The sequence below is a fragment of the Hibiscus syriacus genome, unplaced genomic scaffold, assembly GCF_006381635.1.
Source record: "Hibiscus syriacus cultivar Baekdansim isolate YM2019G1 unplaced genomic scaffold, ASM638163v2 tig00111273_pilon, whole genome shotgun sequence".
Classification (NCBI taxonomy): Eukaryota; Viridiplantae; Streptophyta; class Magnoliopsida; order Malvales; family Malvaceae; genus Hibiscus; species Hibiscus syriacus.
In genome coordinates this window covers 1,386,151-1,458,239 of record NW_024063040.1, presented here as the reverse complement: position 1 = coordinate 1,458,239, position 72,089 = coordinate 1,386,151, and the positions used below count along the sequence as shown (strand labels likewise).

The following is a 72,089-nucleotide window of genomic DNA, read 5'->3' as shown; positions in this document are numbered from 1 at the left end:
ATCAAGTTTTAAACGCACCAAGAAGTGGGCATGCAAAGTCCCATGTCAATACCTAATTATTAGAAAAATAACTACCCCCTTGCAGGCATCCAAATAAAGCCTCTGTGGGAGTTGGATCTGAAATTGGTCAATACTCAATAGGCATTCTTAGGAAGTGAAAATAGGTTTCAGTTTATGCTAAGTAGCATGGAAACAAAAACATTAAAGTACAAACGTGGCTGTCAATATCAATGATACTGAAAGCAAAACAACTTTCTATCCCAGCATATATGTCTATGTGTTCATCATTCGAATTAAAGTTACTTCAGAAATCTGACAGTTTAAGCTCTTTTGCAAACAAACCTGGTCAATCAAATCTGGGTTTGACAAAGCCCAGCCTTTCTTTCTGTATGCTTCACGAACATCCTCACAGGAGTTGCAACAATCATCATCAGCCTGCGACATAGAAAGGAAAAAGAATGCTCAGGGAGGAAAAGCACATCATGCCTGTGAAAGATTGTAGTTCTTATAACTGGAGTGTTTTCAATGATTATTCACTTCTTAAGTAGTGACCACATCAGCTGGCTTGTCAACTCCAGAATAAAATACAACCAAATCAATGGAAAATTAGGGAATAGGCGAAAGACAAAAGAAAAAAAAGATGAATAAATGCTAATAAATCAAATGTTTATATTATTTTAGGTATAGAATGGCAAAATGAAAATTCTATTAGGATAAAAAAAATAAGGTATTGGGACCTAAAAAAAGTCGAAGATCTTTCATATTCAGGAAAGCATGCACCCAGTGTATAGACTCATATCACAGTGAACTATAGATGAAGCATACCGCTTCTGCGCCATAACATGAACCACAATACGTCTCATTGTGCTCGAGCCTGCCACCATGCCTTTGTAAAGGCTTCTCAATCTGTGTGAAGCAGAATAATTATGAGCAGAAAGAAAGGAAAAGAGAGAGAGAGAGAGCTGAATGTGTGGTTCCTCAGATCCTTTACATAAAGAAAAAGAATGTGAGGAATCAACTTCAGGCAATATTGCAATAGAGCAAACCTTGGGAGCACCAATTCCATCCTGTCTTGATTCTATAACATTGCCATGCGCATCTAACCGTTTCTTGATTATGTCATGTCTCTGCAAGTTAATAGAAAAAAAATGTTTAGCAGCATGCATAGAAAAAAAGTAAGTTCTGTGAACGTGCACATAAAATTCTGCATATATTGCATATAAAAACTCATTTAAGTGCCCCTGAAGGGGGGGGGGGTAGGTTAGAAAATTCCCTTTATTGATGTAGGAGAAAATTTCATCAATATAAAACAAAAAAGCATATCTCTTTGCAATGCATACCACATCGAGGTGCTGCTCTCCACTTATATCCATTGCATCAACGCTGAGGATTGAGCACGCAAGAGCAGGAAATGTGACATCAAACTGCATTGCATTGTCAAATCCAAAAGGAACATTAAGAAATAAAATAAAGCTGAAATGAAACACTATGAGATGTGTAAAGCGTAATACAATGGTATTATTCGTTTTCATAATGCAGACTATGCTGATTCAGAACATATAAAAACAATTTAGATAAAAAAAATGGAAAAATCTTCAGGAAATCTCCCAAAAGTAAGAAGAATCTTAAAAAACATTTATGTTAATTTCAGGCTATAGGGAAAAGGCTGAAAGGGAAATCTTAAATTAAAGTAGGACTAGCAAATGAGAATACATTGATGCGTAAAGTTTCCCCTCTTGAAGTGTCAACCATAAGCTTTGTTTCAGTCACAGCATGAAGATATAATCCTGCAACCAAACCCGGGAAAACAGAAAATGTTAAATGGAAACAGACCATCTAACTTGGATTCTGAATAAGAAAAAAAACCTCACCGCCCCATCCCCACCCAACCCAGCCATACCACACACACAAAATGCTAGGACTTAACAGAACTGAATAAAACTGATAAAGCAGACATTAAAAAAAATCGGGTTTAATGTGAAGTATTCAAAAACAAAGCATATAAACAAGAATATCATCCATCAAATAGCGATCTCAATAAGCATATTCAAATTTCAATGGAACTTGGCACCGGCATAAGCATGTTGAGCCATGAAGATGCAAGAGATTATAATCAAATACAAAGTTACTTGAATGAAGTCGGAACAAATTTCAAATCTCATTTTTTATCATTAACATGCCTCATTTACGGTATGGCTTTACTTGAAATGTCTGAAAAGCAGATTACTACCACTAGAAACGAGCCTCCAAAGTGTCTTGCACTAAAATCACAGAAAGCAGGTGGTAGAAAAAACATTATCAAGAGTAAATAAATTCACAAACAGGTTACCGGTAGTTCTGTTCGCAAACAAAAGGCCATCTTAACCAACTCCTCGACCACAGTACTGCAACAATAATATGTTGAACTGTATAACTCTCTCCTTGTTCATATACAACCCCCAAGAATTGTGCACCATACTAGTCTAAAAAATTGGTTTAAAATAAATGCAAAATTATAAATGAAGCCCAGCTTGCATATGACTGCAGCTCACAACTATTGTTGTGTGTTGACATTCATTTTAGATCAAATCAACTGACAAACAGACATCGAAAACAACCACTTTAGTACAATCGTTAATCATTCCCTTACAAATTACTCATGTTTAAGTTACGAATTCATCAATAAACTCAGCCATCATCTCGATTCAAGTCACAATTCAAGCCTAAAATCACCTAACAACTTCTCCAAAGTAAGAAAACAAATTTCAAATAATTCAATTCCAAGGTAGATAAAGGAACAGATCCAAGTAACTGAGTGGAGAAAAGAAACATACGGAGCTCGGAGAAGAAGAGCAAGAACATAACAATGGAGGAGACGAGAGTGATAACGCCACCGGAAAGTGTGCGGCTGTAGAAATCCTCGTTTATCTTAGGGTACGCATCTAAATTCCTTAGCTTATTCATTATTCCTTCCATCCATTAATTCTATCAGCTATTTTATATTTTCTTTGAATTGATTTATGAAATGGTCCCTGCCCTAAAATCCACCCAAAAAAAACACAATTAAAAGATAGAAAATAACTTCAGTGACCAAAAATGTCTTATAATATACGATTTTAACTAACGTTTTTTGGATTTGCCAAAATGACCAACAAAATCGCAATTCGAAATAAAAATCGTAACGCAATCTCCAAAATCGCAAATCAGTTCCCAGAATCGCAACGCGATTATGAAGAATCGCAATGCGATAGTACAAATTCGCATTGCGATTTTCCATAATCGCAACGCGAATATGAAAATCGCAACGCGAACATATAAATCGCAACTCGATTCTGACTATCGCAACGAGTATCCGTAAAATCGCAACGCGTATTCGTAAATCGCAACGAGAATACGTAAATCGTAATGCGTATCTGTAAATCGCAACGAGAATATGTAAATCACAATGCATATCCGTAAATCGCAACGACAATACGTAAAATCGCAACGCGTATCCGTAAATCGCAACGCGATTTTTAAAGTGCCATTATAATCGCTATGCGTATTTTATTTTCAAATTCCAAACACGAATATTAATTATCGGAACACTGAACCGTCCACAGTATATCCCGTAATCGCAACTCATAACCTAAAACCTAAAAAAAATCACAACTCAGTCCCATCTTCATCTCTCACTCTCTACGGCGAAATCCGTCCCCATCTCCGAAGATTTCCGTCCTATCTCCGGCGAAATCCCTCACAACCATTCACGGTCAGAAATCCCTCACAATCATTCAGAAATAGAAAATCAACCTCAGAGGGTTAGTTTTTTTAATTATTTTTATTTTGAAATTTTTGTATTGTTTTAGGTTTTTCATATTGAAATTGATGATAAGTTTACTGATAATTTCAATAATAGATTAACCATTTCACTTAGATTTCTTATTAAATTCATTCGATTGCTGCCAATACTGCTAAACTGTTTAGTCTTAACCCTGTGAAGTTAGTATTGTCTTTGTTTTGTCTTTTGGTTGAAGTAATGCAACGAAATGACTATTGCAACGAGAGAAATGAAAATAGCAACGAGAGAATCGCAACGCGAAATGAAAATCGCAACGAGATAATCGCAACGCGAACCAAAATCGCATTGCGATTTCATTTCGCGTTGCGATTCTCTCGTTGCGATAGTCATTTCCGCATTGCGATGGTCATTCTCTCGTTGCGATTTTCATTTCAACCAAAAGATAAAACAGTGTTGCAAATTTTAGTTTCAAGAATAAACTACTACTCTTTATGTTTATTGTTTTTGGTATATCTTCACAGTGTAGTTTTTGGTATATCTAACTTGGTATGTTTATATTTTGTAGAAATTTTTTTCGGCTTCATTGACATTAAGGATAAAGTTAACCTAGCACTACAATTGCTTCGAAGCTTTCACTGCACAAAGAAATTGTTTGAAGAAACCTGCTTCGGGCCCATGGCTGAGAGTACAACATCCGGGTGGAGATGCTAATTTGACCCATTTGTGGCTTCAAACCATGACTACGATCTACCCGACAGTATACAACGTGGTGAGGAAGAGATATGGTTCATTTTCCACCGGCGTATACTTGTTTTGGGCGAAGGAGTTCTGCTTAATCACTGTCTACGATTCGAACACGATGATGTACGCCGGTACACTCGTCATATCACCCGCCCATCATGGTTATCCCGGGTTTTTCCTGATGAGTCAATAGAAGCCAAACTTACACGTCGACGACCTGAAGAAATTGTTTAATAAGAAGATGGTTTTACTCTATGAATGACGTCGATGTTGTCCGAGTATGCCTTCTAGTACTTTTGTATGCCGACTTTTTAGGCAGAGATGCCAGACAACCTATTCCTCAGGAGCTAATATTATTGGTAGAGGACCTAAATGCATGGAATATGTTTCCGTGGGGTTCGTATATATGGAAAGCTACCTGGACTAAGTTGTCGTCTGCCTTTGATGACCGCAAAAGTTTGCGTGGCGATGGGTCGAAATACACTTTGTCAGGCTTTGTTTGGGTCTTTAAGGTAAGATTTTCTATATAATGTTTTCAAAATTATAATTAATTATTTAACAATTACTAATGTTTGTTATTATATTGTTTGTAGATTTGGATATTCGAGGCTTTCCCCAGCATGCGAACATATGCATTAAAAACTTTAAATGATATTCCTAGGGCTATTTCCTGGAAGAGGAAACGTCTGTTGGATTGGGAAGACTTAATACCATATGCAACATAAATAATGTAAGTTAACACATATACTATCATATAAACAAGTTATTAATAGTAGACGTTTAACTTGTTTGAGTTTTTATATTTTTAGGAGGCCAACACTCCATTACAGAGACTGACACCCACGGATGCTGAGCTTGCCACTGGTGGCAGCTAGTCAGCGTTTTTTTTGATGGCACAAATGATGAGTAGCCTCCACTTCCTCCACTTCGAGAGCCATCACCTCACCCAGAGCCATCACCTATCGACCCGACTATACACCTCTACAACGAGAGCCATCACCTATCCCGTCACATCATCGAGCCTCTTCTCCACCATCACCTCATGATAGGCGACCGGCAAAGATGCCACGACTTCTATCTACCTGTTCTCCACATCCACCTCCACGGGATGAGTCAAGGGAGTTACGTGATGAGGTCATGCCTTGCGTGAGGAGATCGGTACTCTACGCGATAACGATGGTGCATGGCCTGGAGGTGTCTACTTTACGTGGTGAGGTTGCCGCTCTACGTGAGATGGTAGTATCGTTATAGAATGAGGTTCATACTCTACGCAACGAGGTAAGTTTAAGATTTTCCATATTTAACTTGATGATAAATTTACTCGTAATTTCACTTAGATTAACCATTTCACTTAGATTGCTTAGTAAATTTATTTGGTTGTTGCCAATACTGCTAAACTGTTATTCTTAACACTGTGAAGTTAGTATTTGTCTTTGTTTCACTGTTTAAATATCATGTCTGTTTATTTACTGATTTTTGTATTTAATTATTTAGCGGCCCGATAAGGTGGATGCTTTACGTCGGGTTTTTCTTGCACGACGGAGTTCACGCATCAGACGGCGTGCACGTGCTATTAAGTCTCCGTACACCCCAATAGTACGAAGACACCACAAGAAGAAGCCCGACTCACCTGTTATCCCTCAAAAGTCCACTCCTATCGTTGAAGAGGCCCCTATCATTCCTCGAGAGTCCCCTCCCACCGTTCAAGAGGCCACTGTCATCGTTGAAGAGGTCCCTCCCACCATTCAAGAGCCCGATTCACATGGCGTCATATGTAAGATTCTTAAGAAACCCTCTGACGTGCCGGACATGATGGATAAGAGTTGGCTCTCGTATGAGTTACCGGCCAGTACCATTCCGGTATCTGAAGTGGAGAGGAGACAACTACCGGACACAATTCTGGATAACACCCTTTGGGCTAAGACCGCAGTTGATTTTTATCTACATGAGCAGAGCCAGGGGTGTTTCACTGACATATGCAAGCTCAACGATGATATCTATTTGTTGCTTGATCGGTCTTGGTGGGGCGTATTATTAGGGGTCGAAGACAATGGCTATTTCGAGGGGTAAGTCTTATATTTTTCTTATATTTCAATTTGATTATTTTTTTTAAAATTTATGTAAGTCACTAATATATGTCTTTTTTTGTAAAACAGCATATCGATGCGTGGGTGTCACGTCTTCTAATAATTAGGAAACTTAAGAAAAATAAAAGAAATACACGATATACAATTATGTCGACGTCTTTTAACGCCGTTCACTTGAAGAATCAACGAGATGAATCATTTGCGTTGGGCAATGGACAAGCTAAACTTTATCCTGCATGGTGGGAGATCGATAAGGTTAGTATTTATTTTAGATTGAGTTTAAAGGTATTCATAATTAAGTGCGCAAATGAATGAATTATTACTTATGATTGCAGGTGTTTATCCCTGTTTTGGAAAGTAAACATTGGCTTTTCATCGAGCTTTAGCTCCCATCCCTTAAGGCAATAGTATATGACAGCATGATAAATTACATATCATTGGCTGATTTAAGAGATATTATTAAGGGATGGAGCTCTCATTTGGCTAAATTCTTGGATGCGATAAATTATTGGACTCGTTCTGGAAACAAGAAGCCAAAGAAGCTCAATATTACAGTTAGCAGAGACGAGACCGCGCCACAACAAACGAAGGAAGCCAGAGGGGATTGTGGTCCTCTCGTATGTATGTGCTTGGAACGTTTGACGACAGGAAGTACACATTTTCTACCTCCCACCGATAGAGATAGAGGTGCAGTAGGCTTGTGGTTTCGACATTTTATGGCTATAGCGATATATGCGAGACGCTGCCTACTTGCATCCGCATTATGAAAGTGTCCATAAACAATTGGTAAGTTTATAGGCTTTTGGTTTGAAAATGTTTGATTAAGTACCTAGAATTCAATAATTTATTGTTTGTAGGTTTTAGATGTGTAGAAAGTGTTGTTTGAGCAAATGTTTGGTTTCTGCAAGTTAATCTCAGAAGTGAGCTGCGTGAAAATGATGTATGGCTGCAAAAGTTGATTCAATAGTAGATGAAATAAGAATTATTGCTTATTTTTTGATTGTTTAATTGATTTGTAAAAGATGATTTGTAAAAGTTGATTTGTTTAATTGATGTGAACATAATTCTTATTTGTTTTTGTTTAATTGATTGAAATGTAATGGTTGATTTTGTTGATTTCAATCTGCATTATGTTGAAGGGAAAAATTGCTATCGCAATGCGAAATGAAAATCGCAACGAGAGAATCGCAATGCGAAATTAAAATCGCAACGACAAAATCGCAACGCGAAACTAAAATCGCAACGCGAAACTAAATTCGCGTTGCGATTTTCATTTCACATTGCGATTCCCTCGTTGCGATTTTCATTTCGCATTGCGATTCTCTCGTTGCGATTTTCACGTTGCGATTTTCATTTCGCATTGCGATTCTCTCATTGCGATAGTAATTTCCGCGTTGCGATAGACATTAAGATGATTGCGAACGTCATTTCCGTGTTGCGATAGTCAAATGAATGCCTAATAAGTGATAACAACTGAACATATCATAGCAATTTTCAAACTCAAGTTACTAATATATGCCTAACTGAAAATGTTAAAAGTTCACACATAAAATCCACATAATACAACGTTTGCATTTAAAAATCACCTAAGTTAACAGTCCCAAAAGGTGAAGCCGGTTGTGATTGGGATTTTAAAGATGATTGCGATTTTGATTACCTTTTGCTTGACACCATATGAGCTTTGGATTTTGATGAGGATCCATATTTTGGTAGAGGAAAAGATGATTGTGATGGCACTGGTGATCCCACATGTCAACCTTGTATGACCACTTTCCTTGCGACTACATGTCAATCTCTTCTTCTTCACCCTTAGACGGTATACGATCGTGACTTTTTGGTCGGCCAGGTAGCCTTCTGTCCATGGCTGGTGGCAAAACTGTTTGTAAGTCATATGGTATGTCCCACTCAGAAGGATGTGGAATAGGGTAGACAATCTCGCCATAAGTCTGTCGATATACTTCTGTAGTGTAGCAATCCATAGCGTATGCGCTGGAATCATCTTGGTTTAGATGAAGAGAAACTTTTATAACATGGCCACTCGGATAACCAGATGTTTGCCATTTCATACAACTACACGTCTTTGCATTTAGATCGACAAGCCCATTTAAGTTATTATCCAGTACTTTAAACAAAGTGTTTGAACATGGTTCAACTCTCCATGACGTTGACTTCACAACACGTTTCGTTATCTTTTTTTCTGTCCATGGTGTAACACGATGTTCCAATGTTCCTGTAAATTTAAATAAAATACTTAGTAAATATATGATAAGTTACGAATTTAAAGAAATAATACCTGCATGGTTTCTTTTCTTGTAGTACCACTGTTGAATAGAGGCTCGAAAAAACTCCATTAACATAGTAATGGGTAATTTCTGGGAATGACGACTTAGAGCGTTGATTGATTCTGCACTATTAGACGTCATGAAACCATATCTTGCTCCAAGTTGATGTACTCTTGACCATCTTTCAAATCAGACATCTTCTAGTGTTTGAGCACACTGAGGTAAAACACGTCTTAAACAGTTTATATGCTTATTAAAATCCACTTCCCGATAAGCTTTTACAGCCTTCCAGTATGTCCATTTATGATTTTTTATATAAGCAGACCTTGATTTTAGATTTCAATACAAATGAACACCACAAAGTCCATGAAAAGCATCTGGGAAACACCTTCTAACAACGTTGTCAATTGAGTTTGCCCTATCGGATATGATTGTCAGATTGCTAATAGGACCTATGCAATCCCTAAGATGCCCCATAAACCATGTCCATGAATCAGAGGTTTCAGATTTGCCAACCCCGTAAGCTATTGGCAGTATCCCATTGTTAGCATCCATGGCTACTGCTAATAAGTTTACTCCAAGGTATCGACCTTTTAAATGTGCTCCGTCAACTATAATAACTAGGCGCATGCAATTAATAAACGAACGAATCTACAAAATCATATACACAAGAAATATAATCATTTAAATGTGAAATGCATGTAACTAACAAAAATGAGTCAACAAAATTATATTGATTTACTAACCGCAACACAAATGGCGATAAACAGCAACTCAAAGCGTCCATCTCTATCTAATTTGATATGAGTTACCGACCCAGGATTTTTCAGCTTTAAATTGTGACAATAAGCCGTCAGTTGGGCAAACGATGCTTCTGGCGACCCCCTCAACAATTCCAAGGCATAACATTTGGCTCTCTAAGCTTGAGAATATGAGATACTAATCTTGAACCGAGCATTCATGTCAGTTATAATTTCATGTCCCCGATATACCCTACCATTCAAAAACATTAACTCAGCCAGAAAACCACCCAACACCTTTTTGTTTGCCTGTCTATGGTGAGGAAAAACTTGGGTTCTTGAACATGTATGTTTATCAATAAAAGTCCTAACTTGAAACATTTCGCAATCTTTATCCTCTTTGCAATCATACGCCACATACAGTTTTTGTCAATCATACACCTTGTTTCGAAACGATCTTTACTTGATTTGTTAACTTTTAGTTGATAGCCATCTTCCACACATTTCGTATACAAATATATCTTCAAGTCTTACTTTGTATCAAAATAATCATCTTTCTTGATATGAATAATTTTTGTGTAACAATCAACTGCTATCTTTACCAACTCTTCTTCCGGTATCTGAAGTAATTCTGGCATATTCCAGTTATACTCCCGTGGCATTTTCTTCGGGGTCTTTTCTTTGGGTATTTCTTCTTCTTCTTTTTCTTCTTCAGTGTTATATGAATTACAGAATGGATGTTCAACATGTTCATTTACAGTCGTAACTTCCTCCTCATTATCATCAACAACATCTTCCTCGGCAACGGCTGTTTCATCATCAAAATTCAGGTATTGACCAATATCAAAATCATTACACGCAGGGTCTGTTTCTTCTTCTGAAAAATTATCAAAATTCGAGTATTGACCAAGATCAAAGTCCGGGTATTGACCAAGATCAAATTTCGAATACTGACTAGTACTCACAATTTTTTCTGTTGGCTCATCATCGTCTAACTGGTCAATACGAAAACCAGATTTTGGATTGTTTTGGTATTGGTTGGAAATGTGGCGAAACAATATTTGCTTGGTGATGAAATTGTGGTGGAACCATTAAATTTTGAGCACCATAAACTAGGGTTGAAAAACTTAGTTAATTACTACCCGCTACTGACCCAACTTCACTACTTCTAGGTTCAACAACATACAATGTAACATCATCACTTGAAACACTATATAAGTAATGAATCGTTCAATATCTTCATTGTCGGTTAACAAATAAACTTTACCATTTCTCTGATAAGATAGCCTAAATCCACTTAGGGGCTCTAAATTCAATTTATTTGCTACACGTAACATTAGAGTTTCATAAGTTAACTTTTTTAATGACATTTTTAGTTGAAGATTCATGGGTAAAGGCATATATTGTAAAACTCCATGAACATTCTCCCATGACCCTCCAAACACAAATCTATCCAAACATGATCAACATTAGATGATTTCATTATTGTAAATTAATTTACTAAACAAACGAGCTGCGAAACTAAAACCTGTTGCCGGATGGGGAAGGATGTCGTTGGATATAGGAACGGATGTCGCCGGAGAGAGTGATAGATGGAGATGGAATGAGTTGCGATTTAGGGATTTAGGTTATGAGTTGTTGCTGCTGTGTAGTTATATACCCAAAACATTTGTGTTACGAAATTAAAACATGTTGCGAATTCAGAAATCGAGTTGCGAATTTGAAATTCAGTATTGCGATAGTCAGAATCTCGTTGCGATTTACAGATTCACATTGCGATTTACGTATTCGCATTGTAATTTACGGATACGCATTGTGATTTACGTATTCTCATTGCGATTTCCGCGTTGCGATTTACGTATGCGATTTACGGATACGCGTTGCGATTTTACGTATTATCGTTGCGATTTACGGATACGCGTTGCGATTTTACATATACTCGTTGCGATTTATATGTTCGCGTTGCGATTTTCATATTCGCGTTACGATTCTGGAAAATCGCAATGCGAATTTGTACTATCGCATTGCGATTCTTCATAATCGGGTTGCGATTCTGGGAACTGATTTGCGATTCTGGAGATCGCGTTGCGATTTTTATTTCGCATTGCGATTTTGTTGGTCATTTTGGCAAATCCAAAAAAATTTGGTTAAAATCGTATATTATAAGGCATTTTTGGTCACTGAGGTTATTTTCTCTTAAAAGATTCTAATCCGATGGAACAAATTACTCAAACACCTCGTTGAAATTAGAATATAGATATTAGGTTCGAAACGAGGAGCTTAAGATTTTCAGAGGGGAGCTAAGCCTATGGGGAATGACTTTTTTTCGCCTTGTCTCTGTCTCCGAGGAACGAAATGATAAATAAGGTGTACCGTATTTCCTTTTCTCCACCGTATTTCCTTTTCTCCGGGATTACGATTAAGAATTAGGCAATGTTTTAATAATCGAACCGAAAATTTAGGTCGAACCCTAAATTTTAAAGATTAATAAAAATACGGTAAAGTATAGTAATGGTCACTAAACTTTTCTGAAGTTTGCGTTTAGGTCCCCCAACTTTTAAAATTTACAATACAATCCTCCAATATTTAGTCCGTTTGCAATATGGTCCCAAACGTAATCGGCCGTTTGACGTCGTTACACTGCCGTTAGAAGAAGATGACGTGGAAGTCCTCCAACATTTAGTCCGTTTGAAACTTTTCAGGCACTTGTATTTAGGTCTCCCAACTTTTAAAACTTGCAACACAGTCCTCAATTTTATTCTAAACCCTAAATTCTAAAATAATTCAATTATATTTTAAACCCTAAATTTTAAAATACTTTAATATAGGGTTTAGAATGTAACTGAAGTATTTTAGAATTTAGGGTTTAGAATATAATTGAAGTATTTTGGAATTTGAGGTTTAGAATGTAATTGAAGTATTTTGGAATTTTGAACGTGAATTTGTTATTTGACAGTTTTTACTTCAATATAAATTTAAGGTTTGTTGCATGCACGTCCAATGGTTGCCGCACTTTGAACATGAAAATGCACCTATCACGTTTATTGCATAAACCGTTGAAGTAAAAGTAACAAGGTCAATTTATCTTGTTCGTAGCTGTCGCACTTTGGTATGACAATCCAATAGCTTTGGATGGAACTTGAGCATGCACATCCAACGGTTGTGAAAATAGTTCCCAATAAACTAGTACCAACAGTCTCTCGGATTGAGCCTAAATATTTCACTATGTCGATACTCACAACCAATTCCATTATTTAAAGAAAAATCAAACAATAAGATAAAAAAAATTAGCCTATGTCCATTTTTCACTTCTATTCTGATGGACTGAATATCTTTCATAAGGAGTACTAAAAGTTTTGATTAAGAAGAAAGAAAGAAATTAGATTGTTTTGGTTCAAAACTAACACTGAATATCCAGATCCTTTACATACAGTTCTAGAAACATAAAAATTTCAACAAAAAACACACAATGCGAGCTAAAAATGGGAAATTGCGAAAGAGAAAAAACTTACTTCCGGATAGCCCCAAAAGAGAAAATAAATACCTTCTTGCAAGTGAGGGGAGAGGCTAAGAAATAAACAAAATAGGTGTTGCGTTCCAACAATTATTCCTCCATTTTTTCTTTGTAAATAAAAAGTTGAAAGACAGAGCACTGCTTGAGTTTACAATTTTACATGGCGGAAAACTGAAGAACAAAAACCAAACGAGAGTGCATGTAAACAAAAGAGACTGAGAGTTGAAGGCGTTGTTTGGGATTTCATTATATTTGATCATCTGTTGGAAAATCTTTAACCGCAAGGATTAAACGAAGAAATTATTATATGTCCTTTATACAAAATAATTCCAGTTTTGTTGGTGACTTTCAACAATGATACTTAGTTCATCTTAGTAGTATTTGTCAACTCTGCATTTCTAACCCCATTTTTTTCTCAGAAACATTTCATCGAACATGCTTCACCTGAGATGACATATATCTAACATTACACCTTGAATCGTTGATGGTCCCGATAGTCCCTTGGTCGGGTCTTATCTCAATGGACCCTTATTCATGTCAATACCTCCACATAATTCAAAGTTAGATGAGAATTTCTCATGCATCCCCAACAGAAAAGTTACGCTGAAAATGAGAAGAGAGAATCAAAAAAGGAAATTTGAGATCGAAAAGGAATTTAGGGTTTAAAATAAAATTGAGTATTATGTTACAAGTTTTAAAAGTTGGGGGACCTAAATGCAAGCGTCTGAAAAGTTCAGTGACTATATTGCAAACGTACTAATGGAATGTAATAGCATCAAATAGTCGGTTACGTCGGGGACCATATTACAAGCGGACTAAATGTTGGAGGATTGTATTGCAAGTTTTAAAAGTTGGGGGACCTAAATGCAAGTTTTAAAAGTTGGAGGATTGTACTATACTTTACCCAAAAATAATATTTTATTCTAGAATTTGAGCAATGCTGGTATCGGTACCCTTTTGGGTATCTGTACCATTTTTTCATTTTGGAATTTGAGCAATGCTGGTAGTATTGATACTGCCTTGTGAGTATCGATACTTCCATTACCTTTGGTATCGGTACCTCTTTGGGTATCGGTACCATTTTTACATTCTGGAATTTGAGCAATGCCGGTAGTATCGATACTATCTTATGAGTATCGATACTTCCATTACCTTTGGTATCGGTACAATATGAACAGTATCAGTATTGTGTGTGTGATGTATCGATACTGTCAAAACACTATCGGTACTACGTGTACAAAAACGTATTTTGTGCTCAATTCCAAGTAAAATGAACTTTGAATTATTTTTGAAAACTTTGAAAACCTTGACCAAATTCAATTCAAGTCCAAAAATATTATGCCTTAATTGTTATATCAAAATATAGTTTGTAACACCCCAACCCGTATCCGACCCGAATACGGGTCTGAGACGTCACATTGACTTTTTGAAACAATATTCTTGTACGATAGCAAAATATTTGAACTTATATTAAGAAAATATAATAAAATACTATTAAATTATGCTTCATTATAAAAATTTAAGGCAAAAACGTATTTATGAACAATACTATACGGTATGAACAATACCATCAATAATACCATGAACAGTACCATGAACAGTGAAAATTTTTGAATATAAATTGTGTATCGATGCACTGCTACAGTAACTTCGACAAAATACGTATAAATTCATAAAAATCTAAGTTTTCATTCGTATAAAATTTCCATTTACATATACACATTTAAAACATTACAAAACTCAATCATATGATTTTACAAACCAATAAAAGCATATCGAATTCAAATCTTTATTACATGCCAACCATTATAATTATTACAAAATACATATTATTTAATTCTTTTCTGATCTGATCTTTGGAAAGGAGGAACTGGCATGTCTTGTATAACTTTTATCAATGTTCCTCTTCTCGAAACCTACGTGTGAAACAATCACACGCTAAGTCTATGACTTAGTGAGGCATATAAAACATAATTATATGCTAACTGTATCTTCTACAATTCATGAACATTTGATACTAGCTTATCATACCAAAGCATATATTTTTCTCTATAACATATACATACCTGCACATATCATGTAACATAACATCATTAACATGCTTATCATTTCTCATTTTATCATCATTAATTTCTTTTTATACCATATCAGCGTATAATATAAACTTTAAATCACACTAATGCATAAACAATTTCCAATCTCATATAACAAATACATTTCACTTAGGAATACACACAGTATCACATATAAATCTTATAAATACTTTTGATATCTTTTATAGGCCCATGTACATTACTGAGAACTTAAGGTATTCGAGTACATTGAGGTTGTGCACTTATGCTGTCACCACAACTCGTATAAGTCCCACTGAGTGGCATATGAAATTTGTCCCGAAGGACCTATGTAACTGTCCATATGTTCCGAAGAACATAGGTAAACTGTCCATATGTTCCGTAGAACATAGGTAACCCTCGACTCTTGGCATGCCAACTATACCACTAGCTCTCATATTACATAACATGGGCATTATCATTTATAACATTTCATATCACTTGTTCTTTCTCTTCTGTCACATACCACATGTATGTGTAAGCATATATCTCATATCATATCACATGTATCACAAGTGCATGTATTCATATAGATTACTTTCATGTCACTTTTCATATGATTTCATATTCATATTTCACATAGCTTGTATCACTTTGCATGGTTTCACATAAACATATATATCATATATTGTTCACATATATTTCCCATATAACTCATATCATTTGATTCATGTCTTATTCTTATATCATATATATATATATATATATATATATATATCATCTATGTTCATTCATTTAATCTCATATATTCATATATCACATAGCACATAGAATAACATGTTAGACATAGCTCATGTATAATGATGCATATAACATGTAATCATGTAGGTCATATCACATAAGAATCACAAATCAATTAACATATTAGGAGTCACTTCTTACCATAATAACTCTATCACTGGCTCATTGCAAGCCAATGTTTGTTCGATAACATAAGTACAAATTAAGTTGCACTCACCTTAGCCTTGCTTGCTTTGATTCAATCCTAACTATTCGATTGTTCCGTAACTCGTTTAGGCTTGATATCTAAATACCATAAATTTCCAGACGATTTTCAGAAGCCTAAACCTTATAACTTGGTATTAATAACTTAGGCTAATTTAATAAACCAAAAATTCACTTTTCCTTTAGGAGTGTATCGATGCACTATGGATGCATCGATACCCAAATTAGGTTCAAAATTCTCATGCATCGATGCACTCCTTAATGTATCGATGCACCTTCGAATTTTGTCTTAGTGCATCGGTACACACTCATTGTGCATTGATGCACCTGCCCAGAATAGACTATTTCATCCAAAAATCATCAACACTTCACTCAAATTTTCATGTATAAAATTCTTATTATGCTACTAAATTCATCTATAACAACTTTAACCAATTCCTAACATTCCAACATATTATAATCTTCCATATTTCATCCAAATTCTTAAGGCTAAGAATCATACCAAATTTTCCATGTTATCCAAACTTAATTCTAACACTTCTAACTTCTTATTCACATAGATAACAAGTCAAATTAATCCTTCAAATTCATTTAAACATTCTTTTTCAAAATTTCACTTAAAACCCCATTTTCTTTAATCTGTCATAACTCCTTTATCTTTTGATTTTAAGATAACTTAATCTTTCCTTAAGCTTAGTTATCATCTAATGATCAAAACTCAACCTTTAATTCAACAAATAATCAACTAATTAGAAAACTTACCTTTGCAAGCTTGGCTCTCTCTTTCTCTCGTACATGAAGAAGAAGAAGAAGAAGAAGAAGATGATGATGATGATGATGATGAAGTGGAGAAAATATCTCATCGTCCTTATCCCCACCTACATATATATAATTTTTTTTATCATTTCCAAGTCAAATAACCATTTTGCCCTATCATTCTTTTAATAATTACTAATAACTTCTAGGAAATATCTCCAAATGAATCATTGAACTATTCAACTATTCTACTTTTATCCCCAAATTTTGAAATTTTACAATTTAGTCACTAACCCGGTATTGAGGATGTTACATAGTTCAACATTTTGTAATGCTTATTTTAGTGTCCAACATAATATTTTGGAAGATGTGGACAATGTTTTCTGTTATGGCCTTCACCTCTGCAGTGGCCACAATGTTTTAGTTGACTTGGTTCTCTTTGAGGATCATTCATATCGGTATGAATTCGGGTAGATTCAGGTCGACCCCGTAACTTCCTACGCAATCGAGGATTTGGCAACCATCCCTCAGAAATTGTGCATGTTAGCCAATATGCTTCATTTGGGAGGTACTTGAAGTCACAACTGTAAATGTTGTGCATAGTGTGCAAGCTATAACAATCATTAGTATATAAGAATGGGTCAACATTTATGTGCATATATGCATTAATAGCGTGAGCGCATGGAAACATAAAAGCTTGAAATCGACTACAATCACACTGTCCTCTATTCAGATTATCAATGTATGTTGTAGAATTACATCCCTCATGTGGTCGAACTAGAGCTTGGACAACGAAATCAGAATCAAGTCTGGCAAAATTGTGAACAAACATTGATGTCGCATGTGTTTGATTCTTTTGCATTACCTTCTCTAAATCTGGAGCCCAATTTCTCTCATCGCTGATCATGGCGTCAATTTGTGCACTTTTGTTTGCCCATACTTTACCCAACCTAAAGTAAGTCTCCCTAACAATACTTGCTATCGGGAGATGTCGAGTCTCTTTCAGCACTGAGTTGACGTTGGTGTATCGAGTCCCTAACAACGGTCAATCCAACGGTCAAAAATTTAAAAATTATACACGTTGGAACTTGTCGCGCGAACTCGTCACGTCACGCCGGCGTGACGAGTTCCATATGAATAAAATATTATTTTTTAATTTTCTTTTAAAAAATAAAAAATATTTTTTATTCGAACTCGTAACGTCGGTGTGACGAGTCCCTCAAGAAATTTTTTTAATTAGGTTGTAGGGTCCACCTGACATGGTCTATTAAAAATATATATATCGCATGAAACTGTTCAATTTGTCGTAGATCCCAAATTAAATGTTTGGGTCCTAATAGGCTGAATTATTTATGCGGTTGCCGTAATGGGCCAATTTGACCATTATAAGTTACATGATTAATTTTAGGGTAAATTACAAAATTCCTCACTGAATTTCACTCTCTCTCATATTTTCTCACTAAAGTTTAAAAATTTCAATTTGTTCATTAAACTTTAGACATTAATTTTTTGGGTTACTACATTATTAATCATTTTTGTTTATTTTTTGTCCATTTTTTCTCATTGTATTAAAAAATAATATTTTGTCACTTTCGTTTTTATTTAATTAAGATGATGTCATTTTCATTTTTATTTAGTTAAGATGTGGTCACTGAGGGTTAATTGTTGTTAGGTTTTAAACGAATTGTTAAGGTGTCATTATATAAAATGGTATCGGCCATCTTTTTTATTTTAAAAATTTTAGTAGGAAAATAGAAATTTATTCAAATATTAGTGACCATTTGTGTAATTTATCATTTTATATATTTTTATGTCACATCTACAATTCGTTAAACATCTAACAGCAACTAACATTCGATGACTATATCTTAATTAAATAAAAACGAAAGTTATAATATATTTTTTTTTGAAATCAGCGAGAAAAATGGACTAAACATAAACGCAAGTAATCAATCATGTGATTAACAATATATATATATATATTGGTTATTCAATCGTTATTTTTTTAACTTCATGATGATTTGGCATTTTTATTATTATTTTATTTATCATAATTTTATTTACTTTTTAACTACATAGACATCAACTCAGATTTTGATCAATGTTCGTTGCAGCTGACTACTACATCGATTGACATCGTCGATGACTATTATATCTAAACTTTTCAAATCATTTATTTCAATTCTATAAATCCGAATCTTAAAAGAGAATTCAATATAATTACTACTTTTTTTTAAAGATAGTACTTTGTATTAAAACGAAAACAAAATACACCACCTTAATGACCTCATTAAAAAACCTCTTTAATCTTAAATAAAGAAAAAAGAATGTACCTTAAAGTAATAAGGAATAAACACACATAACACTAATACAAAGATCATACCATTACCCTACCACCAGCCCCAGCCCCAGCCCCAAACCAAAAAGAGGCCAACACACATACCGACAATGATTAAAGAAGACACACTGAGCAATCAAACACAACCAACAAAGACAATGATAAGAGACTAAATCACTACTAAAACCTGGTCAACCCCACTATTCTACACTTAAGACAGACCATAAAAGATAGAGATGCTTTTGGCAAAAAGTGGGAGCACCATCCATGCCTCACATACTCCACCCATACTCCCAATAATACAACACGCCCTGCTCCACTTAAACGCCCATACCATACAAACCCTAACTTGCTGCCAACTTTCCACTAACAAAAATATTCCTCTGATTCCACGCCTTGATCTGCACATCCACCAAACTACTTTTCTCGGGCAAAATTTTTTCTGCACATGCCTCTACAAAACCAGAAACATCCGCCATAACATCGGCGACTGCATGACACGCTCCGCCATCAACCAAGGATCCATCGAAGAAAGCACGAATCCTCACAACAATGATGAACTTCCAAAGGAAACATCTCCCAAAAACTACGAGCGCGACGAAATTACCCACTGGGTGCGAAGATCGAGGGAACGGAAGAATGCTCAAAAGTTAATCACCAGATTGTTTAGCGGCCACCGCGGTGCCATCGTAAATGACGAGATGCCTTGTTTTGAAAGTACGTGAAAACGATAAACTCCTTTGCCTGATGCCAAATCTGAAATCAACTCCAAGCATTTGGGTTATATCAGAAAACATCGCCACTGCCTCACTCACACAACACATTGCCACCGCAGAATTTTCAAATTCCGACCGAACAGCAGAGCTCTCCCTCGCAGTAAAACCTCAATCAGTCAACACCCCTTCTGACAACAAGACTCAACTTTCGCCTCCTCCTAGAAACAACACTCATGCAAACGCAGACACCTCCACCAATCAAAACAAGCGGTGGAATGGGGAGCTCCGCCAGAAAAAACTTGCCACCCGATACTACTTGAGCCACATAAATGCAGATTAACAGAAAAATCAACCTACTAATCCTTACACTAAAAAACTATGAAAAAATTGCTCCAGCACCTCTTTTAAACCACGAATAAAAACCTCAAAGACCAAAGCTAAAACCCTTCATAGCCCCTGACAGTTAAGCACCAAACTCAAACAAAACTGTAGACGCGAAACCTTAAGAACATCACTTTCAGAACCATAAACATACACGAATCTAAAACTGGAAACTACTCGACTACTCTTCGATAGAAAATACAGACACGGAAACACACCATAATAACCCACAAGCTACCAAAATCCTTACCCAAGAATAGAGATTGATAGAAAAGCCACAAACACCGAAGCATAATCCGATGGAAGACCATAAACACACTCACTCAAAATGTAATTTCCAAGACGGGCAATAGACAGGTTCTCTATGGCAATAACACAAACATCTAGCATGCAGTGTTAGCTATCACAAACTGACTCCCTAGACTGACTAGAAACCCACACAGAATTTCAAAACAAGCAAACCAGGTCTCAAGTACGAACCGTCAGACAATTAGCAACAGGAGTAGAAACACACATGATAGAGAAGAAAACGATCTCAGCAAGCAGAAGAGACCACCCAATCAAACGAGTAGCAAATTTGGGGCAAAAGCCAAACGAAACCTAATCCCTAAAAAAACATCATAGCAGGGAACCCTTGGTTCAAAAAACATAAGAATCTAATTACCACTGCCTTTATTTTCTATAACTCATTTTTATCTCATACAAATGAAACCCAAATTTTATAACAAATCTAAAACTAAAAGTATTGTGTTGCAATAAGAATAATAATTACAGAATCATGGTACTGCGATGGCTTTTACAATGGTGATGCGATGGTTTTCTTAATTTGAAAAATTAATGAAAAAAATTACAAAAATGAATTTCAATTTGATCGGTATTTTTAAAGATGTTGTTTTTATTTAGCATAAAAATTTAATGAAAAATATATTTAAATTACAAAAACTAATAGAAGCAAGCAATGGAAAAAGTATGAATTGAGACCTTTGTACCTCATTTGATTACAAACACTGATATATTTTTGGGTAAATTAAAAATTACAAATAATAACATGAATTATAAAATTTTTAAAATTAGAAAACAAAAATCAATATCTTTTAGGTTGAATATTGATGGCACCCTTTAATTATAATTGAATCTCGATTATTTTTTGTTCATGAAGTTTTGGTGGTTTGTTAGACGATCCCAATAGTGAAAGGGTGAAGGAAACAATGAAGAAGCACATGCTTTAGAATTGATACGATCTAACATTAAAGTGTTCAATGGTAGATTTATAGAGTTTGAGATTTTTTTTTATTAAACGGACAACATATTCGCATTCATAAGGACGAAATAATCTTGATTAAAAATTTTAAGCCATAGTAATCGTCATCAATGATGATCGACGATGATCGATGCGACAATCAATCAAAATGATTGATGGTCGGATTTTGGAAAGAGAGAGAAAATGAGAAAGAAAAAATAAATAAAAAAGGTTGTTGCACCGACCTTCTCATTTAACATTGAAAATGATTCAATCAACATGCTCATCAACAAGATGAGTGACTGTGCATTCATTGTTGATGAGCATTTTTAATGTTAAATGAAGGTTTAATTATGAGTGAACTTTAAATCTAAAGTTCTAAAGTAAGTATACTTGATGTTTGTAACTAATGATGTGAATTTATGATGTGTTAATTAAAGTATATGATATATATATATATATATATATATATATATATATATATATATATATATATTCGATTATGGATTTTACTACATTGGAAATATGTGAACTTTGTGTAAGCATGTGTATATCATGGCATGATGAAACCTATATATATATTCGATTATGGATTTTAGTACATTGGAAATATGTGAACTTTGTGCAAGTATGTGTATATCATGGCATGATGAAACCTTATAAGCATTTATACAAATAATGCTAAAGTGTCAGTTCTAATTATAATTACTAAAAAGACAAACCAACTTACCTCATTGGTTAAGGAAATCATTGTTGTTTCTAGAGGTTATGAGTTCGAGCACCAGCGGTTGTAGCAGGGTGATTAAGTGTTCATTGTTAAATGGTTGAGAATATCTAGAACATATTCTATTTTGTAATCAACATAGCTTAATAAAAAAAAGAGAAAATAACTTCAGTGACCGAAAATGCCTTATAATATACGATTTTAACCAACTTTTTTTGGATTTGCAAAAATGACCAACAAAATCGCAACACGAAGTCCAATTTCGCAACACAGGTTCCAAATTCGCAACGCGAATAGTTAAATCGCAACGCGAATATGCAAATCGCAACAATAATATGTAATTCGCAATGCGAAAGTCAAATTCGCAACGCGAATAGGTAAATCGCAACGATAATATGTAAATCGCAAAGCGAATATGTAAATTGCAACGATAATATGTAAATCGCAACGTGAATTTATTTTTCATAACACAAGTTTCCTTTTCGCAACAAGATTTTCTAAATCGCAACACGAATTTTGATTTCGCAACTCAATTTTTGAATTCGCAACACGAATTTTAATTTCACAACAACTTTTATTTTCGCAACACAAATGTTTTGGGTATATAAACTACGCAGCAGCAATAACTCATAACATAAATCCCTAAATCGCAACTCATTCCATCTCTATCTATCACTCTCTCCGGCGACATCCGTTCCAATATCCAACGACATCCTTCCAATCTCTAATTTTTTTTACATAATTTTATTTCTATATAATTTTTCAATGATTTCTCTCCCAAATTATCAACTATCAACTTAATAAAGGTATGTTTTTCTCGAAGTTAGTGATGATATCTAGTTTATAACTCGTTTGTTTAGTAAATTAATTTACAATTTGTAGAATAAAATCACCTAATGTTGACCATGTTTGGATAGATTTGTGTTTTGGAGGGTTATAGGAGAATGTTCATGGTGTTTTACAATATATGCATTTACCCATGAATCTTCAACTAAAACGGTCATTAAAAAAGTTAACATATGAAACTCTTATGTTACGTGTTGCAAAGAAATTGAATTTAGAGCCTCTAAGTGGATTTAGGCTATCTTATCAAAGAAAATGTAAAGTTTATTTGTTAACCGACAATGAAGATGTTGAACGATTCAATTCTTACATTAGTGTTTCGCAAGATGATGTTACATTGTATGTTGTTGAACCTCGAAGTAGTGAAGTTGGGTCACTAGAGGGTAGTAATCAACTAAGTGCTTCAACCCCAGTTTATGGTGCTCACAATGTATAATGTTGTTATCAACCTCAAATTTTAATGGTTATTCCACAATTTCATCACCAAGAAAATTTTGTTTCACCACATTTCCAATACCAAACACAATATCAAACACAATCTCAAAACCCACAACCTTTCCCTAATCCAAATCCCAATCAACTTTTAGTACCAAATTCCGGTTTTCGTATTGACCAGTTAGACGATGATGAGCCAACAAAAAAATTTGTGGGTACTAGTCAGTATTCGAAATTTGATCTTGGTCAATACCCGAACTTTGATCTTGGTCAATACTCGTATTTTGATGATGTTTCAGAAGAAGAAACAAACCCTATATGTAATGATTTTGATATTGGTCAATACCCAAATTTTGATAATGAAATAGTCGCTGCCACTTAAGATGTTGTTGATGATAATGAGGAGGAAGTTACGACTGTGAATGAACATGTTGAACATCTATTATGTAATTCATAAAACCCTGAAGAAGAAAAAGAAGAAGAAGAAGTCCCCGGAGAAAAGAAAAAGAAGAAAATGCCACGAGAGTATAACTGGAATATGTCAGAATTACTTCAGATACCGGAAGAAGAGTTGGTAAAGATAGCAGTTGATTGTTACACAAAAGTTATTTGTATCAATAAAATGATTGTTTTTATACAAAGGAAGAATTGAAGATAGCTTTGTATACGAAATGTGTGGAAGATGGCTATCAACTAAAATTTAACAAATCAAGCAAAGATCGTTTCGAAACAAAGTGTATGATTGACAAAAACTGTACGTTGCGTATGATTGCAAAGAGGATAAAAGATTGTAAAATATTTCAAGTTATTACTTTTATTGATAAACATATATGTTCAAGAACCCAAGTTTTTCATCACCATAGATAGGCAAACAAAAAGGTGTTGGGTGGTTTTCTGGCTGAGTTAATGTTTTTGAATGACAGGGTATATCGGGGACATAAAATTATGACTAACATGAATGCTCGGTTCAAGATTAGTATCTCATATTCTCAAGCTTTGAGAGCCAAATGTTATGCCTTGGAATTGTTGAGGGTGTCGCCAGAAGCATCGTTTGCCCAACTGCTGGCTTATTGTCACAATTTAAAGCTGAAAAATCCTGGGTCGGTAACTCATATCAAAACAGATAGAGATGGACGCTTTGAGTTGCTGTTTATCGCCATTGGTGCAGTGGTTAGTAAATCAATATAATTTTGTTGACTCATTTTTGTTAGTTACATGCATTTCACATTTAAATGATTATATTTCTTGTGTATATTATTTGTAGATTCGTTTGTTTATTAATTGCATGTGTCCAGTTATTATAGTTGACGGAGCACATTTGAAAGGTCGATACCTTAGAGTAAACTTATTAGCAGTAGCCATGGATACTAATAATAGGATACTGCCAATAGCTTACGGGGTTGGCAAATCTGAAACCTCTGATTCATGGACATGGTTTATGGGGCATCTTAGGGATTACATAGGTTCTATTAGCAATCTGACAATCATATCCGATAGGGCAAACTCAATTGACAATGTTGTTAGAAGGTGTTTCTCAGATGCTTTTCATGGACTTTGTGGTGTTCATTTGTACAAAAATCTAAAATCAAGGTCTGATGGTATAAAAAATCATAAATGGACATACTGGAAGGCTGTAAAAGCTTATCGGGAAGTGGATTTTAATAAGTATATAAATTGTTTAAGACGTGTTTTGCCTCAATGTGCTCAAACACTAGAAGATGTTGGGTTTGAAAGATGGTCAATAGTACATCAACTTGAAGCAAGGTATGGTTTCATGACGTCTAATAGTGCAGAATCAACTAACGCTCTAAGTCGTCATTCCTGAAAATTACCCATTACTATGTTAATGGAGTTTTTTCGAGCCTCTATTCAACAGTGGTACTACAAGAAAAGAAACCATGCATGTATTATTTCTTTAAATTCGTAACTTATCATATTTAATTTAAATATTTTACTAAGTATTATTTATTTAAATTTACAGGAACATTGGAACGTCGTGTTACACCATGGACTAAAAAAAAGATAACGAAACGTGTTGTGAAGTCAACGTCATGGAAAGTTAAACCATGTTCAAACACTTTGTTTGAAGTATTGGATAATAACTTAAACGGGCTTGTCGATCTAAATGCAAAGACTTGTAGTTGTATGAAATGACAAACATCTGGTTATCCGTGTGGCCATGTAATAAAAGTTGCTCTTCATCTAAACCAAGATGATTCAAGCGTATACGCTATGGATTGCTATAATACAGAAGTATATCGACAGACTTATGCCGAGATTGTCTACCCTATTCCACATCCTTCTAAGTGGGACATACCAAATGACTTACAAACAATTTTACCATCAGTCATGGACAGCAGGCTACTTGGCCGACCAAAAAATCATGATTGTATACCGTCTAAGGGTGAAGAGAAGAGGATATCAATATGTAGTCGGTGCAAGGAAAGTGGTCATACAAGGTTGACCTGTGGATTACCAGTGCCATCACAATCATCTTTTCCTCTAGCAAAATATGTATCCTCATCAAAATACAAAGCTCATATGGTGCCAAGAAAAAGGAAATCAAAATCAAAATCGCAATCAAAATCAAAATCAAAATCAAAATCCCAATCACAACCAACTTCACCTTTTGAGACTTATTAACTTAGGTGATTTTTAAATATAAACGTTGTATTATGTGTGAATGCATACATTTTCAGTTAGACATGCATTAGTAACTTGAGTTTGAACATTGCTATGATATGTTCAGTTGTTATCAATCATCAGATTGTTGTCTGTTATCTTTTTGAAGGTGTTTTCCTTGAATTCGCAACGCGAAAGTAAAATTCGCGAAGATGTTTAATTGATTTGTTGTTTAATTTCACTATGCATTATGTTGAAGGCAAAAAAGACCAGAAGGTACACTTTCGCATCACGAAAGTCAAATTTGCAATGCAAAAGTCAAAATCGCAACGTGAAAATCAAAATTGCAACGCGAATTTGACTTACGCGTTACGAAAGTATACCTTTTTGCAGAGTGAAATTAAACAACAAATCAATTAAACAAAAAAACAATTCTTATTTACACTTATCAAATTGTTGTCTGTTATCTTGTTGAAGGTGTTTTCCTTGAATTCGCAACGCGAAAATCAAATTCGCTTTGCGAAATATAAATTCGCAACGTGAAAGTGTACTTTCTGATCTTTTTTGCCTTCAACATAATGCAGAGTGAAATTAAACAACAAATCAAAATCAACTTTTACAAATCAATTAAACAAGTAAAAAATAAGAATTATTTACACATCAATTAAACAAATCAACTTTTACAAATCAATTAAACAAGCAAAAAATAATTCTTATTTCCTCATCAAACAAATCAACTTTTACAAATCAATTAAACAAGCAAAAAAAGTGTACCCAGACAGTTGTTTATGCACAAATACATCAATTGCACGCAGCTCACTTCAGGACCAGACCTGCAGAAACCAAACATTTGCTTAAACAACACTTTCTACACATCTAAAACCAACAAACAACAAATTATTGAATTATAGGTACTTAACCTAACATTTTCAAACCAACAAAGAGTATATATGCTAACAACATTTGCTCAAACTTACCAATTGTTTATGCACACTTTCAGTACGCGGATGCAGGTAGGCAGAGTCTCGCATATATCGCTCTAGCCATAAAATGCCGAAACCACAAGCCTACTACACCTCTATCTCTATCTGTGGGAGGTAGAAAATGTTTACTTCCTGTCGTCAAACGTTCCAAGCACATACATACGAGAGGACCACAATCCCCTCTGGCTCCCTGCATTTGTTGTGGCGCGGTCTCGTCTCTGATCATTGTAACTTTGAACTTCTTTGTCTTCTGTTTTCCAGAATTAGTCCAATAATCAATCGCATCCAAGTATTTAGCCAAATGAGCGCTCCATCCCTTACAAATAATATCTCTCAAATCAGACAATGGTATGTAATTCAACATGCTGTCATATACCATTGTCTTCAGGGATAGGAGCTGAAGCTCGACGAGAAGCCAATGATGATGTTCCAAAACAGGGATAAACACCTGCAATCATAAATAATAATTCAATTGGGCACATCAAAAATTTATTTATGAACACCTTTAAAATATTCAAAAATAAATACTAACCTTGTAGACATCCCACCACGCAGGATAAAGTTTAGCTTTTTCATTACCCAACACATATGAAGTGTCTCTCTGATCTTTCAAGTGAGCTACGTGAAAAGACGTCGGCATAATAGTACATCGCGTATTTTTTATTTTCTTCAATTTCATAAAATTTATTTATGAACACCTTAAAATATTCAAAAATAATACTAACCTTGTAGACATCCCACCACGCAGATAAAGTTTAGCTTTTTCATTACCAACACATATGAAGTGTCTCTCTGATCTTTCAAGTGAGCTACGTGAAAAGACGTCGGCATAATAGTACATCGCGTATTTTTTATTTTCTTCAATTTCATTATTATCAAAAGACGTGACACCCATGCATTAATATGTTGTTTTATAAAAAAAATACATATATTAGTGAATTCCATAAATTTTAAAAAAAATTAATCAAAATGCAATATAAGAAGAATATAAGACTTACCCCCCTTCGAAATAGCCATTGTCTTCAACCCCTAATAACATACCCCACCAAGACCGATCAAGAAACAAATGCATATCATCGTCGAGTTTGCATATGTCAGTGTAACACCCCTGACTCTGCTCATATAGATAAAAATCAACTGCGGTCTTAGCCCAAAGGGTATTAACCATAATTGTATCTGGTAGTGTTCTCCTCTCCACTTCAGATACCTGAATAATACTGACTGGTAACTCATACGAAAGCCAACTTTCATCTGATGCGTGAACCCCGTCGTGCAAGAAAAACCCGATGTAAAACATCTACCTTATCGGGCCGCTAAAAATAAATTAATATATAAATCAGTTAATAAACAAATAAATAATGTCAAAAAAAGGTTATTTGCATTTTTAGTATAGTATTATACAAACTTACCTCATTGCGTAGAGTATGAACCTCATTCTGCAACGATGCAATAATCTCACGTAGAGCGACTACCTCATCACGTAAAGTAGATACCTCACCACGTAAAGCACCATTGTCATCGCGTAAAACCTCTACCTCACCATGTAAAGACCGTACCTCATCACACCATGCACCATTGTCATCACGTAAAGTACCGACCTCCTTACGCAAAGCATTGACCTCATCACGTAACTCCCCTAACTCATCCCGTGGAGGTAGAGAACATGGAGATAAATGTCGTGGCATTTTTTCTGGTCGCCTATCATGAGGTGATGGTGGAGAAGAGGCTCGATGATGTGATGGAATAGGTGATGGCTTTCGTTGTGGAGGTGATGACTCTGGGTGACGAGCTATAGAATCAGCTCGATCAGGTGATGGCTCTCGAAGTGGGGGGTGCTCATCATCCGTGCCATAAAAAACGCTTACTAGCTTGCCACCAATCAGTGGCAAGCTCAATCTCTGTGGGTGTCAGCCTCTGTAATGGATAGTTGGCCTCCTAACAATATAAAAGCTCAAACAAAGTTAAACGTCTACTAGTAATAAGTTGTTTATATATGGTAGTATTTGTGTTAACTTACATCATTCATCGTCGTATATAGTAGTAACTCTTCCCAATTCAACCGCCGCATCCTCATCCAGGAAATAACCCTAGGAATATCATTTGACTTTTTGATTACATATGTCCGCATGCTGGGAAAAGCCTCAAATATCCAAATCTAAAAACAAATATAATACACAAACATTTGTAATTGTTAAATAATTAATTATAATTTTGGAAACATTATATAGAAATTCTTACCTTAAAGGCCCAAATAAAGCCTGCCAAAGTGTATTTGGAACCATGGCCACGCAAACTTTTTCAGTCCTCAAAGGCAGACGACAACTTTTTCCAGGTAGCTTTCCATAGATATTAACCCCACGAAAACACGTTCCATGCATTTAGGTCCTCTACCAATAATATTAGGTCCTCAGAATAGGTTGTCTGCCCTCTTTGCCTAAAAAGCCGGCATGCAAAAGTAATAAAAGGTATACTCGGACAACATCGAGGTCATCTATCCGAGTAAAACCACCTCAGAGAAGTAATCTTTTCAAGTCGTCGACGTGTAAACTGGGCTTCACCTTTGCCAGCTCATGAAAAACCCGATATAACCATGATGGGCGGGCGATATGACTAGTGTGCCGACCTACTTCATCGTGTCTGAAGCGTAGACCAGTGATTAAGCAAAACTCCTCCTGCCCAAAACAAGTATACGCCGGTGGAAAATGAAATCATATCTCTTCATCACCACGTTGTATCCTCTCGGGTAGATTGTTAGTCATGGTCTGAAGAAACAAATGGGTCAACATAGCATCTCCACCTGCATGTTGTACTTTCAGCCATGGCCCGAAGCAAGTATCCTCAAACAATTTTCTTTGTACAGGTGTAAGTGTCTTAGCAATTGTTTTGGCTAGGCTTAATTTATTCCTTAGAGTCAATGCAGCCGAAAAAAATTCCTAACAAAAACAATAATAACATACCAAGTTAGTTATACAAAAAACATACACTATAAACAGACATGATATGAAAACAGTCAAAACAAAGCCAAATATGTTTCAAACTAGTACGGTATTCATTATTCTATCATAGTTCACAAAATGCATCAGATAACATTCCAGAAGTAAGCACTTATAAACATAAAATGAGAACATATAGGTTTAGTGCAGGTTCAAGGACAACATAAAGAGTAGTTTATTCTTGAAACTTAAATTCGCAACACTGTGAAGTTAGTATTTGTCTTTTTTTTGTTGAAGTAATGCAATCATTCAAGTTTCAATTTGCAGAAGAGTAGTCTCTGAACTTAAATCGCAACGCAAATTTCATTTCGCAACGTTGCGATTTTCATTTTCGCGTTGCGATTTTCATTTTCGTGTTGCGAATTTGAGTTTCAAAAACTATTCCTCTGCAAATTGAAACTTGAATGAATTGCATTACTTCAACCAAAAGACAAAACAAAGGCAAAATACTAACTTCACAGGGTTAAAGACAAAACAAAGACAAAAACCGAATGAATTGACTAAGCAATCTAAGTGAAATGGTTAATCTATTATTGAAATTACCAGTAAATTTATCCTCAATTTAAATATGAAAAATCTAACAATAATACAAAAATTTCAAAATAAAAAATAATTAAAAAAACTAACCATTGGTGGTTGATTTTCTATTTGTGGCCGTGAATGGTTGTGAGGGTGGCTATGAGAGATGGAGATAGAGGGGGTCGCCGGATATGTGGACGGATTTCGCCGGAGATGGGGACAGATGTCGCCGTAGAGAGTGAGAAATAGAGATGAGACTGAGTTATGATTTAGGGTTTTAGGTTATGATTTGCGATTATATTGTTTACATTTGTGTTGCGAAATTAATATTGTGTTTCGAATTCGAAAATAATATTCGCGTTACGATTTACATATTCGCGTTGCGATTTTGGAAAATGCGTTGCAATTTACATATTATCGTTGCGATTTACATATTATCGTTGCGATTTTGGAAAATCGCGTTGAGAATTTGGAACCTGTGTTGCGAAATTGAAGTTCGCATTGCGATTTTGTTGGTCATTTTCATAAATCCAAAAAAAATTGGTTAAAATATTATATCATAAGGCAGTTTCGGTCACTGAAGTTATTTTTTCTAAAAAAAAATTATAACTACTAGAAATGTTGTGGAATTATAAGAAATTTTATTTTAGTTTTATAAATTTTAAACATTTTTTCTCGTAGTTGCATCGTTTGTTAAAAAAACTACTTTTTTTTTAGTGATATCAACATTTTCCACGATTACAACAAATATTGATATAACTGTTATCAAAAGCTATCCCTTGTGGTGGAAACAATGGTTTTGTTCTCTTATGGCTGCTATAGCAACTCTATTTTTTTCACTTAAATATTATGAAAAATGATATATCCTTTGGTCTCCATTTCAAAGATAAAATGAAGTCTTTTTTAATTCCATATTTTGGTTTATGAATATAGACTAAAAGATCGTAAGAGCAAAGAATAATGTTGAAATGACTTGTTTTCTTATCTTATTCCATATATTTTCGTATTTAAATAGTAATATAGGATATTTAAACTTTATTAAATAGTTTTCTAATAACATAAAAGTATTAAAACATAATATCCGAAGTCAAGAAGATTGGATGATGACAATTGTAGAGAATATTAAAAAAAAACAGGTGGGACACATCTAGGGCTTAAGAGGAGAAAAAAGAAGGGCAAACATGTGGCACTGCATCTGACGCGAGGCAACTGGCAAGAAAAGGAGGGAAGAATAGGGGCAGACGATTTGGCATTATTTCCTATATAAAGCAACAAGCTTTAACTTTCATTTCACTTTCCCACATCCTTTTCTCGCTTTCACATCCACAACAATATTCAGAAGCCAACCTCCCCTGTCCCCGGTTTGATTTTGACCCGTCGCCAACCACCTCCCCACTTTCTCTAACACGTATAATCTTCTGCTTTCCATTTTTTCTGCTTCCAGAAAACCCAAATTCAGACCATGATCATATAGGAAGAAGAAGAAGAGATAACTCTTTTCTTCTTTGCTTGTCTCGTGCTCATAGTTGGTCTTTGTTTCCTCCGCAACTTTATTTAATTAGTCGAAAAAAAATTCCCATAGATTCATGCAATCTTCAAGCGGTGGTGGTGATAACGAGTTCGGCTCACTCCTTGACTCAGTCCCACCATTTTTGAACCCACAGACTTTGTTTCAACCTTCATCAAGCCAGTCCATCCCCGGGTGCTCAAGGGCTCAACCAAGTTCCATTTCCAAGCTCATCATCGATGCAACCAAAACCTGTTCACGGCATTTACGGTGTTACCAAGAACCCCAAGAAGCGAACCAGGGCATCAAGGAAAGCACCCACTACAGTTCTTACCACTGACCCGACGAATTTTAGAGCCATGGTGCAAGAATTCACTGGAATCCCCTCACCGCCGTTTTCGAGCTTGTCACCGTTTCCTCCAAGGCTCGATCTTTTCGGGTCCAACCACTTGGAAGCTTTACGTTCATCAGCCGGAAGAGTTCAACCAGTTGCAACTCCATTGTTGAATAACATTCCTTTAAATATGTTAAACTTGCAAAACCAGATGGTTCAGCCTCTGTCCCATGAAAGTTCGGTTTCAGGTTCAACAATGGCTTCCCTCGATGAGTTGGCCGGCTTCAGACATGGTGGCAGTGCGAGTCTCAGTGGCTTACATGGAAACTTGAGACACGGAGTAGTTGGATTGAACGATGCGAGTCAAGCTCATTTGAGGCCGTTTGGTACTAATTTCAAGTCAGATTACTCAGTTTCCTCATCAGATTTCCACCATGAAAAGGGGTTTGAAAACGTTCCTTTAAGAGCTGAAGGCACGGTTGATTCATGGAGAAGTATTTCTCCTGCAGAGTAGAATACTGTTTCGAAAATTTTATGTGCAAAATAACCAGAAATGTTATTGTGAACAGGATTTTGCTGCTGTAATCATTTCTCTCTTATTTTGCTTCATTTTTTAAATAAATAAACAGTGTAATTATAAGCTATACTGTGCATATATCTTGAAATTGTGTTTCGTATTATTATTATTATAATTATTATTATTATTATAGATTAATTACACGAATGAGTACTTATATTTATAATTTGTACATTTTATCATTAATTTTAAAAAACATAAAATGTGGTTATTCCAAGTTAATTGTCGTTAACAACAATTAAATATTTAGATATAATTACATATTTGGTTCTTGTTATTTATATATTCTCTCAATTTAGTCATATTTTTAAATAAAATTTAACATAAAATATATAATTTTAAATGAAATTAAAAATAAATTAAATTAAGTTAATAATAAAATATATTTAATTAGTTAATGTAAAATATATAATTTGGGTCACCGGTACCAGATTTACAATTTTTTTTTATTTTTTTCTTTAAATTATATTATTTTAAAAAATTATATAGAAAAATTTTAAAATTTAAAATTTGAAGTCTATAATATATATAATTTACACATAAAGTTTAAATATTAAAAATTAAAATAAAGAAATATAATAAATTATAAATGTTTTGAAATTAAAATAAATATTTTAAAAATAATTTAGAATGTTAAAGTGAAATAATTTAAGAAATTAAGAATTTAGAACATTATAATATCAAAATTTAAGAAATTAGGATTTTAGAATGTTAGAGCGAAATAATTTGAGAATTATGAATAAAAAATTAATATAAAATGAAAATGAAAATATATAACAAATCAGGTATTAAGTCGAAGGGTACCTGGTTAAGTAACATTTTGTGGCTCAGACCCAACCTAGAAACCCGAAAAAAATAGCGGGCCAGGTACCCGATTCAAAAAATTAGGTATTTTTATTATAAATACTTGATATTTTTTAACTGGATCAGCGGGTAGAGGGGTCGGGTCAATCAGTTCATATATTTTTTAATACCCCTACATGGCATGACATATGACATCATTCGATTGGATAATTAAATTTATTTTAATTTATTAAAATTATAAGTAAATTGAGAGAATATGTAAATAACAGAGACTAAATGTGTGATTATATCAAAATATTTAATAGTTGTTAACGACAGTTAACCCATGATAACCACATCTTAATTGAATACAAACAAAAGTGATCATATATTAATTAAATAAAAAAAGTGATCATATCTTATGTTTTTTGAAATTAGTAACAAAAAATGGACAAAACACAAGTATAAGTGATAATTTATATTGTTAACCCTATTATTATTATTATTATTATTATTATTATATTATTATTACATTTAAAGGGGTGTTGAATTATCTTTTTCCCACTTCAATTGTTTTCCAGTAAATAATCTTCGTTTTGATAAATTGATTTTGATCTGTGCTTGCTTAAGAGGGAAATTAAGAGAACGTAAGTAGTGATGAGAAGTAGACGTCAAAGCTACGCAATTTGGTATTAATCGGGGTTGATTCAAGTCGTAAGTAACTTGATATCATTCAATTAATATTTTAAGTTTGAGTTTTTGTAAATGTAGAAAATCTCTTTTGAGAGAATCACTCACTAAAATTAAGTGTTCGTAATAAATCGATCTAAATTAATCAATATAAAACCTTAAAACGGAAGGGAAAAAAACGACGCAATTTGGTCATCTTTCAAGGCTGCAATGTTAGACCGCCTGGGTTTTTGATTTTTCTTAACACATTTTTTCAAAGATGGAATAATTAACGTTTCCCTCGTTTAATTTTCCACTTATTTGACCGTTTCTCTTGGGTTTCATCGATGGGGATGATTATTAAACCATGTGACCTTAACGTGTACTTTGTCCATGTCTCGGCTATAACCATTAATCAACAATGTACGGATGAGAATGTCCTTAGTTTTAAGTCATCAAAGTTATTTCAATATAATATTTTATATTTTACCATCCTACGTTTTATGTCTTTTGAAAATTGATTTTAGTCTTAATTATATATATTTGTATATTATACCGACTAAAAAATTATTAACAATCTATAAATAATTTTTTTTTTTTACATTTGAAAGAATATTAATGACAAATTTATTATTATAACTTAATTCCAAAGAAAATTAAAGTACTTTAGGTTTAATTTATTGAATTCGTGATATTTTATGATGAAATAGATACTATATCCACGTTCAAGAGGTTAAAAATTCATGGGTCAAAATGATATTTTATCTAAAATTTAAAGCTTAAATTAAAAATTAGTCCCCTTTGACTCACTTACCATGTTATTAAACTAACATAAATTAATAACTCAATGATCAATAATATAAATATTAAAATTTTGATAAATTGATAATATAGGGGACATAGACATAACTTTTTTTAAATTCATCGACTAAAAGTGTATAAATATTCACTATTTTTCAAATTTCTTATTTTTTACGCATCCACTATGATTGCAAGAGAACAAATAATTTTGTTTCTTGGTGTAAATCATATATAATATGGTTTAATTTTGTTATTAAAAATTATAAGACTCTAAATATATGTAAAAGATAATATTTCAATTTTGTTATTATACACAACATTACCATATGCAAATATCTAGCTCGTTATCTTTTAGAAAAAGCGAATAAAAATATTATAAGAACTCAAATAAATTCGTGACTCGTAGGATATTTCAATTTTGTTGTAATATTTTGAATTAATAACTATCTAATGTTTGAAATAGTAAAATTTGATGGTAAAAATATTATCAAAAATATAAAATTTTATAAAAACCCTAGTACGGGAAAACTCGATTTTCGTTAACCCCGATTTTTTCCCACTTCTATTGAGCATAAATAAGCCTTTATACTCTAAATTGTCATGTCATTTATCAACATGATAAAATCCATCATTTTTGTATTTGACATTTTATGCTGTGTCGGAAAATTTTATTATTTTTTTTCCAATCTTTTAATATTTTTGAAATTGGTGATAGTTATATGGATGATTTTTCTACGCTCGACGAGTATTTAAGAATATCATTAATATGATTACTATTAATTTAATTTATAAAAATTTAAATTTTAAAGTATTCAACGTGTAATTATAAATTAGTTAAAAATTTAAATATAAATGATTTAAAATAAAGGATAAATTATACTAATGACCACCTAACTATTGTCTCTTTTCATTTTGACTAATATTTTTGAAATATTGTCAATCAGGTCACTCAACTATTTAAATACATTCAATTAAGCCATTTGCCGTTAATATTTAACGGATAAGCTGATGTGATAGTTAAAATATTTTTATAATTACACATTTGGTCACTGTTACTTATATATTCTATCAATTTAGTCATAATTTTAATAAATTAAAATAAACTTAACCCTCAAATCAAATTGTGTCATGTATAATGACCCAAAATTTAACTTTTTATTTCAATTTATTATAATTTTAAAAATTATAACGTATTCTATATTTATAACAAAAAAAATTATAACAAAACATTTTTTCTAAAAAATTGAATAACTCCAACAATAATTTATGATATTAAGTTTAAAGCAAACTAAATTTATTGCCCTTTTGATATAGGTCAATCTCTTAGTACAAAATTTTCCATGCTAAGTCCATCGAGAATCTTATTAGTATAAACTTTTATTAAAGATTGATATAAAATTTTATGGTAGGAGATGAATTTTTAAAATTTTAAAGGAAGACTATGTTAAACGTGAAAGAAATATACGTCACCTTTTTCTATTGAAAATTTACTGGATAAAAATTTCTTAGTTTTATAGGTTAGATAATATCACCTTTTTCTAGTAGAATGTCATTTACAAATAGTAGTATGATAAAAATTTTGTCCAACAAACTTTATATACATGGGCTAATCAACTAGTAAAAATCTTGTTTTGTTATAAATATAGAACGTCGTAACTTTTAAAATCTTTTAAAATTAAAGATTTAAGGATTAATTTTATTTTAATTTATTAAAATTAAGACCAAATTAATAGAATATATAAGTAACAGTGACCAAATGTGTAATTATACCAAATATTTTAACTACCACATCAGTTTCTCCGATAAATATTAACGGAAAATGACTTAATTGAATGCAATTAAATAGCTGAGTGACCTTATTGACAAAATTTCAATAAATTGGTTAAAATGAAAAAGGGGCAATAGTTAGGTGGTCACTGATATAATTTATCCTTTATTTTAAATAACTTATCTTTAAACTTGTAACTAATTTAAAATTATACGTTGAGTTCTTTATAATTTAATTTTTTATAAATTAAATTAATGGTGCTCGTTGTTAGTAGAGCTCATCGCTGCTCGTCAAACGTTGTAGAATTTTCTTAATTATAATTAAATGTAAATGTTTTAATTATTAATAAAACAATAAATATGTTTAGTGAGATCATAATTTAAATTTTAAATTTACAAAAGAAATAAATTGAAGTAAGAAAGAAAATTATTTATATATTTAACTTTTATAATATTTTATTTAAATTAATTAATAAATAAATCAAATAGCATTGACTACATGTATTCATCATTCCAAAGACTGGTTATCAAAATAGTTTAGTTAACAAAATAAATATTCTTTTGTAAGTGTTACACTTCAAATTGGATTCTACTGTTTCTCCCCTGTTCCATTCCAAATTCAAAACCAAGTTGAGATTCAATAACAAATAAATAAAAGGTAAAAAAAATATAAGAGATCCTGTACTTTTGAAAAAAATCAATGTGGCCCTCATTATTTTTTTTTTATCTCAATGTGGTCTTCCAGCTCAGAAAACAAACCCAATATGACACTTCAACTTAGAAAACAAAGTCATTGTGGTCCTTTGACCAACGATTTTTTGTCGATGATCGTTATAATGCTGGCGTAGCAATTCATAGTGCTGACATGACAGTCCACGGTGTTGACGTAGCAACCTATCTGTCATGTTTGAGTTACCAATTTAACTCATTTGTAATGTCATATGCCACGTTATCAACCCATGACCTATACGAATAACAACAATTTCTTTAACTACTTAGGTAAGTTGGTTCGTGTCGTAATCTCACTTTTTATTTTAATAATTAAGGTCTATAATTTTTTTTTAATCTCACTTTTTACATTTATAATTAAGTATCCTAAATTTTCCAATCTCTCTTTTTATATTTATAATTAAGTATCCAAAAATTTCAATCTCACTTTTTACTTTTATACTTGACAAACCTAACTTTTATACTTGACAAACCTAACTTTTTCAATCTTATTTTCTACCTTTATAATTGAAGCCTCTAATTTTTTAATCTCACTATTTACTTTTATAACGGAGGCTCTTAATTTTTTCAACCTCATTTTTACTTTTATAATTAAAGCTATTAATTTTTTAATCTCACTTTTTACCTTTATAATTAAGACCCCTACTTTTTTCAATCATACTTTTTGCTTTTATAATTTAGGCCTCTAGTTTTTTCAATATTACATTTTACCTTTATAATTTAGGCCCTTAATTTTTTAATCTCACTCTTACCTTAATAGTCGAGACTCCTAATTTTTTCAATCTCACTTTTTACTTTTTAAGACCCCTATTTTAACAAATTTTTTATGATTCATTAGTGTAGTATTAAATTAATTATTTAAAATAATATAATTTACTTTCGTTTGTTAAGGGTCTTTTTTTTCACTCGTCCTCTCGAAAATGTTAGAGATGACTTTAATTGTTAATGGGTCATAATAAATGGACCCATCTCTTCGCCTAAAATGGGCTTTCTCTTCTCCTTTTTTTATTTATCTTTTTGTATTATAAAATGTTTAATAAATCATTAATTTTAATTTAATTTATTGTTCAAATAAATACATTTAGTGAAAAACGTAATTAAGCTCCCATTTTTATACCTAATTAAGTTGAATTGGATCGTGACCTAATCTTTTTATTCAAAATACATCGAAACCAACTCGAATAGCTCATTCATGTTGAAGTTTAAAATATTAACTAAAATAATGATTTGAGTTAAACTGAGGGTGGAAGGAACGAAGCAGATCTCGTAGGACAACACAGCCATAGCCCACAGGTACGCTGAGTTCAGCGCACATGAAACATATCCAAATACCCAAACGTGGGGGAGTTTAGTGTAAGTTGTCTAAAATAAGGCTAATAAATAACGTAAATAATTAAAAAAATTCTCATATTAAAAGTAGAACACAAATTATTAAAATATATAATTGAAAACGTTAAACTTAGTAACATAACATGTTGCACCTAATGTTATAAAACTGTAAATATTATGAATATATTATCATTTTAGGTAAATGATAAGAAAATAAGTTATAAACGGTGAATGTTGTGAATATTATTAACATTTTAGGTTGCTCCTAAAATGTTACTAGGGTTTAAGCTGACAATGCTTTAGATTTTCTCACGATAACAAAGTAAGTTAAAAGCTAAAAATGTTATGAATATTTATAATAAATACGATTGTAACCAAGAATATCATGGTTCATTAAGAGAGTATATTGTGATATAGAATGCTAACATTTTTATTAACAAAATATGTTGTGCCTAAAATGTTACCAGTATTTAAGTTAATAGAGTTATAGATTTTCACACGATAGCAAAATAAGTTAAAGGTTGAAATGTTATGGATATCTATAATAAATACGGTTGTGCCCAAGAATGTTATGGTTCACTAAGAAAATATGTTACGATCTGGATGTTAATATTTTTATTAACAAAATGAGTTACGCCTAAAATATTACAAGAGTTTAAACTGATGAAGCTTTATATTTTTTCACAATAAAAAAAAAAGTTAAAATCCGAAAATGTTATGAATATTTATAATAAATATGGTTGAGCCTAAGAATGTCATTGTTTACTAAGAAAGTAGGTTGATATCTATAATGTTAATATCTTTTTAACTTCGAAAGTATCGATATTTTTCCACAAATATTGATATTTTTGAATTAAAAAACATGAAAAATGAGAAGGTTGCAAAGTATCAATACTTTTTCACAGGTATCGGTATTTTCGAATTTTAAAAAATATGGAAGATGAAAAGGTTGCAAAGTATTAATACTTTTCTGTTAATATCAATACTTTCAATTTTTTTATAGATATTCGTAATATTTTTAGCTTTTAATTTAATGAGCTAAGCTAAAAAGAATGCTAAACCTATTACTTTACAAGCAAAACCAAATTTGTATAAATATTTAATGATACAAACAGTTACATACGTATAACTTAAATGATTGACATAAAAAAGGACGCTACCTGGTACGTTATCATAAGCAACATGTTTAGTTTTACTTTTTCATAATAGAATAGGTTTTATACATATAACTTAAACCGTTGACATAAAAAAGGTGATACCTACTACATTATCATAAGAAACTTGTTTTGTCTTACTTTTGCATAATATAAATAGTTTCATACTTATAACTTAAACTGTTGACATAAAAAAGACACATCCTACTTCATTATTATGAAAAACCTATTTTGTTTTACTTTTACATAATATAAACGGTTTCACTTATATCTTAAACGTTTGACATTAAAAAAGACGCTCCCTAATATGTTATCATGAACAACCTGTTTTATCTTACTTTTGTCTAATATAAATTGTTTCATACTTATAACTTAAACGTTTGACATTAAAAAGGTGTTACCTAATACATTATCATGAACAACCTATTTTTATCTTACTTTTTCATAATATAAATGGTTTAATACTTATAACTTAAATGGTTAACATAAAAAAGCTTTACCTACTACGTTATCATGAAAAACCTATTTTGTCTTACTTTTGCAAAATATAAACGGTTTCATTTTTGTAACTTAAACAATTGACATTAAAAAAATAGGCTTTATCTAGTATGTTATCATGAACAACTTGTTTTGTCATACTTATAACTTAAACGGTTGATATAAAAAAATGTATTACCTACTACGTTATCATGAGAAACTTGTTTTGTCTTACTTTTTTTTATCATATACACAGTTTTATACTTATAATTTAAACAGTTGACATTAAAAAAATGAGTTACCCACTACGATTATCACGAGCATAACAAAATTAGTTAAAAGTTGAAAATATTATGAATATATATAAAAAATTAAAAAATATCGATATTTTACAGTATTCTTATTTTTCATATTTTTTAAAATTTGAAAGTATCGGTACTTGTGAAAAAGTACTGATACTTTGCATCCTTCTTATTTTTCATTTTTTTTAATTTAAAAGTATCAATATTTGTGGAAAAATATCTATACTTTCGAATTTAAAAAAATATTAGCATTCTAGATTGTAACCTACTTTCTCAATGAACTATGATATTCTTGGGTGCAATCGTATTTATTATAAATATTCGTAACATTTTTAGCTTTTAACTTATTTTGTTATCGTGGGAAAATCTAAGGCTCTATTAGCTTAAACTTTGATAATATTTTAGGCGCAACCCTTTTTATTAATAAAAATATTAATGTTTCAGATCGTAACCTACTTTCTTAGTGAATCATGACATTCTTGGGCACACCCGTATTTATTATAGATATTCTTGATCGCAACTTAAAATGTTAATAATATTCATAACATTTATTGTTTATAACTTATTTTTTTACCGTTTATAAAGTTTTAGGTGTAACCTGTTATGTTACTACTATTGATAACTTTTCCAGTTTTGCATTATAATATTTTGTGTTCCGCTTTTAATCTGTAAGATAAGTTTCTCAGTTACAACATTTTAAAATACTTGGAACTTAATATATTACATATAATTCAACGTAGCGCTAATTTGTTTTATTATGTTTTTTTTTAAATTTTTGATTGCGTTGTTTTTTTAGCTTTATATTTGTTCGTGTTTAGTTAAACATTTCCAAATGTGATCCACAAAATTATTTGGAATGATTTGGTTTGGAGTGGTGAAATGGATGTCCAGATACTTACAATTCCTTCAATGCTCCCATGGCCATGGGGATGGGAACGCCAAGGAGATAAAACGAAAATGATGTTTTTTGTATTTTTTTTTTTGTTTTGGCTTTAAGGGTAAAAAAATCTCCTGAATTAACAGAATTTCAAATTTGGATAATAGGAAGTTAAGAGTGGTACAAAGATTCAAAAAATCAGTAGAGTATCAGCTACTCTATTTTCTTATTTTTTTCATTTTCAATGTATAAACGAAAAAGTAGGGGAGAGATCAAAATTCAAAGCAAAAACGCAAAACAGAGAGTTACGGATCAAGGTATCATCAGGATTTTGTACAGGTTCGTCGTTATCTTTCCCTCAGATGCCATTTTGATTCTTTCTCTTCACTCTTTCTCAGCTCTGAAAACAGAGCCCTACTTTTGTTGTTGTTGCAGAGAAGGCGTAAGAATAGAGAAACAATAGGATTTCGTTTGATAAAATTGTAAGCATTTCCTTTTCTGGGAAAAAAATGGAGAGGAGCACTCCAGTTAGGAAGCCACATACTTCTAGAGCAGATATGCTCACTTGGTTTGAGACTCCTCAGCCGGACTACACCTCCTCCGCCTCACCAGGTACTTCTCATCCTCCTCCTTTGTGGTTGCGAATTAGTGGTTTTTTCAATTGATTTTTGCCTTTTGATTTATGGTAGCCGTCGGACGGGATAAAATAGTGGTATTTGGAGGTCAAGTCATTGATGAAGAATTTGAAAGCTTAAACAAACAGTGAGATCTGCTCTATTTGGATTTTTTTTATTTCGTTTCTGTTTGATAGATGTAACCTCCTGTTTTAAGAATTTTGAAGAAAAACATAAAAATCTTGTCAGATATGCGTGTAATTTAAGATTTTCAAGTTTGATATTTTCCACTATTCGTGAATGCTTTCCTTATTGGTTGTTATTTATCAACCATTATGTCATGATCTGTCGGATCTCTATTTTTTGTATCAACTGTTGAATGAGATATAAACTTGGAGGAATTTTGCTTCTTCTTTATGTTATTTATCTAATTACCTCTGCAACTGTCGTTGATGTTATAGGAAACCTCATTCTGGATATAAAATGAAGGAGATGACTGGTAGTGGTATTTTTGTAGCCAGGGGAGAAAATGACGAGTCCGAACCAGGCAGTGCCAATCCTGGTTCAAACAACAAAACGGGGTACGAATGTACCAGGTATCTGCTCCATTCTGATACAATCATGTACTAATCCATCATTTAGAACATACTATATTCGTGTCGACGTTGCTTGGGACTATCAGAAGGCGCTAACTAGAATCAGTCCTGTTTCGTTTGCCGAGGAAGACAATATTTCCCCCAAAAAGCCGACTACTCTTGACGAGGTCGCGAAGCAGCGTGAGCTGAGTGGAAGTTAGAGAGTAAGGATTCAAAACCGAAGAAGCAACTCTCTGATGCCAAGTGCAAGGAGCTTAGCAGATACGACATCTTTGCACCCCCGCCTGAAATCATACCAAGGCCAACAACCGAACGTGCATTGGCATTGAAGGACAATTTCGACAAGGGGGAAGCTCATACACGTAATGCAACGTGTTCAAACTCTGCTTACTGAGTGTTGATAATGGTGGAACGTATTGTGCCTAAATCAATTAATTTCACCTAAAAGTTAACACTTATAGCCCGTATACGTCTTGTAATATGAGTTAAAGATGTCACATCAATTCAATAGACATTTGTTGTCTAAATACTTAAAATTTTTGTTTCGGTTTAAAATATTCTTTTTATCATTTAAAAATATTTTTCATTTAATATGCATAGTCATAACATAATAATTTATCGTTCTAAACAAAGCTGATTTTATGTAGCAATTAGGCAATTTCATGTTGTTTCGTATCTATATACAACTGCCTAATGTTGCTTAGTTTAAAGCCATTTAAAATCACTCATAATATTCATTCATAAATACGATTATAACTGAAATTAAACAAACATTAAAATAGTTCTAAATTGCTATTTCAGACCCATTTTTAATATAAATTTGATAAAACAACCCAACAAATATAATGTACATGTCACTAATAAGTTAAAGTTAGGATGTCTTATTGATATTGTCGGTATGTTTGATTTCAACAAGATGCTGGCACGCTCCTTACTTCATGTTCTTTTATTTTCTCAAACCTACGCATGAAAATTATGGCGCACTAAGTAAAACTTAGTGAAGCAGTAACATAGCTAAAATGAGATAAACCATAAGATTTCGTAAAACATTATAAACATAAATCTAAAATTTAAATAAAAATATGAAAACTTTCAAACCAAGCTATTCATGTTGTTTTCCTCTTGAAAACCTAAAATCATTATCTCATGATTTTATCAAAAATCATGTAAATCAACATCAAATATCATAAACAATTCATGTTCTTTCCATTCGAACATATTTTAGAACTTTCATTTTAATTCCACATTCCTTCCTTTCATATTTTGTCATAACTTTCACATTTTTCATTATAGCCCAATGTATATGTAAGAGAATACAAGGTACGTGAGTCAGACGAGTGTGTGCAATAAGTACTTTAGTGCTTTCATCACAATCTGAACAATATAAACACACACAGTGCTATCACATTGGAATCATAATATGCACGCAAAGTGAAATTATATCTGAAAAATATACTAGTGTACCCTCCGGTAATACCACAATATATCATAAGCACACAGAGTGCTATCACATTGGAATCATAATATGCACACAAAGTGCAATCATATATGAAAAATATACTAGTGTACCCACCGGTAGAGGTGCACAAAAAATCCGAATATCCGATTTTGCGCAAAAAATATCCGAAACCGGATTTGGGAAAAATCGGTTTTTTTAAACCGGATCGGATATTTTTAAAACCGGATAGTATAATCGGTTTGGGAAAAAATTGGACGATCGGATTTTTTACCGGATTAAAAACCGGTTTGAAAAAAACCGGATAAAAAACTGATTTTTTATCCGAGAAAAAAATCCGGTCTGGGGTTTAAAAATTCGGTCTGGAGTTTAGAAAATTGGATGACCGGATTTTTTACCGGATTAAAAACCGGATTTTTTAAAAAACTAGTTTTTTTTCAAACCGAAACCGGTTACACCGGTTACATCATCCGGCCCTCCAAACCGGTTATGATCCGAACCGGTTTTTTTATAAACCGGTTTTTTGGCTTAGTGAAAAAACCGGATCGGTTTTTATCCGATCCGGATCGGATTTAAATCCGGCTATGTGCATCTCTACCCACCGTAACACCACAATATATCATAATCACTCCACCTCATGACATGTCAATTGTACCTACAATTCTTAATGCAATATACAATGAGCTTTACTTTAAATTCATATAATTTATTATTCAACGTTTCCAATTATTAGCATTTTCCAATATCATTCTCATAAAAATCATAATTTAGCAGTTTATACTCTAAACATTCATAAAACATTTATACGAACATTATATAAATAATTCATATTTAAAATAGAAAATATATACTCTAAAATAATACGAGGTTGACTTGTCACAAGTCATCTTCAAGCAAATTAATTAAATAAACTTATGTACTCATTTTAACACTTTACTTATAAATCAAAATATAAGTTTTAGGTTTAATCCTTTGCTTTCCATTGTTTCAACTACACTATTTATCAAAATTTCATATTTTGGTAGTTTGCGCTATCTTCAAAGAAATATTATTCTGTTTGCACCAATGAAAACTAGACTCGAATACAAATCTAACCATATAAGGCACTCCATCTATTTCTACTTGTACAATTTATAGCAAATTTTCAAAGTTGACTGACAGAAGTTGTTTTGGACAGAATTTGCTGCCCTGTTTTCTGACCTATCACCAATTAAAAATTCATATTTTTTGTATACTCATCGAAATCAATTTTTGTTTGATCTAAACAAAACTAGACTGATATACAAATACAAAGGTATACGATTCATCATTCAATTATTTTTGTATAATTTCTAGTAATTTTCTAAACTTATTGTATATAACATAATTTCTAGGCAGATTTCATCAACTTGCATCCTTAATTTATTCACTAATTCTATTAACTTACCAATTGAACATATAGGCTTGAATCATACTTCACATATACTAGGAGTCACTTTTTAACATAACTCCGACACTGACTCATCGCAAGCCAATGTTTGTTCGATAACATAAATACAAATGAAATGCACTCACTTTTGCCTCGCTACCGAACCTTCTCCACAATATTATATTCTCGATCCCACACTTTTTCTTTCCTTTCAAACTACATGGATCACTAGATTTACCGTGATCTGACGACATTATATAATAATATCGAACTAACATAATCTAAACGAAATTATAAAATTCGATAGAAATAAAATCAATACTTGAATCGATATAAAACTAAATCATACTTCCTTCATAATTTCAAAATTCTCAAAATGCTTATTCAATCCCATGAATATTTATTTCCACTATCAACCCTTCAATTTTTGCCAATTACACCATCAAGCCATAAATTATGAATTCTTTTTAGAATTCATATTAACTTTCCCATTTAATTCATAATGACCCTTCACCATTATGATCATTTTACATTAATCACATAAAATTTCCAGCACCTTACTAAAATATTCAAATCAACACTTAAACATTCAAAAGCTTATAATTTCATCCTAAACTTTCTTAGACTTTTCAGTTTCAACCACACAACTTGATAAACTTGCAATTAAATCTCAACTTAAAAATGAACCCAAAAATCAACATACTAAATATAATTTCCAGCATTGCAATAATTATCCAAATGATACTTCTACATTTAATAAACTTGAAATCAAGTCTCTATAATATTGAGACTTTTCGAATTCCACCCTCACGCTTTACCAAACTTGAAATTTAGTTCCAATCAACTTTATAACTTAAAATTCCAGCATTTCTAATATTAAAATTTCAGCATTAAGACTCCATCTATCACATTTATGCAATAATGTCCCATAATTCTCAAAACTTGTATATTAGCCCTTTTACTAATTCAATCTTCTAAATTGATCCAAATTAATTTCCAAAATACATAGAACACTTCTAAAATCATTTCTAGACCATAGGAAATTTTTTAATATTTCCCCCTAATTTCTCCTTATGGCCGAATATAACAATTCTTTTAGGACTTGATTTTCATTTCATTTCAAGCATTAATTCAACTTCCTTAGATTAAATTCATGCTATTCTAACCATAACAACTTCAAATTACATCAAAATCGCAACATTTCCAAAAACCCTAATTAGGCCAAATAGTATACAAACATGTACACATCAAATTAATCATCTTACATGTCTTAGAATTAATCTCCAACCTTAAAATATCAAAATTTTATTCAATTCTTCAAACTCCAAAAATCCTACATAGACCCTAATTCTCAATCTCAACACACAAGCATCTTCACCATGAAATATTGATAACAAATGATAGAGAATTTCATGTAGATTAATTATCTATTTCACAACTTAGTCACAAAATCAATCATGTAAGCTTAAAAAATCAAAAAAATATATAAAAATTTACCTTGGTGCTCGGTGGTTTTGGCCTTAGAGAGAAAAATAGATGAAAATGTTATTTTTCCCTTGATTATTCTAGTATATAGTATCCTTAACACTTGGCATTAATATAATATAATTGAATTTAATATTCAATTAATGAGAAATTACAAAAATACCATTATGAAACTTGAAAATTACCAAATGCTTGTGTTATCTTCAAAATTGCATTTTAGTCACTAAATTTCTACTATTCAACCAAATCTGAAAATTACACTTTTCTGAGCCAAATTTCTTTGATCTAAAATATGAAAATAATATTTTCAACCATTTTATAACATCCTTCAAATTTTCATAAAATTCCAGTTCGATCCGATTATCCGATTTCAATACCAAACTTTATCGCTTTATAGCTTTTAACAAAATTCCCGTACCGAAAATTTGATTCCCACAAAAATTCTAGTTTTAGGTCAAACTATTCATTTTCAGGCTAAAATATATAACTTTTCAAAGTTACATTTTGGTCCCAGAGCTTTTCAAAGTTTACACTTTAACCACAAAACCTTCAAAACTTACATTTTAGTCACTAGTCAAAATTTGAGGTATTACCAAAGCTAGTTATGAATCATATACCGTGCTTCGCTGAAAGTTCAATTAATAGGTTAAATGCGTTTCTGTGCTTCAATTATGCTATCGTGATGTACCTGAAACTTGCCCTTCCTAATCATTAAGTTTTGCCATTTAGTTCAATTTGCATCAATAAGCCTTGGATGTTATTTTGTAGCCTGCAGGAGGTGGCATTGAGGATGCTGCTGTTAAGACAGCTAAGAGAATTCATAATCAGAAATTCGCCGAGCTTTCAGGTAATGACATATTTAAGGGTGACGTTCCGCCAGGTTCTGCTGAGACACCAACTAGTGCAGCGAAATTGCGGGAGATGAGCAGCAGCAACATATTTGCAGACGAGAAGGTCCAGTCTCGGGACTACCTTGGCAGTGTACGCAAACCCACTGGCGGCGAAACCAGAATTGCTTTGGTTTATTTTCTTAGGTCTAACCCGTGAGTTAGCTCCGTCGTTTCCGGCTGTTTTTCGGTTATCTCTTTCATGGAGGTGTGATCATATTATTTCACCTTTTTCATTGCGGGGTTTTCAGAATTATGTTTTAGGATTTAACATGTAAAATGAGATATGGACCATCATTAGTAATTACATTGTTAGTCAGTCTTGTGTTTTATCAATTACGAAATAATCATATATCTGAATTTAAGATTATAAGTATAATTTGCACGAACTAAGCTACTTCGGTAGTAAGAAAATTATTGTTATTTCTTGAGGTCCGAGTTCAAGCACCAGAAATATTAGGGGTGTGAGCGTTCAATGTCAAATAGTTGATAATTATCTTTGAACAAATATTATATTGTACTTATCCTAGATTAACTAAAAAAAAGATTTTACATATAATTTTGAATAATACGAACCAAATACTCTTCTAATTGAGTTCGAATACTCGAGTTAAGCTTTAAAATCTAAATTTTGTTCGAATTTGAATTTCTTAAAACTTGAGCTTGGTAGGATTCGGTTAAATAGTTGATGTTAACAAAATGCGGACGGATTAGCCAGTTTCATTGAGGTTGATCCCAATGGGCTTAGTTAATCGTTATTAGAATAAATCAAGAAAGTGCCAAATAAAGTTGTAAACGCGGAGTTTTGGCTTGGCTCGCATTATCCACACTATTTAAGGATAAATCAGAGCTCAAATTTCGAAAGCAGGTTCTCAATTTCATTTAGGAAAAAGAGAATGGAAGGAACCGAAGGGGAAACCATAGACGGTGCTCCAAGATTACAGATCGCCGTTCGATGTGCCAAAGCTGCGTTTCTGCTTTCTTCACTGAAATCATATTCTAATAGCGTCCTCCGATCTGCAGAAAACGACGAACTTGAGGTAAAATCATAATTTGACATTTCATACTCATAATCGCTCGAATTTGTGTTCAATACGGTTTTCAGTTAAGATCCTGATTAAAATCTCGATTTCTCCCGACTCGACGTAGAAGGAGAAGATGACGAGAGAAATAGAAAACCTGAGGGTGGCGTTAGTGAAGGAACGGCTTAAGATCAAGCAAATCAAGCAGCGTGGATCAATGGAGCTCACTCTTCAAGTAATCTTCGTTACTTTGATTTCTTGTTTCGTTATAAAGTTAGCATTAGATATCTTTCTCGATTGATGAAGATCTTAATTTTACCAACTACCGAGTAAACTAGCTCCGGCTTAAAAATTTTCAATATTTTCCATTCATTTTCATATATGAAAGTTACGAAATGCATCCGATTTTGAAAGAAAAATTCACTTGTTTGTTTTCAGATCATCAAATTGCCTAACAAATTTACGCATTTTTAATTTGTTAGAATATCTCATTTTAGGCATTGATTTCCTTTTATTTATTGATTTATGAAATTAATATAACTTCAGTAATATTTTTACATGTTTATGTATTCTTTTAATAACATTTAAATAAGATGGAAAGAATATTGCTAAAATATGCAGATTAAACAATCTCAATGAAATTTTGCAGTCATTGACTAGCCCAAAAACTCAGTTGAATAATAATAATAATAATAATAATAATAATAATAATAATAATAATAATAATAATAATAAAATAATAATAATAATAATAATAATAATAATAATATAATAAAATGTATATAGAGTTTTTTCCAAAAACTCAGTTGAATAATAATAATAATAATAATAATAATAATAATAATAATAATATAATAATAATAATAATAATAATAATAATAATAATAATAATAAAATGTATTTATAGAGTTTTTTTACTTAACTCGACACTAAAATCCACCACTTAAAGAGGCCGACGCTATAAATTATTGTATAAACAATCACTCTCATAGGGTAGATCCTATACCTGCACATAAACAAACATTTAGGGAAAAACCCCCTTACCTCATAATATATAAAATTAAAATCATAACAAAAAAATAATTAAAATATAATAAAACACCAGATGAGTGTTGTATGAGAATGAGATATGAATATATATTTTCTAAACATGAAAAAAAATAAAAGTGACCTGTATTTTTCGAAATCAAATGTACCCTTAAGTCCTCACCACATTTTCAATAGAAAGGTCCACCTCAAGCAGGTAAAGTTTACTGAATGGTATTCGAATACCTCATGCAAACAAGACCCTTGGCACGTGCTTCGAATATAAATCATACCAGGGCATTTGCATGTGGCCTGAAGCACTATATGTATACCCATTATTTTAGATAAATTATTTAATTTAATTTAATATATTAAGGGAGAAAAAAATTTACATACTCATTTTATTTAAAAAAAAAGTAGTATTAATAGTTTTGTATCTCCATTTTTTAATTTCTAGATCAGTCACAAAATTATACATATATGAAATTGTACACAGCTTAAGAGTTTCACGATTTTATCAAAATTTTTTAATTATTGATAATTTATATATTCTATAGATATAATTACTAATTTTTTTTATAAAAATAACATCTTCTTTCATTATTAAAATTATTTTGAATTATATAAAATTATTTTAATTGATATCAATTTGTATTAATATATTGATCTATATAAGATTTTTTTAGTTTAAAATTACCCCTTTATCTAAAAAACTATAGTAGTTTTAATTATTAAAATTAATTGATTATTTTATAATATATTATAGGGTACATTTATATAAAGAATAGTTTCATATTTTACTAATAAAATAAAAGTACTTATATATAAAATTATTTTTTAAATATTGATAAATTTCAAACAATATAAATACACAAATACTCATCCATAAACTTGCTTGAAAGGCCGAGTTTCAATATATATGAAATGAACTTGAAGACGAAAAGAACTGAAGAAGAAGAGAATTGATTAACCTTTTGAATCCGGTTCTTTGAGCTTGAAGAGCAGCTCTTTCGTCGGCGGTCACCGGATAACACCACCGGGAAAAATTACGATCGAAGAAATCCCAGTCCGGCAAGAGTATACCACTGATCCCGATCATTCCAAAGGCGTAAGTTATCATCATCTTCTTCAAAGACAACGTGGACACCCCAACTAAAACTATAATCAGCGATAACCACACTATAGCTGACCTTAGAGTAGCGTCTTTAGCCATCGATTCAACTCTCCAAGATGAAGAAGCGACGGCGGCTCTGAAAAATGAGGTAGAATCGAGGAAGGCTGGTTCTCTATATATCTTTTTGTGGTGAAATCAATGAAAATAATTGCCGCTTGTTGTCTCAACGGTTTCTGAACCTCTAAAAAAATCAGTAAATGTCGGTAGTTGCCAATTCAATTGAATTCGAGGCTCTTCCTGAGTTGGAGTACTTCTCAAATCATTAAATGTGAGTTCGACATCTTTGCATTGCCTTTTCGTCGTATACTATTTACTTTATTTTTTTATTTGAGAAGTACATAAATAGTATCGGATTATAAGACGTTATTTTATTGATTGTCTTAATTATTATAATTTATAAAATAACTTTTTAATTATAAATTGTTATTTTGTTGAGTCATTTGACTGTTAAGAATTGTAAAATAATCACTCAATTATTCATATATTTCAAACTCATCATTAAAAAATTAACGGTTGTTTGCGCTAGACTTTAACATACTTACTGAAATATGATAAAACATGATCACATAATTGTTTGAGTTGTATTTTGTGGATCGAGTCCCTATTTATATTATATCGTCGAGTCAATACTTAAAACATTATGTCGTCGAGTCAATCCTTGAAAGCAAAGACGGTGCTGATAGAAATAATTAAAATACGATTTTATCATATATCAACATCTAACTTTGACATCCGTCAATTTTTTAACATAAGAGGATGAGTTTAGAACATATGAATAGTTGAGTAATCATTTTTTAATTTTTAATAGTTAGGAGACTCAATAAAATAATATCGTATAATTAAAAGATCATTTTGTAAATTTCAATATAAACTCAAAAAGATAATCCTGTAGTCAGGGCCGGAACTACTAAGGGATTGGGAGGAGTTGTGCCCCCAACCCAGTAAATTTTTTTACATTTAATTTATATATGATTTAAATATCTATGGAATAATTATGAAATTATCCCCTTAAATTTATAAAAATTATATTTTGCCCCCTTAAATTGAAATCATAGCTCTATTGTTGTCTATAGTTATAAGATCATTTGTGTACTTTACTCATAATTATTTTAAGTTCTATTAAATAGATGTTGCTGATTCATAGTCAGAGATATCTATGATATAACTATATCAGGCGACGACTAAATAATTCGCATTTATTATTTCATAAAATAATAAAATATTAGAAAGATTTTTATATATTTAATAATGCAATTTAGGTTAATCTAACTGATTGTGAATTTTCTTTTTTTCTCGACCTTTTACATCAGAGCTAAACTACACTTGGATAAATCTTCTTGTGGTATCACACATTTTATTAAATATCTTATAATAATATAAAGTTCGATAAATTAATAATTAATATTATATGCCCATTTCTATGTTATTTTTATGGTGTTTTTTTTATTCAAAATTGCAAATCTAGAAATCATGTTTAAAATAAGCAAGTCCATTAGCATAGAGAAGCAAATAAAGTTTGCTAATAGATCTTGGACATCACTGAATCCACTACATTTTGGGCATGAAGCCAATCTCCCTTTGTGTCTCTAATGGACCGAAACGAACTAAAATGATAAAATATTTGAGCATAATTTAGATTAGAGTTTGAAAGTTTAAGTCGAGTCGAGTTCGGAACAAATTCTTAGGTAATGTGTTGAAGAAAAGATTCATTTAAGATAATGTAAAGATTATTTAATAAAATATTGTATTTATTATAATGTTTTTGGGAGGACGGTTGTACCATTCGATGTCTTTAAGAATATGTTTGAAAGACAAATGCTTCATGCAATTAAAACACCAAGCTTAAAAGACGATGAGTGATATAGGTATCTTCCCAAAGACAATGATTCAAGCGTGTTCTCAAAAACACTGCAATAAATATTATATCCTAAAGAATGATCTTTCCAACATCCTAAATGAACAAACTTTGTTCTCAACATATTATCGAATAATTTTTATCCATTGTGATATAAAAATCGCATAATTTCCATCGCTAAATCAAACTCGTTTAATTTCATTTACTTAATAAAAATAAATTTAATTTTTGTATTTGATATCTAATTAAATTATTTAAGTTTATGTTTGAAATTGAGTTTACATTTTTTAATTTTAATTAAAAAATATTGACTAATCATTCACGTATGTTTAGACCAATAATACAGGCGCCAACATTATTTGGTACAATAGGGTACTCTAAAAAATTATTTTGTAATCTATGATATTTGTTACAATATTAAGTAAACTCGTCACTTTGAGGGGATGAATTCTTAGATGTTATTTTTAATGGATCTAGGGATGTGGACCTTTTGTAGAAGATTTTTTTAATATTTTTAAAAGAACTCATCACCATGACCTGATGAGTTCTCATAAAATACATTATTATTTTTTAATTAAAATAATATATATATATATATATATAATTAAAAAAAGAATTTGTCAACACTACGCGAGTTTCATTTAAATTTGAAAATTATAGTTGTTGGTTGAATTTTAGGCAATGGCTAGATTCAAACGGATATAAACAATTAGTGGAAGGGAACTCGTCACTATACAATTTATTTTATTTGATATAAAACACTTTTCTAATTTTTTTTTTTGAAATGGGCGTTTTGTATGATATTATTGAATGAGTGCATACAAAACAACACAATGATAGATACCTCATTAGAAAAAAACCTCCCTATACCTAAGTTGAGAAAAAAGAGTACACTCAATCGATGTTGGAATAAAGAACAACAACATAGTTCGTAGGGGCAGAGCATAGTGATGGCCCAAAGGGACTCCGACCCCTGTGAAATTTGTATATTTAATATAATTTTGGTCTAATAGTATTTTTGTTCATGTAAAAATAAATATTTAAATTAAAAATATAAAAATTTATTAAATAATTAATCAAGTAGGATAGAACTAATAAAGGATAACCTTGTGTTCTCAAACTTTTTGGTCTAATAACAATTTAGGTTATTGTAAGTTTTAATAGTAAACAAATTAAATGTTATTTTGTGAATTTTGAGTTTTTTTTCCTTTTTTCTTTTTTTATAAATCTAGGGTGAATACAAGGTAATATATGTACAAAGACTCTCAACTATTTAACAATGAACGCTCATACCCCATATGAGCAATGCTCGAACTTGAGACCTCAAGAATAACAACAATCCCTTAATCACTAAGATTGCTTAGTTCATGTTTAATTCTGAGTTTAAATATTTAATAAGTCTTTATATTTTTTTAAATAATCTAATATTTCGACCTTTGTCAATATTTAATTCTAGTTCCGTCCCTGAGGTCAAAAACAATAAACACACATAGGCATCCAGAGACCACAAAGGGCACATTAGGCAACCCAAAGACTACCAATAACTCAGCCACACAGGTAAACGGAGTCACTCCTGAAGACCAAGCTCGAAAACCTAAACCACGCTCCATCACAGCACACAACAATAAGCTATTGGACCACCTCTTCCCAAATCCCATCTTCTTCATAACAAAGTCCAAAAAAGCCCAATCAAACGTATCATAAGTCTTCTTCACAATCTACAATTTGTTTTCATGCAGAGAACGCAAATTGGTTTTCCTCTACAACTTCACTCATGCAGACCGCCAACCTTTTGGATAGGACTCGAGACAAAATTTTATGCATACCGCCTACAAGAGAGAAAGGCCTAAAATCATCAATGAGATCAGCATAAAAACAAACCAAGTAGTTGTTTTACATGTAATATGGGGTCCCTCCACATTTTCACAATATATTTAAAATATTTATTGTTTATTTTTATTTCAATAAATCTTTATTGTTTTATTGAACAATGGTTAGCCAAAATTGACAGTATTGGCTGGTCTCATATAACTGAAGGACTGCAACTTGTATTATACGGAGTCTCCGGTGAAAAATGTTTGAAAATATACCACCAAGTTCGTGCTTTCCTTCACTGTTTGGACTACGTATATTATATTAAGTTAACAGATTTCAAAGATTTATGTATCAAATCATAGAAGTATTACATAAAATCAACGCTAAGCTTTCTTACATTGAGTGGCACTCATCGTGTGATGTGTGTAAACAATTGTTATATTCAGTGGGTCCCGATTTAGTTATCGGTTTTACTTTTGTTTATTCTAGGTCTTACCAGACATTTAGTTTAAATTATTTACGTTTAATATCCGATGGAGATCATTAAACCTGAGGTGGAGTATTGGTGGGTAAGTTATGGTTTCTTGAGGTTTGGTCAATGTGGGAATGGTCCTAATTAGGTTATCCATTAGGGGCTTACACGCAACTTCCACTCCAATGGTTTCCAACTGTTCCCATATTATCAATTCCAAGAGACAAGCTTCATCCTCAACCCATCCCCTTACATGCTATGATAGCTAAATAGAAGATAACATATGTTTAAAATCTTTAATAATATATATCAATCTTTAGATATAACTATTTAAACTATAGACCTTTACGAAATCAATGACGGATACAAAATTTTATATTAAACGGGACGGACTTCTAAAATTTTAGAAATGAATAGACTAATTATAAAATTATGAGGGACGAAAATAAATTTTCAATAGAAAATATATAAAATAAATCTAAAATACGTGATAATTTTAAAATATTAGAGATTGACTGCCTCGCCCATCTTTCTCTTGGTCTATCCCATTTAATGGCTTCCTTTTCCTCCTTTTAAAATTATATAATTATAATTAAGTGTAATCATAAAATTACACTCTAATTTTTTAAATTAAGAACTTAAATTTTGCTACCCAAGTGGAATGTCTACCTTCGCCCTTGGTTGAAACTCTAGGGCGAGGCAGGAAGGGGCATCGGCTGCCTTGGCTAAATAAATAATACAGTCGTAATTTTACTTCGACCCAATAATTAATAATTTAAGTTAATTTAGGCCCTTAGTTAAATAGTAAAATTTCATTGCTGATCCCTACAAAGTGATAATAATTTTAGTTTAAGTGGGTTTAACGCGAATTTTATTTTTGCCTCCCCATTGTTCTTAAAAAAAGTTTATCTATACCCCAAACATTGTTTTAAATTCACTCCTGTTAAAACTAGTCATTAGTCCAAATGATACAAACTAAGGATGATAATTTCACCAATCCGGTTCAGGTGGGTCAATTTTTTATTTTAAAATTTTAAATTGGAGTTGAGTTAGATTTTTTTAAAAATTGGATCAGGTCAGGATGAAAAAAAACTCTACTTGATTCGATATAATAATATAATTATTCTATATATATTTAAGGTCATTTAAAATATTCATTTTTATTTTATTTTTTAATTAGATCTTTATTTTATCTAATAAAAAAATTATTTATATAAGTGTGTAAGATGTAGGTTTTAACTTAAAAATTGGGTCAAATTTTGGATTAGACTGGACTCTCCTAAACTCAGATTAAGTTGGATACAAGTGAACGAGTTCAATTTTCAAATTAAATTCGAGTCGACTAAAATCAAATCAAATCTGATCCATTGTTATCCCTAATACAAATTGATTTAACCGATATAAAACCTCGTTGAAGCAACGAGGTTGATTTTATATGTTACATTTTTTGTAATTAATGAGAATTGAATATTTTTAATGTATATTAATTATATATTAAAATTAACAGTATCATTAAGGTAAATTTATTAATGCATTTTAACTATATTTAGGGGACGCACAACGGCAGGAAAATGTCTTGGCCCCTAAAATTAAAAAATTTCAGATAAACTCGGTTCACCACTTTATTCGTGGTTCTAAACAATAAGGTCAATCCACATCATTTTTTAAAGGTGAATTTTCGCCTCTTTTCTATATATAAAAAAGAGTTGGTAGTTATTTGAAAGTTAACTTGAGATGAATGAATCTTATTGGTTGGGACCACAAAGATGACGTGGTGAGCCGGGTCCATCAAGTAATTTCTCCCTAAAATGAGAAAATTCAATAGAATGTTATAACCGATCATTAATTATATTAAACCAAACAATTTAATTAAGGGTAAACTACAGAAATAATCACTAATGTTTGGGTAAGTTTTCATTTTTCCCACTGAAGTTTCAAAAGTAATAAATTAGTCACTAACGTTATCTATCTATAACAAAATGATCACTAAAATTATTATTTTATAACAAAATAATCACTAACGTTATCGATTTATAACAAAATGACCACTCTACCATTATCTCTGTTAAATTGATGACGCAACATCGTTAATAAAAAAAGTTAATATTTAGTTTTACCCATAAACTATTGTTAAAACATCAAATAGATCCTTAAATGATGATTTTATATCTAATTTATCCAAAAGCTATCTAATTTTCATTTCTTTTAAACACCCCACCATCTCAATTATATTCTAACTGCTTTCCTTACAAAACAAAAACCACATTTAAACAAACTCTCATTTGTCTTTAAATATTCTAACCACTTTCCTTACAAAATAAAAACCGTCCCTAAAACACTATTTTTTACATTAAAAATAATTGAATAAATGGCTTTAAATACTCATGTATTTGTCTTTAATGGAAAAACTACATTTATCTTTGCAACGTGTCATTTTATAAGAAAGGTGGTTAGAATATAGTTGTGTTGGTGGGGTGTTTGAAAAAAAAAACTATAAATTAGAAAGCTTTTGGGACATATTAGATGTAAAATCATTATTTAAGGACTTATTTGATGTTTTAGCAATAGTTTAGGGGTAAAACTAAATATTAACCTTTCTATTAACGTTACCACGTCATCAATTTAATAGAGATAGTGGAGTGATCATTTTGTTACAAATCAATAACGTTGATGATCATTTTATTATAAATCGATAACGTTAATAACTAATTTGTTGCTTTTGAAACTTCAGTGAACAAAACAAAAACTTACTCAAACATTTATAACCATTGGTGTAGTTTACCCTTTTAATTAAATTGAAAATCAACTCCTCCATCATTTTTATGCTGGATTAAATCTGATTTAAAAATATTTACTTAAAAATGAAAGGGGGGAAGTAGGAGCAGATGTGTTGATGATTATGTGTCGGTAGATATTTAGACGCAATGGTTGGAAACCTCATGAATCAAGCAATTCAGTTTGTTTAACTGACAATTGAAACTTTAAACTGAACCTTGTTTTTATTATATTATATGACATCACTGCTTTATTTATTCAAATCACACCATAGTCCACCCGACAAGGTACCTGTATCCAAGGACTAATTTCTTTATTATTCATTTAAATATCATACATTATAATGATATTTATCATACTCATAATCATAATAAACAAAAATTAAACATCTATGCATGAATATAATTTAAATATGCATAATTATCACATGAATCAAACGATCACAGTGAATAAAATAATGATTGTTATCAAATGATTGAAAGTATTTAGAGATTTATATATATATATATATATATATATAATTATTTCAAACCCATTATAAGTGATTATTCTAACATTTGAATCAAATTTTTTATGAATGTATATTCTGAAATATTCAGTGTCATTTTATCTAGGTTAAGAGTTTGTATAGAAAGAGAGGTAAAAATGATTAAAAATATTGGTCCGTGTCAGTGTTGGAGCTGTTGGCAAATGACATCGACACTAACTACATTGACAAATCAAAGAAGAGTTTAGGTTTGAAAAGAGCTATTTTATCTTATGTTTTACGTTAAGTTCCCATTCTTATTCTTGCACAAGAAATACATCAATCTAAAACACACACTCCATCAATAACTAATACCATTCTCCACTTGTTAGTTTCTTCATATGATTAGCTCTTACGAATCAAATGATAACAGTAAATAAAGTAATCGCAGATTGAGAATTTGTTATCAAATATTTACTTATATTTTAATATTTTATTAAAAATGCAATGAGTACGGACAGCAAAAAAATCATTTTAATAATAAAATTAAAGAGTAAGTAGATTGTGTTCACATTTGAGACAATAATTTTACATATGTTTTGAATGACTTTTGCAATGCTCGTATAAAAATCTCAGCAACTGATCGAATGATTACAAGTACAAAAATACAAATATGTGATGAATGATTATCGTGCTGTCTAATTAATTTGCCTGTCCCAACATTTGGGTAAAGCGATGAATGTTTTTATTGGGATATTAGAGAACCTTGGGTATGAATATATGTTTGAAGTAAATATTTTTACTTTTAATTTCTTTTATATTTATATATTTATGTACGAAGCACGAACCAATCATTCTTAGTGATAAACAAATTATTATTATTCCTTAAGGTTTTTGGTTTTGAGCAAAATGAATGTAAGGAGTGTAAGCATTTAATGTTAAATGGTTGATATTAATATTTGAATCGTTTATTTATCTCAGATTATATATATATATTGACACTAAATTCAATAAAAAATTTATGGTTATATATGTTACCTTTGGTACGTAGATTTCTTAATAAAATTAATGCTCATCATGGAATATAAATAGACAATAGGACGTTATAGATTATTGAAGCCATGCAAAAAGTGCAAACCAAACAAATACGTAATGACAAAAGGATTATTGGTCTTCGTTCCCTTGCGTGCATGAAATGCTTTCCTTTTGATTTCTTTGACCAATTTCGCATATCCACGTTTTCACAAAATCATATTTTAATTATGTTTAAGATGCAATGAAAAAAATGCACATTATTTTCTCTCTTTTTTTCGCAATTTTAATTGAAAAAATTAACAAAAAATCTTTATACATACGTTGCAGGTAGACGTTGAAGCCGGGAAAAAGAGTGTGTATAAATAGCATGTATGGGGAGTTTAGGTGATGACAAAGAAGTTAAAAGAGGAAGAAAAGAAAAGAACAGCATGGGAAGATCTCCTTGTTGTGATGAAGATGGTGTGAAGAAAGGACCGTGGACTCCCGAAGAAGATCAAAAGCTGGTTCAGTTCATAAAGAACCATGGCCATGGTAGCTGGAGAGCTTTGCCTAAGCTTGCAGGTTTCTGCTTTTAAACCCTAAATTATCAATAATCTCTTGTTTTCGTTCTCTGTTTTAAAGACTTGGAATCGGCCATTGCAGGTCTCAATCGATGTGGGAAGAGTTGCAGGCTAAGGTGGACGAATTACTTGAGGCCCGATATCAAGAGGGGCAAGTTTTCTCAAGATGAAGAACAAACCATCCTGCATTTGCATTCCATTCTTGGAAACAAGTAGTATTTCTAAACTTTTGATTTTGATTTCACTTCTTTTTTCTATGTTTGTTTGAATTCTTATTATATATTATTCTTGTGTTAAAAGGTGGTCAGCCATTGCAACACATCTGCCTGGGCGCACAGATAACGAAATCAAGAACTTCTGGAACACTCATTTGAAGAAGAAGCTGATTCAAACGGGGATAGATCCGATGACCCATCAACCCAGAACCGATATCTTCTCAAGCTTGCCACAGCTGATAGCCCTCGCCAGCCTTAAAGACCTATTGGAGAATCCATTGCAGGCCGAGGCTGCTCACCTGGCTAAGCTTCAATACCTCCAGTTTCTCCTCCAATCTTCGCCTTCAATGACCAGCAACAACAGCTATGGCGCCAGCGCCATTGCAGACGTGGAAGCAGCTTCTCTCAACTTATTAAATTCAACCCATTTTTCACTTGGAAGTAACATTATTAATGAAATTTCTCAATCCCAACTGCTCCACTATCCACCACAACAACACGTCCCTTTCGGTTTCCAAACATCGTTGAATAATATTGAGAAGAGAGCATCAATGAACAGTGATGAGATGGGCCACTGCTCCAACTTTGTTATCGGCCACGGTGATAACCTAACCGATAACTCGTCGTCGTGGCTTCTTCAATCGCCGACGACACCTCCGGCAACAGCGGGATCCGCCGCCGATGCATCGGTGAGCAATAATCCGGGAGATTCGAGAAGTGCTTCGAGCTACAATGGCGCGGCCGCTTCCTCTCCGTACTGGTCTGAACTCTATTTCGACGACTCTATCATATATGGGACTATTTCATAGATGTGGTTTTATTTTATTTTTTACATTAGAAGTCTTGAGAGTGTTGGGTTTCGGATTTTCCATTGTTTGATGTTACTGTAGATAACTATATTGCATATCAGCCGTTAATTTCCTATACGTCGACTATACCGATTATCAATTGTCACGAAGATTACAAATTATTTGATGGATTCAATTCACCACGTTATATGTGATCTTAGTGAATGAGAGTCACAAATTTTAAAATAAGTATTCACTTCTTATTTACATGTAGGAAAGAAGCGAATATTCACCTTGAAAAAAATGATATAGACAAATATATTAATTGAGACTATAGATGACGTGTGAACATGGATCATTCAACGAATACCATCTTATTTACCAATATATAATGATTGTGTTTATGTTAAATTAAAGGGTAAATTATATAAAAGGTCCCCTAACTATATGATATTACTTTGTTGACTCATCTTACTATTAAAAGTTATAAAATGGTCCTCCGACTATAATATGTTATTTTGTTGAGTCTCTTAACTATAAAAAGCTACAAAATAGTCATCCGATTATTCATTATATTCCAAACTCGTCATTTTTAATTTAAAACATTAACGGTAGTCTTAATTGGATGTTATTCTCCTGTTTGAGATATAATAGTCGTTTGAGATTCTAGGATCAAATTTTATCATATCACTATCATATCTCAGAATACAAATTAACATCCAGCTCAAATTGTCGTCAATTTTTAATGAAAAAGGACGAATTTGAAACATAATGAATAGTCAGGTCACCATTTTGTAACTTTGAATAGATGGAGGACTCAACAAAGTAACATTCGATAGTCGGTGACCATTTTAAAACTTTTGATAGTCAAGGGACTCAATACAAAGAAACACCTTATAGTCGGGGACCATTTGTATATTTTACCCTAAATTAAATAATTAGATAATTTGTACGAACCACACAATCTCAGTGGTTAATGAGATGATTGTTATTTCTAGAGGTCCTGAGTTCGAGCATCAACAATTGTAGAGATTTGAACTTCCATTGTCAAATGGTTGAGAGTCTTTAAAACACATGCTACCACTTGTAATCATCTTAAATTAATAAAAAGAAGAATACAATTTTTGGATAATTATCTTATTATGAACCATGTTTTAGACTAGTGTCATCATCTTAGCTCTCAAAATATTCATTATGTATACATTTTTATCATCTTACATAAGACTCTTCAATCACGTTAGAAGGAAAGGAACCTACAGCAAAATTGTTATACAACAACGTTTTTAGCGACGTTTTAGAGTAAACGCCATTACCATTAAACATATGGCCGCTATCTTTTATGGTGTTGGTTTTAGCGGTGTTTTTTCGTCACAAATGTTTTTAACGGCACTTAAAAACGACTTTATAACTGAAAAAACGCCACTAAAAACCTGTTTTTGCTGTGAACATATTAATTGATTAACTTTTTATTGTCTTTTATTTATCCGACCACCTTTAATTATTATTTCGGTCATTATACATCAACATTAGTGTGAACCACAAACGATTAATCAAATCATACTCGTGTCTAACCTATTCGATCATTTTCAATAATAATATTTTATGCTAATATATTAACTGATCCTATTATATTATTCGACCGCAATATATTTATCATTTATTTATGCTAATATATTAACTGTATATTTGATTTAAACATATTTAATATTTTATTTTTATCATTAATTTATCATAGTATTAGACTCCATTAAGTGGTTAGTTGACATGCGTTCTGAAAACATTAGCTTTCAATTAAATTATTTTGAAGATTTTGTAAATTATTTTGGATTGGGGTGAGACATAGTCAATCCCTTGAGAGAAAAGAAATCAAATTTCTCTAACTACTCTCATTAGAATGAAAACTTTACATTTGCATAATATATTTATGCAATTCTAACGAATTGTTAGTTGAATTAGTAATATTATTTTATATTTTAATACAATTTTGAGATAATATATGTATTCGATTTTAAATTTAGATAAATTTATATATATATAAAAGAATTGTTTCAATGGCAATTATATAAAAAATCAGAAGAATAATTTAAAATTTTGAAAAACAATTGAGGTTGTCAAATAATTAGTTTTTGAATTGTGTTTATTTTATTTTATAATTAATATAAATTCTAATTTTACCTTATCAATTCAATTGACAAATATTGTTTGAAAGATTTAAAACCTCAAGGCCTGGAATGAAACCACTCGGGATTCGACCAGTGAAATTATTGTTACTCATGTTGAGCAATCCAAGAGAAGAGGTTGAAGAAAAGATATCCCGTGGGATTTCACCGGAGAAGCGATTGCTTGAGAGATTCACTGTTTTCATGAAAGGTAAACAGAAAATCGACGAGGAAACCAAAATCCCAGACAGGCAAAAGGTGGCGGCGGAGGGATCCCAGTTCGACAAGAAACCAAAAGGGTCGTGGATTATTGAAGACTTGAAAGACAAAAGCAGCTCGAGTTCTTCGCCAAGGTCGGATTCGGACAAAACAAGAGTGAAGAACATAAATAAGAACAACACAACCGTATTAGCTCCTTTCTTTGCCATCTCCAGCACAACATGTAAGAAAGATTTCAAAGCTTTGAATCTGGTTAAACAACAGCTTACCTAAAGAATACCATTAGATTATTATAGTATCTAGATCTCAGAGGTTAAAGGGGTTTTGTCTGAAATAAAATAGAGAAGTTGGATTTGAAAGAGAGAAAGAACAATGGCAAGTGAAGATGGTATTGGTGGGGAGGAAAAGCAATTAGGGAATAAGAAAGAGATTTCAATGCAACTTGGAGTTAAGGGCTTTCGAAAGATGTCTGACTAAGATGTTGGAAGAAGATGAAGAAGAAGAAGTCGAAGAAAGAGAAGAATGAGGATAACGGAAGTTAAATGTCACATCAGTAAAAACTAAGAGGTAACTTTAACACCCCAAATTACGGGTTAGTAGTTTCGAGTTTACCCGAAAGACCTTGTGAAATTTATAAATTAAGTTGTTGGGTTTAATTGGGTTGGATTTGGGGCCCAAATAGTCACAAAAAGGGGGATTTTTAATTAAGGGACAAAATATGAAGGACCTAAAGTGTAATTAGACCATTATTGGTTTTGGAAGATATTGTTGAGGGTTTTAAAGGGGATTCAATCGTGGGTTTCCTTCCCACTTCTCTTCTCTTCATTATTCTTCCTTCATCTCCTTCAAGTGACTATAGCTTCAAGGTAAGATCTCGAACTTGTTTCTTGCTTCATCTCGTCCTAATAAACACCTAGCAACTTTATTTTTTTTATAAGATTCAAGCTTTGGGTTTTGTTTGCATGAAAAAAGAGGGGTTTTCTCCATCCAAGCCTTGAGGAGGTTGATTTCTAGCTAAATGAGGTTCATTTTGGGATTCAAGCATCAAGGTAGTGTATTTCTAATCCTTTGGAGTATTAAGGTTTCATAAATCCATGGGTTTTGCTAAGATTTGATTATTTTAGGGTTCATCTTTGATTTATCAACCAAATCACTTTTTAGGTGTTAATAACATGTTTTAATGATGCCTAATGACCCTAAATAACTTACTAAAAATTTAAAATAAGTTTAGAAACCAACCCATGTCGTTTAGAGTGATTTTTGAGTGATTCCCGAGCTTAAACAAGTCATTCCCAAAAAAAGGATCGATCCCTCGACCAAAAGGATTGATCCTAAAGTTTTTGTCCAGTAAAGGACGAGATCCCTCGGGAGAAATGATCGATCCCTCGAAAGAAAGTATCGATCTCTTCTTTGTTTTGCTTGATGATAAAGGATGAATTTGCATTCATTAAAGGTCCTAAGTGTTGTTGAACATTCTTTTGACCCGTTTAAAGTCCGTAAGATCTAAGGACGATCCATAAAGGGTGTATTTAGTTCGGTTCAGTTCGGTTTTTTAATAAAAGTTGAACCGAACCGTAATAAACGATTTTTTAAAATTAAAACTGAAACCGAATGATATAAAAACTAAAATATGTGAAACCGAATTTTTCGATTCGATTCGGTAATGCGATTTTTGATAACCCGAAAATATTATTAGACATACTTGAAAAAATCATTGGTTGCTTTGATTGTCAATGAAAAATTCACTTTTTCCCCTGATAAGATATTCAAAATAGTAAACACATGTAAAATTCATACAAAAACTATAATCCAAATATATAATCTTAGTTAAACAAAAATTTACTTAAAATAAAAAAACAGAATCATATTGTTCGGTTCACACTACAAATTAAACAACCAAATCAAACTATAATTTAACAATCAAAGTTAAACAAAAAGTTACTTGAAACTATAATCATCCTGATTTCTTAAATTTCATCCACAATTCAACTTTTAAACAAAAAGAATTCTCCTCCAAACGGTAGGCATTATGAACACACCCTACAAACAAATAAAAACAAACTATTGAACTTAAGATAAGAAAAATAAACTATTAGTTAAAAATTAAAATAAGAGCATAAATATTCTTTTCAGGATGTTACATACTGAAAATTAAAATAAAAGCATTAAACTAAGAACAATAAATTGATTCGGGCATACTGCATTGAATCAGGTTGCTACATTTTATAAACTAAAAATCATGCATTTCTTATAATCCTTGAAAACAATAACACACATTCGATTATAAATTGAAACCTATTAAACAATAACACATATTCAATTATAATCCTTGAAAATAGTCTATAATCAGGCTGATACATTTTGTAAACTAAAAATCATGCATTTCTTATAATCCTTGAAGACAATAACACATATTCAATTATAAATTAAAGAAAAAATAATATCAGTGACCGAAAATTCCTTATAATATACGATTTTGACCAACTTTTTTTCGATTTGCCAAAATGACCAACAAAATCGCAATGCGATCTCTAAATCGCAACGTGATCTCCAGTATCGTAAATCAGTTTCCAGATTCGCAATGCGATTTTGACTATCGCAATGCGAATATGTAAATCGCAACATGATTCTGACTATCGCAACGAGATAATACACAATCGCAACGCGATTCTGACTATCGCAACGCGATAATACACAATCGCAACGCGATTCTGACTATCGCAACGCGATAATACACAATCGCAACGCGATTCTGACTATCGCAACGCGATAATAAACAATCGAAACGCGATTCTGACTATCGCAACGCGATAATACACAATCGCAACGCGATTCTGACTGTCGCAACATTGAATTTCAAATTCGCAACAAGTTTTAGTTTCGCAACACAAATGTTTTGGGTATATAACTGCGCAATAGAAGTAACTCATAACCTAAATCCCTAAATTGTAACTCATTCCATCTCTATCTATCACTCTCTCCGACGATATCCGTTCCTATATCCAACGACATCATTCCCCATCCGGTAACAGGTTTTAGTTTCGCAGCTCGTTTGTTTAGTAAATTAATTTACAATAATGAAATCATCTAATGTTGATCATGTTTGGATATATTTGTGTTTTGGAGGGTCATGGGAGAATGTTCATGGTGTTTTACAATATATGTCTTTACCCATGAATCTTCAACTAAAACTGTCATAAAAAAAGTTAACTTATGAAATCTAATATTACGTGTTGCAAATAAATTGAATTTAGAGCCCTTAAGTGGATTTAGGCTATCTTATCAGAGAAAAGGTAAAGTTTATTTGTTAACCGACAATGAAGATGTTGAACGATTCATTGCTTACATTAGTGTTTCGCAAGATGATGTTACATTGTATGTTGTTGAACCTAGAAGTAGTGAAGTTGGGTCAGTAGCGGGTAGTAATCAACTAAGTTTTTCAACCCCAGTTTATGGTGCTCAAAATTTAATGGTTCCACCACAATTTCATCACCAAGCAAATTTTGTTTCACCACATTTCCAATACCAAACACAATCTCAAAACCCACAACCTTTCCCTAATCCAAATCCCAATAAACTTTCAGCACCAAATTCCGGTTTTCGTATTAACCAATTAGACGATGATGAGCCAACAGAAAAAATTGTGAGTACTAGTCGGTATTCGAAATTTGATCTTGGTTAATACCCAGACTTTGATCTTGGTCAATACTCAGATTTTGATGATGTTTCAGAAGAAGAAACAGAGCCTGCGTGTAATGATTTTGATATTGGTCAATACCCGAATTTTGATGATGAAACAGCCGCTGCCGAGGAAGATGTTGTTGATGATAATGAGGAGGAAGTTACGACTGTGAATGAACATGTTGAACATCTATTCTGTAATTCATATAACCCTGAAGAAGAAAAAGAAGAATAAAAAATCCCCGAAGAAAAGTCCCCGAAGAAAATGCCACGGGAGTATAACTAGAATATGCCAGAATTACTTCAGATACCGGAAGAAGAGTTGGAAAAATAGCAGTTGATTGTTACACAAAAATTATTTGTATCAAGAAAGATGATTGTTTTGATACAAAGGAAGACTTGAAGATAGCTTTGTATACGAAATGTGTGGAAGATGGCTATCAACTAAAAGTTAACAAATCAAGAAAAGATCGTTTCGAAACAAGGTGTATGATTGACAAAAACTGTACGTGGCGTATGATTGCAAAGAGGATAAAAGATTGCGAAATGTTTCAAGTTAGGACTTTTATTGATAAACATACATGTTCAAGAACCCAAGTTTTTCCTCACCAGAGACAGGCAAACAAAAAGGTGTTGGGTGGTTTTCTAACTGAGTTAATGTTTTTGAATGGCAGGGTATATCGGGGACATGAAATTATGACTGACATGAATGCTCGGTTCAAGATTAGTATCTCATATTCTCAAGCTTGGAGAGCCAAATGTTATGCATTGGAATTGTTGAGGGGGTCGCCAGAAGCATCGTTTGCCCAACTGCCGGCTTATTGTCACAATTTAAAGCTGAAAAATCATGGGTCGGTAACTCATATCAAAACAGATAGAGATGGACGCTTTGAGTTGCTGTTTATCGCCATTGGTGCTGCGGTTAGTAAATAAATATAATTTTGTTGACTCATTTTTATTAGTTATATACATTTCACATTTAAATGATTATATTTCTTGTGTATATGATTTTGTAGATTCGTTCGTTTATTACTTGCATGCGCCTAATTATTATAGTTGACGTAGCACATTTAAAAGGTCGATACCTTGGAGTAAACTTATTAGCAGTAGCCATGGATGCTAACAATGGGATACTGCCAATAGCTTACGGGGTTGGCAAATCTGAAACCTCTGATTCATGGACATGGTTTATGGGGCATCTTAGGGATTACATAGGTCCTATTAGCAATCTGACAATCATATCCGATAGGGCAAACTCAATTGACAACGTTGTTAGAAGGTGTTTCCCAGATTCTTTTCATGGACTTTGTGGTGTTCATTTATATAGAAATCTAAAAGCAAGGTCTGCTGGTATAAAAATCACAAATGGACATACTGGAAGGCTGTAAAAGCTTATCGGGAAGTGGATTTTAATAAGCATATAAATTGTTTAAGACGTGTTTTACCTCAGTGTGCTCAAACACTAGAAGATGTCGGGTTTGAAAGATGGTCAAGAGTACATCAACTTGGAGCAAGATATGGTTTCTAGACGTCTAATAGTGCAGAATCAATCAACGCTCTAAGTTGTTATTCCCGAAAATTACCCATTACTATGTTAATGGATTTTTTTCGAGCCTCTATTCAACATTGGTACTACAAGAAAAGAAACCATGCATGTATTATTTCTTTAAATTTGTAACTTATCATATATTTTACTAAGTATTATTTATTTAAATTTACAGGAACATTGGAACATCGTGTTACATCATGGACTGAAAAAAAGATAACGAAACGTGTTGTGAAGTCAACGTCATGGAGAGTTAAACCATGTTCAAACACTTTGTATGAAGTACTGGATAATAACTTAAATGGGCTTGTCGATCTAAATGCAAAGACGTGTAGTTGTATGAAATGGCAAACATCTAGTTATCCGTGTGGTCATGTTATAAAAGTTGTTCTTCATCTAAACCAAGATGATTCAAGCGCATACGCTATGGATTGCTACACTATAGAAGTATATCGACAGACTTATGCCGAGATTATCTACCCTATTCCACATCCTTCTGAGTGGGACATACCAAATGACTTACAAACAGTTTTTCCACCAGCCATGGACAGAAGGCTACCTGGCCGACCAAAAAGTCACGATCGTATACCGTCTAAGGGTGAAGAGAAGAGGAGATCGACATGTAGTCGGTGCAAGGAAAGTGGTCATACAAGGTTGATATGTGGATCACCAGTGCCATCACAATCATCTTTTCCTCTACCAAATTATGGATCCTCAGCAAAATCCAAAGCTCATATGGTGTCAAGAAAAAGGTAATCAAAATCGCAATCAAAATCAAAATCCCAATCACAACCGGCTTCACCTTTTGGGACTATTAACTTAGGTGATTTTTAAATGCAAACATTGTATTATGTGTATTTTATGTGTAAACTTTTAACATTTTCAGTTAGGCATGTATTAGTAACTTGAGTTTGAACATTGCTATGATCTATTCAGTTGTTATCACTTATTACACATTCATTTGAATATCGCAACGCGAATTTGACTATCGCAACGCGAATTTGATTATCGCAACTCAAAAATCGCAACGCGAATTTGACTATCGCAACGCGAATTTGACTATCGCAACGCGAATTTGATTATCGCAACTCAAAAATCGCAACGCGAATTTGACTATCGCAACGCGAATATGACTATCGCAACGCGAATTTGACTATCGTAACGTGAATTTGATTATCGCAACGGGTATTTAACTATCGCAACGAGAAAATCGCAAAGCGTATTAGACTATCGCAACGCGAATTGACTTTCGCGTTGCGATTTTGGCTTTCACATTGCGATTTTAAGTTTAGCGTTGCGAAAGTGTACCTTCAACATGTCTTTTGCCTTCAATATGATGCAGATTGAAATCAACAAATCAAGTTTTACATTTCAATCAATTAAATAAGCACAAATAAGAATTATTTACACATCAATTATACAAATCAACTTTTACAAATCAATTAAACAAGCACAAATAAGAATTATTTACACATCAATATTAAACAAATCAATTTTTACAAATCAATTTTTACAAATCAATTAAACAAGCAAAAAATGCTAATAATTCTTATTTTCCTCATCAATTAAACAAATCAGACTTTTAAGAATCAATTAAACAATAAAAAAAAGTGTACCCAGACAGTTGTTTATGCACCCATACTTCAATTTCACGCAGCTCACTTCAGGATTAACCTGCAAAAACCAAACATTTGCTCAAACAACACTTTCTACACATCAAAAACCAACAAACAGAAAATTATTATTGAATTCTAGGTACTTAACAACACTTGCATTTGACTTACAAATTGTTTATGGACACTTTCATAACGCGGATGCAGGTAGGCAGCATCTTGCATATATCGATCTAGCCATAAAATACCGAAACACAAGCCTATTGCACCTCTATCTCTATCGGTGGGAGGTAGAAACTGTGTACTTCCTGTCGTCAAACGCTCCAAGCACATACATACGAGAGGACCACAATCCCCTCTGGCTTTCTGCGTTTGTTGTGACACGGTCTCGTCTCTGATAATTGTAACATTGAACTTCTTTGGCTTCTTGTTTCCAGAATAAGTCCAATAATTAATCGCATCCAAGAATTTAGCCAAATGAGAGCTCCATCCCTTAATAATATCTCTCAAATCAGACAATGATATGTAATTTATCATGTTGTCATATACTATTGTCTTCAGGGATGGGAGCTGAAGCTCGACGAGAAGCCAATGAGTACGTTCCAAAACAGGGATAAACACCTGCAATCATAAATAATAATTCAAATTGCGCACTTATTTATGAACACCTTTAAAATATTTAAAAAAAATAAATACTAACCTTATCGACCTCCCACCATGCAGGATAAAGTTTAGCTTGTCCATTAGCCAACACATATGATTCCTGTCGTTGATTCTTCAAGTGAACTACGTGAAAAGACGTTGGCATAATTGTATATCGCGTATTTTTTTTATTTTTCTTCAATTTCCTTACTATTAGAAGACGTGACACACATGCATCAATATGTTGTTTTACAAAAAAAAGACATATATTAGTGAATTACATAAATTTAAAAAAAAATTAATCAAAATGAAATATAAGAAGAAATATAAGACTTACCCCCCATCGAAATAGCCTTTGTCTTCAACCCCTAATAACACACCCCACCAAGACCGATCAATCAACAAATGTATATCATCGTTGAGTTTGTATATGTCAGCGTAACACCCTTGGCTCCGCTCATGTAGATAAAAATCAACTACGGTCTTAGCCCAAAGGGTATTATCCAGAATTATTTCTGGTAGTTGTTTCCTCTCCACTTCATCT

General features: G+C 32.3%; 4 protein-coding genes and 1 pseudogene across 4 annotated transcripts; 4 read left to right on the top strand and 1 right to left on the bottom strand.

The window, feature by feature from the left end:
- Positions 1-32,476: 32,476 nt before the first annotated feature.
- LOC120157625 lies at positions 32,477-33,085 on the top strand. Its single transcript, XM_039168708.1, has one exon. The coding sequence runs from the start codon at positions 32,477-32,479 to the stop codon at positions 33,083-33,085; it is 609 nt and encodes a 202-aa protein (XP_039024639.1).
- Positions 33,086-43,111: 10,026 nt separating this feature from the next.
- Positions 43,112-48,657, top strand: LOC120157485 (annotated as a pseudogene).
- Positions 48,658-49,301: 644 nt separating this feature from the next.
- Positions 49,302-49,808, top strand: LOC120157486. The gene is made up of 2 exons (XM_039168590.1): positions 49,302-49,522; positions 49,632-49,808. Exons 1-2 carry the CDS (start codon positions 49,379-49,381, stop codon positions 49,803-49,805), a joined length of 318 nt encoding a protein of 105 aa, XP_039024521.1. The 5' UTR covers positions 49,302-49,378; the 3' UTR covers positions 49,806-49,808.
- Positions 49,809-50,422: 614 nt separating this feature from the next.
- On the bottom strand, positions 50,423-64,577 carry LOC120157508 (signal peptidase complex-like protein DTM1). The gene is made up of 3 exons (XM_039168608.1): positions 64,549-64,577; positions 51,502-51,769; positions 50,423-50,510 (listed from the first exon to the last, which is right to left on the bottom strand). Exons 2-3 carry the CDS (start codon positions 51,741-51,743, stop codon positions 50,423-50,425), a joined length of 330 nt encoding a protein of 109 aa, XP_039024539.1. The 5' UTR covers positions 51,744-51,769; positions 64,549-64,577.
- Positions 60,538-61,706, top strand: LOC120157624 (transcription factor MYB93-like). Its single transcript, XM_039168707.1, has 3 exons — positions 60,538-60,683; positions 60,765-60,894; positions 60,983-61,706. The coding sequence occupies exons 1-3, from the start codon at positions 60,551-60,553 to the stop codon at positions 61,704-61,706; spliced, it is 987 nt and encodes a 328-aa protein (XP_039024638.1). The 5' UTR covers positions 60,538-60,550.
- Positions 64,578-72,089: the final 7,512 nt, after the last annotated feature.

Coding starts and splice junctions, on each gene's coding strand:
- LOC120157625 (XM_039168708.1), top strand. CDS start 32,477: ATGCAACCAAAACCTGTTCACGGCATTTACGGTGTTACCAAGAACCCC.
- LOC120157486 (XM_039168590.1), top strand. CDS start 49,379: ATGGAAGGAACCGAAGGGGAAACCATAGACGGTGCTCCAAGATTACAG. Junction 49,523..49,631: donor CAGAAAACGACGAACTTGAG/GTAAAATCATAA, acceptor GACTCGACGTAG/AAGGAGAAGATGACGAGAGA.
- LOC120157624 (XM_039168707.1), top strand. CDS start 60,551: ATGGGAAGATCTCCTTGTTGTGATGAAGATGGTGTGAAGAAAGGACCG. Junction 60,684..60,764: donor AGCTTTGCCTAAGCTTGCAG/GTTTCTGCTTTT, acceptor CGGCCATTGCAG/GTCTCAATCGATGTGGGAAG. Junction 60,895..60,982: donor CATTCCATTCTTGGAAACAA/GTAGTATTTCTA, acceptor TTGTGTTAAAAG/GTGGTCAGCCATTGCAACAC.
- LOC120157508 (XM_039168608.1), bottom strand. CDS start 51,743: ATGGCTAAAGACGCTACTCTAAGGTCAGCTATAGTGTGGTTATCGCTG. Junction 50,511..51,501: donor CAAAGAACCGGATTCAAAAG/GTTAATCAATTC, acceptor GTTTATGTGCAG/GTATAGGATCTACCCTATGA.